General features: G+C 46.3%; 1 protein-coding gene across 1 annotated transcript; it reads right to left on the reverse strand.

The window, feature by feature from the left end:
- Positions 1 to 6,662: 6,662 nt before the first annotated feature.
- On the reverse strand, positions 6,663 to 53,817 carry LOC120991140 (zinc finger protein OZF-like). The gene is made up of 4 exons (XM_040420046.1): positions 53,762 to 53,817; positions 53,505 to 53,625; positions 47,539 to 48,480; positions 6,663 to 8,150 (listed from the first exon to the last, which is right to left on the reverse strand). The coding sequence occupies exons 2-4, from the start codon at positions 53,623 to 53,625 to the stop codon at positions 7,615 to 7,617; spliced, it is 1,599 nt and encodes a 532-aa protein (XP_040275980.1). The 5' UTR covers positions 53,762 to 53,817; the 3' UTR covers positions 6,663 to 7,614.
- Positions 53,818 to 58,834: the final 5,017 nt, after the last annotated feature.

Here is a 58,834-nt window from a genome sequence, read left to right on the forward strand (position 1 = left end):
GAAGTGGCTTTCGCCACATATCTTCCCATTCGGGGGGAGACTAACCTTCTGTCGGTCAGTGCCTGAGTTAGTCGAGTCACCCACCCACAGTAAATTACAATCAACAAGGCAGCCCCCCCACAATAATACAGGGAGTGCAGAATTATTAGGCAAGTTGTATTTTTGAGGATTAATTTTATTATTGAACAACAACCATGTTCTCAATGAACCCAAAAAACTCATTAATATCAAAGCTGAATATTTTTGGAAGTAGTTTTTAGTTTTAGCTATTTTAGGGGGATATCTGTGTGTGCAGGTGACTATTACTGTGCATTATTAATAGGCAACTTAACAAAAAACAAATATATACCCATTTCAATTATTTATTTTTACCAGTGAAACCAATATAACATCTCAACATTCACAAATATACATTTCTGACATTCAAAAACAAAACAAAAACGAATCAGTGACCAATATAGCCACCTTTCTTTGCAAGGACACTCAAAAGCCTGCCATCCATGGATTCTGTCAGTGTTTTGATCTGTTCACCATCAACATTGCGTGCAGCAGCAACCACAGCCTCCCAGACACTGTTCAGAGAGGTGTACTGTTTTCCCTCCTTGTAAATCTCACATTTGATGATGGACCACAGGTTCTCAATGGGGTTCAGATCAGGTGAACAAGGAGGCCATGTCATTAGATTTTCTTCTTTTATACCCTTTCTTGCCAGCCACGCTGTGGAGTACTTGGACGCTTGTGATGGAGCATTGTCCTGCATGAAAATCATGTTTTTCTTGAAGGATGCAGACTTCTTCCTGTACCACTGCTTGAAGAAGGTGTCTTCCAGAAACTGGCAGTAGGACTGGGAGTTGAGCTTGACTCCATCCTCAACCTGAAAAGGCCCCACAAGCTCATCTTTGATGATACCAGCCCAATCCAGTACTCCACCTCCACCTTGCTGGCGTCTGAGTCGGACTGGAGCTCTCTGCCCTTTACCAATCCAGCCACGGGCCCATCCATCTGGCCCATCAAGACTCACTCTCATTTCATCAGTCCATAAAACCTTAGAAAAATCAGTCTTGAGATATTTCTTGGCCCAGTCTTGACGTTTCAGCTTGTGTGTCTTGTTCAGTGGTGGTCGTCTTTCTGCCTTTCTTACCTTGGCCATGTCTCTGAGTATTGCACACCTTGTGCTTTTGGGCACTCCAGTGATGTTGCAGCTCTGAAATATGGCCAAACTGGTGGCAAGTGGCATCTTGGCAGCTGCACGCTTGACTTTTCTCAGTCCATGGGCAGTTATTTTGCACCTTGGTTTTTCCACACGCTTCTTGCGACCCTGTTGGCTATTTTGAATGAAACGCTTGATTGTTCGATGATCACGCTTCAGAAGCTTTGCAATTTTAAGAGTGCTGCATCCCTCTGCAAGATATCTCACTATTTTTGACTTTTCTGAGCCTGTCAAGTCCTTCTTTTGACCCATTTTGCCAAAGGAAAGGAATTTGCCTAATAATTATGCACACCTGATATAGGGTGTTGATGTCATTAAACCACACCCCTTCTCATTACAGAGATGCACATCACCTAATATGCTTAATTGGTAGTAGGCTTTCGAGCCTATACAGCTTGGAGTAAGACAACATGCATAAAGAGGATGATGTGGTCAAAATACTCATTTGCCTAATAATTCTGCACTCCCTGTATACAATCCGCAGTGCAGTCCCCCAACACTTGGTTACTGCACCCGGGGAATTTTGTAGCTTGCTTCGGTCCCATGGCTTCAACATGGCTGTGTTGGGCACTGGTCTCTTGGCTTTGTGGGTCGCTGAGTGAGCAGAGACCGACGGTACTCTGCCCTGGGGCCAGCGCTTCAGCTGGGGGGACCTGCAGATAGACAAGCCTGGGACAAGGGGACAAAGGAGGGCAGAGGCCACCTGTGCTCTGCCCAGTTGCCAGCTCTTCCGCTGGAGCAACCGGGGTATAGTCCTGCCCGGTGACAAAGGGAAAGTTAGGGCAGAGGCCAGCTGCGCTCTGCCCAGATGCCAGCTCTTCTGCTGGGAGGGGGTCAGAGGAGGCTAACGGCTCCTCTACTGACCTCAGTACCTCGGTAGGGGTTAGCTGTGGGGGGTAAGGATTGCTTACCTCCTCCTCCTGGTACTCACACTGCCGCTGGAGATCTGGGCCGACTGCCCCTGCCTGCTGGGAGTCCTCCCAGGACCAGTCTATGAGGTCCGCGACCTCCGGTACTTCTGGTTCCTGTTGGGGGAGAGGACCGACTGTCTCTTCTCCCATGAAAACACACTGGCGCTGGGGAAAAAGGACGGCACCTTCAGCTCCCTGTAACTCACACTGCCGCTGGGGAGCAAGGACGGCACCTTCAGCTCCCTGTAACTCACACTGCCGCTGGGGAGCAAGGACGGTACCTTCAGCTCCCTGGGACTCACTTGGCTGCTGGGAGAGAGACCAACTATCTCTGCTCCCTGCAGGACACACTGCTGCTGGGGAGGAAGGACAGCACCTTCAGCTCCCTGTGGATCACTTGACTGCTGTGGAGAGGGACCAACTGTCTCCTCTCCTAAGGGTACACACTGCTGCTGGAGAGAGAGACCGGTTGTCTCTGCTCCCAATACAATACTCGGCTGTTGGGGAGGAAGGACGACACCTTCATCTCCCTGCAACTCACACTGCCTCTGGGGAGTAGGACGGCACCTTCAGCTCCCGGGAACTTGCTCGGCTGCTGGGGTGTCTCCCCCCTGTCTACCGCTGCCATGGCCTGCAGGTACTCTCTGATCCTCCACTTCACGATCTGTACGAGGTTTTCTGCAGGGTTGGGTCCCAAGAGAGACAGCACCCCATTAACCTCTCTATCAAACTCCTCCTGAGTGTAGCAGGGCTCCATGCTTGCTCTGTTGATTTTGGTTCCTTTGTAGATAGGGGCGCTGTACGGGTACTAGCGTTGCCCTCAGTTTGTAATCCAGGAACTGGTGTTGCCTTGTAGCTGTCCTTCTGGGCTGTGAGAATGATCCCGTTGCTTGCCACCAATTGTAACGGACCGTTCAGCACACAGCTGCGTTCAGATGATATTCCCCCTTTCCAATGCACAGGCAGCTACTGCAAGCACCAGTCTGCCGAACTGCAAACTACACGAACACTGGAAACCGCTGAACAGGAAAAGCATACAATCGGCTTACACTCCTGGCAATCAGCATACAATCCAATTCCCCCAAGAACGAGACGACACTTCGCTTGAGGGTTAAGCAGAACTGACTGTACTGGCACCTACAGCCTCTTTTATTCACAATCCACAAACATAGTACTGCCCACAGGGTTTTGAAATACAACCAATCAATATATTACAACACATACAATGTAAGTACAGCAGCAAATCAGACACAATGGGACAATGGCACAATAGAAACACACCCAGCATATTCCTCCCCTTTGTCTAGGAGATAATTGAGTCAATTTCTGTATCTACACAACTATCTCCTAAGCTGAAAAGTTACACTTCTTATAAATTGTTACAACTTTGTGAGTTTACATTGTACATACATATAACTTAGATCAATTTAACCAGTATAACTTGGGGACAAACCTATCCAAAATTCACTTGAATAGGTTCAGGGGTTTAAAAGTTAGTAAAAAATATCTTAAAGGGCCGTAATCCTGGGGCAGAAGGCGGGCAAACACCGTGGCGAAGTGGCTTTCGCCACACAGGACCTGTCTTGGATTTTTTTAGTTCAATTAAATATCTTTTTTTGCCGGGTACCCCCCACTAATGCTGCCACCCTGCCTATGTTTTTTAAATATCTCTTGTATGCTCCGCTGTGCCCCCTGTTAATACTGAGCATCGGTACAGGAAGGAGGAGATGCCAGGGTTTCTCAATGGGCGTCTCCTTCTCCCTGGCTGTGCCACGATCACAGCCAGGGAGAAAAAAAAGCTCACCTTCGCCCTGGCTGTGACGCTCTCTGCTGTGATTGGATCGCGGCACAGCCAGGGAGAAGGAGACGCCCATTGAGAAACCCTGGCATCTCCTCCTCCCGTGTACGGATGCTCAGTATTAACATACTGGGCGGGAAAACAGCAGAGCGTATAAGTGATATTTAAAAAAAACAGGCAGGGTGGCAGCATCAGCAGGGAGTACCCAGCAAAGAAAGATATTTAATTGAACTAAAAATAAAAAATCAATGAAAGGTCCTCTTTAAGTATTTTTCCTTCAATGGCATGTTTTATTTGCAGATAATGACATCCATGGGTGTGAAAGTTTCTCTCTCATTTGCAAATATTATCATTGCTTATTGGGATTTTTTTTTAAAAGAATGAATCAAATGCCGGTGTACAATATTTGCGTAACAGTGGCAGCTGTGCGCCACTGTTCCCTTGCTTACCGCCACCGTCCCGGGCACCGTGTTCAGCGGTGATCTGCTGCCAGTGCTTGCCATTCACCGCTATAGTCCTGGGCTCTGTCTGTGAAGGTACTGTTGTTCTGGGATCCGCTCCACAGTTTCATCTCAGCCCTGGCCACAGCATGCTTGCTTCTCGTTTCCTGCAGCACTTCTTTAAAGGGGTTGTCTCAACATAGACAATGGGAGCATATTGCTAGGATATGCGTCCATTGTCTTATAGGTGCGGGTTCCACCGCTGGGACCCGCACCTATATCAAGAATGGAGCCACGCAAGGTGGTGGCTGGAGGACTTCAATCCGGCCACTACCAAGCCGGCTCCCCATAGAAGTGAATAGGAGTGTGCGGCCCCTGCTCCCATTCATTTCTATGCGGCCAACGGAAATAGCCAAGCTAGCGCTCGGCTATTTTTGCCGGCCCCATAGAAAATGAATGGAGGGCGGCTGCACATGAGCAGTGCGCCCTCCTTCACTTGTGGGGCTCTGTTCTTGATATATAAAACAATGGGGGCATATCCTAGCAATCTATGATGAGACAACCCCTTTAAGGCCTGGCGCGCATCACTTCCTGTGCGTTATGGGTTAGGTCATGTGACCTCGCTGACCAATCCTATCCCTCCTGCACATATATAAGTGGCCCCCTTCCCAGATGCCTCAGTGTCAAGGTCCTCATGTCCTGCTAAGGTTCCTGATATCTGCTTGTGTTCCTGACTTGTACTTGTATTCCTGGACTCTGCTACCTGTTTGATCCCTACCTGCTTGCCTTGACTCTCCTGTTGCCGACCCGGATTGCCTGACCTGTACCTGTGCCACCTGCCCTGACCTATTGCCTGTCTGACTTCACCTCTGCCTCATCCTTCGGTCGTGCACTGTTGCTCCTGGTTACCTTGCTCAGGAACCTCCTGGTCTGCCTAGACCAGCTGCCTCGTATGCCAATCCACTTCGCAACCTGGTGTTCCCCTCGGGAAAGTCTATCCCCACCATCAGGGGTACTGTGAAGATCGAGGGCTTCACTTAGACAACACCCTTAGAAGAGGTAGGACGTGTGGCACAGTGGGTTCACACCCGCTGGTTCGTGACAATTTGTTACGGAAGGTACATAGATAATTATTGTATGGAATTTAATAGATAGGGGTTTATATGGTTTGTTCAGTGCATTAATAAAATGACCTTGTCCTCTTGTTGCTGGATCAGGTCGCGACACAGCTGTTTGGACGATGAAGTTTTTACTGCAGGACTGATATTTTATAGGATAGACTAAAAGCTAGTGGTTATATCCATAACTTATTACTGAATGTCAGACAGAACTAAACAGTTGGAACGTGAACATTAAATCAATAATGTAAAATTAAAAAAACAACAAAGACAATCTACGATGGCTTCCAAACGCCCATCCTGCCATCTTTAATAATCTACTAGTACACTCCGGCACTGCTGGCCTCTGGGACAGCCCCGCTTCCCCGGAATTACGGCACACAGCGTTTATCATACGCCAACATGCTCCTCACACCAGCACCATACATTCAGGGCAGTTGCCCTAAATACCGCAGCGCCACTACTATATACCGTGCCTGGAGTCCTTACATCTCCACAGAACCCTGGTGCGGCCCATCCAGGTAAGCCTCTTTAGCCAGCTATTCTCCACAAGAGCCATTACATCTCAAGTCGTGCACTTAGTGTCTGCTAACCGGATTTTAACCACCTTTACTATATTTATGAGGTGTACTCTGTTCTTTTATTGGAATAGCCGTTTGGCCAGTACAGGCTCCTATATAGGACCACTCTTTGTATGCATAATCATATTGGAGAAAAACCATGATGAACCTGGGGACCTCATTTCTTCATTATTTTGTTATAATTTGCCTAATGTCACCATACTTTTTTTAGTATCGCTATGCTTTATTTAATATAATTACGTTATGTTTAATCTCCCCTGTATACATTATTGCATATTATATGCCAGAACCAGATACTTCTCCTGTGATAGGATGCCTATATGTACTATATATGTATACAGGTATAATATTATTTTTACACATCACTGTTATGATTGCCTATATTTGATTGTCCTTTTATCTGTATGTATTTCAGTACTTCTGATGAAGGCCGTGTGGCTGAAAAATTTATATAAATACCATTGTACTGGGAAACCCACTGTAATCAATTAACACGATACGTTGAGCAACAATACATGGAATACAGGAGTCTTTATTTATTGATTTTGGCTTGGGAACCATCTCTTGACATCCACAAAACCCTGCATTGAGGTACCATCTAACCTCCATTAAATGGATTGAATAAAGACACAATTTCAAATGGAAGTTGTGCTGGAAAGCATTTTTATTATAAAAATCACAATGCTGCACTGTGACACTACATCAAAACGGCTTCTCTCCTGTGTGACTTCTCCGATGATCCTTAAAGCGGTTTTCCTGGGAATAGACTTTTATGCCCCCTTAAACTTGCATGGCCAGAGCAGCAAATCTCTAATACAGTTTTATTATCTATTCTGCTCCCTTTAGCTTCTTTACAGAGCAGTCATGACATTTTGTTGTTTTCCTTGCTGACATCACCTCTACAGTCCGGTGCTCTCTCTCCCTCCTCTGTAGCACAGCCCTATAGAATTGACCTCCCCTCTCCTCATCTCCTTCTGTTTGCACAGCCTCTGGCCACGCTCCTCCACATCACTTCTTAACTCTGTGTATTGTCAGTGCCTCTCTCCCCTGCCCAGCCCAGCACTACCATTCCCCAGCTCTGTAGGTACTGGGCAGGGGAAAGAGGAGCTAGTGACAGCTCATATGTGGAAAGGGGAGAGAGGACAGTAATGAGCTGGAGCAGATATGAGGAGGGAGGGGGAGGATGCAAAGAGAACTGGAGGAGATAAGAACACTGCAGGCACTGTGTAATAGGGCTTATACTGAGCTGATTGTAAGCTCCTCTGTCTCCTGCAGCAGAGAGAGAGAAGGGAGGTTACAGAGTGATGTTGAGGGGCTGAGGTCTGTGAGAGGGCAGCTACACAGTGTATACCAGTGACCAGTGTAAACAAATGGCAGGGGGACCCAAATGGCTGTCACAGGGACCCATAGGAGCTAAAAGTTTTATAGCAATCCTCTTTTACAGTTCTTATGAGTGTTAAGGCTGATTCTGGACATTTTTATTTTTATGGGAGTCCCGGGACAACCCCTTTAAGTTTGTAATGAGTAATAAAAAGTTTCTTACATTCTAAACATGATTATGGCTTCTTTTCTGTGTGAATTCTCTTATGTCTACCAAGATGTGATTTATCTGAAAAGCACTTTCCACATTCTAAACATGAATATGGCTTCTCTCCGGTGTGAATTCTCTGATGCGTAACAAGGTTTGATTTATCTGTAAAACATTTCCCACACTCTGAACATGAATACGGCCTCTCTCCTGTGTGACTTCTCTCATGTTTAACAAGACTTGATTTAACCGTAAAACGCCTCCCACAATGCGAGCATGAATATGGCTTCTCTCCTGTGTGACGTCTCTCATGTGCAGCAAGATTTGATTTTTGTGTAAAACATTTCCCACATTCAGAACATGAGTATGGTTTCTCTCCTGTGTGACGTCTCTCATGTATAACAAGATATGATTTTTGTGTAAAACTTTTCCCACATTGCGAGCATGAATATGGCTTTTCTCCTGTGTGGATACTCTCATGTTTAACAAGATCTTGTTTACTTACAAAACAGTTCCCACATTCTGAACATGTATATGGCTTCTCTCCTGTGTGAATTCTCTCATGTATAACAAGATATGATTTATTTGTAAAGCACTGACCACATTCTGAACAGGAATATGGCTTCTCTCCTGTGTGACTTCTCTTGTGTCTAACAAGATGTGATTTATATTTAAAGCAATTCCCACATTCTGCACATGAATATGACTTCTCTCCTGTGTGAATTCTTCCATTTGCAGAAAAAACTGCACTTTTTGTGAACTCTTTATCACACTGAAACCTTTCACCCCCTTTCTGATTTGTACTTGCGGTAACAATCTGTGATTGGCCGGCAGAAGGGTCCTCAAGTTTAGGGGGATTAAATGATAGATCTGTACTGTGAAGTCCTGGATGTACATTAAGGGTAATGAGGGTTTCTTTTGAAGAACGATGCATGATATCTTCAGCTTCTTCTTTGTAATTTAGTGATAACATGAAGTTTCCCTTACAATTTTTACTGGGATTTTCTGTGAAGATAAAAGTTGTAATTAGTGTTTTTTTTTTTTTCAAATCACGGATTAGACAAACTTATAACATTCCTAAGTAGATCCAGCAGGAACAGGAAGTAAAACTTATTCATTCTTCATTCAGATTTTTACTGAGCTCTACATATTACTATTGTGTATACTCAGGTGTGTCTCTATATGTGTGTACCATTATATATCTGCTCTTATTCTGTATATATAGACATAGCACCGTAGCACTTCTCTACATCTCACTGAGTTAACTAGTGAAATATAATGACAATAATAAATAGTAGTGTCTGTGTGTGTTTGTGCACGCACAGACTCAGAAAATCTTCAGACCCTTTCACTTTTTCACATTTTGTTATGTTGCAGGCTTTTGCTAAAATAAAAATAAAAATAGATTTTCCCATCATTCTGCACTCAATACCCGATAATGAGAAAGTAAAAAGATGTTCAAAACCTTTATAAATTTATTGAAAAATTATAATCTTGCATTAGCGTTAAGTATCCAGACACTTTACTCAGACAGAGTTCTTGTGTACGGTACTGCATGATTTGTACACCTGGATTTGGGGATTTTCTGCCATTCAGATTGGATGGTGACCAACTGTGGACAGACATTTTCAGACTCTCTCTCCAGAGATGTTCAATTGGGCTCAAGTCAGGGCTTCGCCTGGACCACTTAAGGACTTTCACAGAGCTGTCCCTAAGCCACTTCTGTGTTGTCTTGGCTGTGTGCTTAGGGTCATTGTCTTGTTGCATGTTAAATTTTTGGCCTAGTCTGAGGACCAAAGCACTCTGGATCAGGTTTTTATTAAGAACATCTCTGTATTTTTTTCCATACAGCTTTCCTTCAACCCTGAGCAGTTTCCCAGTCCCAGCAGCTAAAAAACAACCCCAGAGCAAGATGATGTCACCACGCTTCACTGGTAGTATTGGGCAGGTGATGAGCAGGGCTAGGTTTCCTCCAGACATGGTACTTACAATTGAGGCCAAAAAGTTCAATCTTGGTTTTATCAGAGCGGAGAGTCTTGTTTTTTACAGTTTGAGATTCCTTTAGATGCTTTTTTGCAAACTTAGGCATCTTTCATGTGTCTTTAACTGAGCAGAGGCTTCTTTCTGGCCACTGTGCCATAAAGGGAAGATTGGTGGATGCTGCAGTAATGGTTGACTTTCTGGAAGTTTCTTCCATCTGCACTCAGGATATTTGGAGCTCAGCAAGAGTGACCATTGGGTCTTTGTAATTTTTCTTACCAAGGCCCTTCTCCCTTGATTATTTTGTTTGGTGAGGCGGCCAGCTCTAGGAGTAGTCCTGGTTGTTCCATACTTTTTCCACTTAAGAATTATGGAGCCCACTGTACTCTTGGGACATTCAGTGCAGCAGAAATGTTTTTGTGCCCTTCTCCAGATCTTTGCCTCACACAATCCTGTCTCTGAGTTCTCCGGCCACTTTGTTCCTCATGGCATGGATTTTGCTCTGATATGTATTGTCAGCTGTGAGACCTTATACAGACAGGAGTGCGTCTTTCCAAATGATGTCTAATCAACTGAATTTAGCACAAGTGGACTCCAATCAAGGTATAGAAAGATCTCAAAAATTATCAAGAGAAATGTGGGGCCTCATAGCTAAATTTCAAGGGTCATAGAAAAAGGTTGTGAATACTTGGGTCCATTCAAAATTTCAGTTTTTCCTTTTTTTAAAAGAGTGCAATTTTGGAAGTTTCTCCTTATGGGGTATTGAGTGTAGATTGATGGTGGGAAACCTGACTTTTTAATTTTAGCAGCAGGTCACAACATAACAAAATGTGAAAAAAATGAAAGGGTCTAAAAACCTATTTACCTAGGGATCTGGACTTTACTGCAAGGAGTCCACCAGGCCGCTACTTTCTGGAGTAGCCTCTGTATGGTTGACAGCTGAGCCATGAAGGGGAGTCACTGGTCAGATACACCAGTGTAAAGCGCAGAGGGATCAGGCTAAAGCATGGTGAAGGACAGGCCGAAGTCAGTGTGCATGCAAATCTAGGAAACAGTCACAAGGTCAGAATCCAGGAATTGGGTAGATCGGCGACATGGTGAGTAGAGAAGCACCTGTGACCGCCCAGAGAAGTATGACAGCATCGGGCATGGGCCACTAATCTAACAGTACCCCCCATGCCCCCTGTTCTTTGGTTCATATAGTTGCAGGAAGGTCTTCAGCAGGACCAGAACATCAATATTATCAGCAGGTTCCCACAATCTCTCCTCAGGACCAAAACCTTTCCAGTCAATCAAGAAGAAGGGTTTTCCACTAATCTTCTTCATATCAAGGATGCTTTTCATCTCATACACACCTTCAAATCTCACTGAAGAGTAAGCAGGATCAGATATATCGAATGAACAATGTTGGCTTGAGGAGAGACACATAAAAGGCGTTGTGAATAGGTAAGGAGGCATCTTATGCTATTTGACATCCACAGATTCCCCCCATAACAGTGTCAGCGACTGTGAGTGACCCCTAATACAGGGGGTGGGGGCTGGCATCTACACTAGTTTTTAAATGGCAGCGGGGGCCCAGTGCAGTCATTGTATTCTATTGCACCGGGCCCTGCTCACTGTACTAATCGTATCTACTGTAACTGCAGGCAGGCAATGTTTAACTATAGATATGTTCGATCCAGCAGCCTGTACTTACGATCATAGCAGGCTGGAGGCAGGAGGCTGGGCGGGCACTGGCAACGTAACTTCCTTCACGTGCCTGCGCCGCCTGCTTCATTCATAAAGTGGATGGAGCAGGCACATGACGTAGGAAGTTATGTTGCCAGTGCCCGCCCAGCCTCCTGCCTCCAGCCTGCTATGATCGCAAGTACAGGCTGCTGGATTGAACATATCTATAGTTAAAGATTGCTTGCCTGCAGTTACAGTAGATATGATTAGTACAGTGAGCGGGGCCCGGTGCAATAGAATACAGTGACTGCACTTAGCCCTGCTGCTATTACAAAACTAAAGGCCGGCCCCCAGCCCCTCCTCCCTCCTCGATGATACACACGCCGGCCGCGCTGTGCAGCATGCGGTCAGTGGTTTATCAGTGTAAAAACGGCAGCATTTGCCCCATAAGACGCACTGTCATTTTCCTCCCACTTTTTTTTTTTTTGGGGGGGGGAGTGCATCTTATAGGGCGAAAAATACGGTATGCTCCTTTTTTGACTAGGGGAATTACTGATGAAATTGACTCCATTTTGAATTTTCTGTAGGTTATATATTTGTTTAGCCCTTTTAGGTTTATAATAGTACAGGAAGATCCGTCGGGTTTTTGGACTAAAAATAAATTTGAATAAAAGCCCCTTCCCCTTTCTGGTTCGGGAACTTCTAATACCACGCCTGATTTTTTCAAGTCTAGGACTCCCTGCCAAATCTTTGCTAACACTTTGTGACTGTGGGATGTTATTTGAAATCTTTTTGGAGGGGTTGACTAAAATTCTATCCCGTAGCCATTTTTTACGATGTCTAAGGCCCAGGGATTCTGGGTTACGTCTTCCCACGGAGATAGAAAATTTCTCAACCTTCCTCCTACCCTGGTGTCATTGTTTTTCGGATTGTTTGTTCTGAGGATTAAGGAGGAACCCTCTGCCTTTTCCCCCTTTCTGATAGCTCCATCGTCCCGATTTTCCCTTTCCCCTGAAGGATCTTGATTACGAGCTAAAGGGACGAAAAGGTTTCTTCTTGCTCTCTTCTGGGAACCCTTTTTTTTTTGTCAGCAGCCTTCTCTAGGATTGCATCTAGTACTGGCCCAAAAACGTATTTGCCAGAAAACGCAATAGAGCACAGTTTAGCTTTGGAGGTCCTGTCACCCCCCCAAGACTTCATCCAAAGTGCCCTTCTCGCCGAATTTGATACTGCTGCATCCTTAGCAGCAAATCTGACCGATTCTGCGGAGGCATCAGCCAGAAAAGCTGTGGCAGACTTAAGAAGAGGGATGGGGTTTAGGATTTCTTCTCTGGCAGTTTTGTTTTTATGTGGTTCTCAAATTTTTTAAGCCAAACATACATGGCCCTGGCCACAGAAGTTGCCGCTATGTTGGTCTTAATTCCGAACATGGAGGCCTCCCAGCATTTCCTCAGTAGAGCATCTGCCTTCCTCTCCATTGGATCCTTTAGTTGTGACGAATCCTCACATGGCAGGGAAGTTTTTTTGACAACTTTTGCCACCTGAACATCAATCTTTGGTATCTCATTAAAGATTTTTATTTCAGCGTGATGAAACAACAACCTGTTTTAAACTCCTTAGAGACTCCCAGTCTTCTTTCTGGATCAGTCCACTCATCCAGAATTACGTCTTTAATATTTTGATTTTTTTCGCTATAAGTCCCCCAAACATCTCAACCTGAACTGATCGGGGCTTTTGAACATTTTCAATGCCCATAGTAACTCCTCAATATCCTGAGAAGAAAAGTAATATTTATTTTCGTCGTCCACAATTTCCCCCTCTGACACTACATCATCTTCCATATTTTGTCTAGAGGTGGAAGACTCCTCGTCCATGTCCTCTGCATCAGAGGAGGATGGAACCGATATTTAGGATTTTTTGGCAGGAGGCATAGGAGGGACAGACTTGAGGGAGGCCAAAGAGGATTTTATTTCACTTTGAATCATAGATTTAACCTCGAGGATCGATGGTTGCTCTTCCTTTACAAGCTCATTAATGCAAGACTGGCAGAACTTCTTTTTGTGATTTTCAGGGAGTCTTTTTGTACAAGTTGCACATCTTGTGTATTTGGATTTAACTTTGGGCTCTATCACTCCCTATAAAGAGAGGAGCAACCAGGTATCAGAGATGAAATATGCAAGGTCACAGATATTTTCCCCACAGGGGAACTCACGATAGGAGTAGCCGAGGGTGGGTCTCCAGTATCCATTTGGCTTGCAGGGGCATCAGGAGCTGACATCTCACCGGAACAGGAAACACAGTGGAGGCAGCGGCAGGTTGATTTTACCGCCTCTTTTTCACCCAGCGCGGCGTCTGACATCATCAGTGTGCATGCGCGCACTCTCCATGTGATCCTAGGCTCCGCCCCCCTCCGGGAACAGAGCGTAGACTGCGGCGCATATGAGCAGGACGGCGTGCAGCGTGCTCTTTCTATTCCGGTCTGCTTCCTCACAGAAGGGAAGGGAGACCTTGTGTTATGGAGTGAAAACAGGCCCCCGCTGTTCAGGGACGAGAGTCTACTCCCGTATATGTCCTCTGCCCAGCTTTAGTAGCAACCGCAAGAGGGCAGAGGGGAAGGAGGACAAGAAGTAACCCTCTCTACTTTAAGGTATCCGAAAAATAAAATTGCCATAAAATCTTCACCCCCCCCCCCCCTGTAATCCCCAGTGGGTGTGTGGATGTGACTGACCGTCATGTCCTGCACGAACAGCCTGGATCAGAGAAGAATCTGATCAGAGATCACCGTCAGCTAGACAAGGGGAACACTTCATGATGTGATGGGGACATCTCTAATCATCAGAATCTCCTCCTGCCCTAAAGGCACCAAGGACAGAATCTGAAGTCACCTTCTCCATTCATGATTCCATACCTGTGGTGACATCTCCTGGAATGTCCTCCTCCACCTCACTCTTACACGGGGGATCATCCATCGTCTTCTCTTCTTCATCCTCCACTTTAATATCAGTCAGATCTTCCCCCTGATTTGTCATCTGTAACAATTCAATACAATACAGCAGACAGGTGGGAAATCTAACAGATCCACATGAGAGACCCCCACAATCTATGACCCCTCTATGACTGCAGGACCCCCCTATATAGATGTGTATAGGGCTCAGCTCCATCTACCTGAGGGTTCTCCGGGACCTTCTCCTCTGGACAGTCCTGGGAATACAGAGGATGGGGACATCTCTCTGGTGGATTTCTCCTCCTGGATCCATCTGTGGAGAAACAAGCACACAGTGACTGAATACATGGCCTCCTGTAGATCTGTCTATAGATCAGACTCTTCTCTCAGCTCCTTCACTTCTAGGTTTAGTGATTGGAGGAAATATACTCTGCCTCTCACCACCTAGGCTGAGGTCCCAGCACCTAGCAGACAACAAACCAAAGTAGTCTCTGGTCTACGAGAATGAATGATGGGCAGTGGACGACAGCTCCTTCTCTACAATAGTACATGCTGAGGATGAGGATACAGTTATACATGGCAGGACCTGGGGGGAAGGGGATTCTTTATACAGTGCCCTCCATCACCCTATCAACCAAAAAAGGGTCAGGGCATCATCCTGGCACAATGACACCTCTGCTTATGAGGTAAATTTCCAGAGAGAGAACCCACAGTGAAGGCCTTCATCAGTCAGACTCAGTACATGGAGGAAGAATAACAACTACTCCCAGTCTCCTCTCCACCAGGCTCTGAGGTGTTGGAGAAAGCTCTACATCTATATTCTCCTCCAAGTCTCCTTTCTCTGTGAAGACAATTCCTTTCTCCTAAGGCCTCATGCACAGGACCGTTGTGTGTTTTGCGGACCGCAAATTGCGGATCCGGGAAACAAGGAAGGCGTCCGTGTGAAGGCCCAGAACAACGGTTGTGTGCATGAGGCCTAAGGAGCTGTTATGGTGAATGTGGGAAAAAGAAAAGAAAAAACATCTCATGACATTTCCTGGATATTTTCTGTGAGCCCATGACATCTCCATGAGAGAGACTGCTACATAATATCTGAACATACTTTATGGCAGTTGTATTTCCACCTCTGACCTATTAGGATACGGACCGCTATTCTCGGGCAGTATACAATAGGCCAGGGGTGCTGCTAGGGTCTGAAAACATCCGGGGCACAAGCCCACTGTATCACGCCCCTGTGAAGCCACGCCCCCACACAATGAAGCCACGCCCCCATCGCCGCGGGGGGGGGGGGGGCCTTCACAGTAGTTATTAAGCCCTTTCAGCAGTCCCCCCTTCAGTGAACGGAGAACTGCTGAAAGGGGTTAATAACTGCTGTGAAGGGCCTAGCCGTCTGGGCAACCCCACAGATCATCCCCCCACCCCCCTTGTACTTGTTCCGCTGGCTGTATGGGCATGAGTTCAACTTCAGTCACTTCGGAGCGCAATCCTGTCCTGCGGCGCGTGATCCAGCGAGACCAGTGACCTACAGCGGCGGGTCTCACGGGATCACGCGCTGCTAGACGGGATTGCACACCGAAGTGACTGTACTAATGCCGGCGCAGCACGCAAGTAGCAGAACAAGTACAAGGGGAGTGGGGCCAAGCGGCCCGCAGAACATTCGGGGCATTGGACAAAACATCCGGAGCTCAAGCCCCGAATGTTTTGACCTAACGACGCCCCTGCATTAGGCACTTTGTTGGACTTGTTTCCATCACACCTGAGGATAGTCGTATAGCTGAGAATTTTACAATATTTGCTTCATGTCTGGTTATACAGTGGGATGCGGAAGTTTGGGCAACCTTGTTAATCGTCATGATTTTCCTGTATAAATCGTTGGTTGTTACGATAAAAAATGTCAGTTAAATATATCATATAAGAGACACACACAGTGATATCTGAGAAGTGAAATGAAGTTTGTTGGATTTACAGAAAGTGTGCTATAATTGTTTAAACAGAATTAGGCAGGTGCATAAATTTGGGCACTGTTGTCATTTTATTGATTCCAAAACCTTTAGAACTAAATATTGGAACTCAAATTGGCTTGGTAAGCTCAGTGACCCCTGACCTACATACACAGGTGAATCCAATTAGGAGAAAGAGTATTTAAGGGGGTGAATTGTATCCCACGTAGCGGCATGACGTAGGTGCGCCGCGCTCCTCCTCCGACAGCCCTCTCCTCTCACTACCCGCCTCACCCCGTCCGCTCTGATGTGGATCCCAAGGAACGCCGCCCCCCGGCCAGGCCTGGCTAGTCGAGCCTAGATGGAACTTCGATCTATGACATCCCGCTCCTGCTGCCTGCTGTGATCCTTCGCAAGCTGTAAGCTGTCTGCTTTGACTTACTGCCGGCGGTTTGCTGTGACCAGCTGAGGGTGACTCGCTGCCTTTGAGGTGTTGGGTGCTGGAGTGGTAAGCTTCCTATTACACTGGCCCCGGACTCCTGCTTTATCCTGCCTGCTTTACCTTGCCGCCGCTGTTCGCTGCTATCGGCCACCTGAACACTGCCTGCTATGCCCCGCTACCCGACGCCCGCTCCCTGACGTGATTCATTGCACGCTGACTTGCTGCCCGTGTGGACCTGGGTGTTGGAGCTGGTAAGCCTTCAGATAAATCGGGCTCTAGCTTTTGTGGCTGAAAAAGGGGATCGGTGCCGGTTGCCTTGCAGGTGAATTGGGTGCCTCTTATGCCTCTGATGTCGAATGTGCTGACCCCCGCCACGGTTTGGAGATGGTAGCAGCGCGATGCCCCTGGCCTGCTGTGTGACCTTCGGTACCTGTGGAAGACTTCGGTTGTTTGCGGCTTCTGGGCCGTGTGATTTGCGGTGGTCACCGGAGCCCTAGGCCGTGAGCTGTGAGACCTGGGGGTGTGTGACTTGCGGTGGTCACTGGAGTTTGAGGCTGGATTCTCAGGTGACCCTTTCTTCACTGTGCAAGTACAGATGAACAGCTAGCCTTATAAAGGCCTTTTTCGTGTTATAGTTCTCTGGACCGTGCCCTCTTCTATTTTTGGTCGGACTGGCCCTTTTGATAGTTCCAGCTTTGTGTGGGGCACTCCGATACCGCATCTGTGCGGTGGAAAAGCCAAATTTTGGTGTGAGCAGACTGAACTTAAGAAGCTGCGTCCATTGGACACTCTGCTCCGGAACTTTTCTTTTGGAACATATACCTTAAAGTTGAGCCTCAGCACCTAGTTTAGAGTTTAACTGGGACTGCTGCATTTACTTCTATATGGCCGTTATATAATTGTTGGCAATATGACCTGGGGGAGGTGACCAGTTATTTTGCATTTACCCTGGGTATCTGGTATCTACACCGACTCAGTGATTACCTCTCCCTCCGTTGTTTATATCTAACCATTATCTGTATCTCTCTCCTATGTGTTAACATTGATGGGTGGTGCTCTGTGTATATACATACGAGATATCGCTGTGTGGGAATTACGTACATAGATGCGTTATATTGACTTATATATATAAAAATGCCGCCAAAATACCGTAAATCAGGTGGTTTGACCTCTCCAAAAGGTGGATCAGGGGGAAGCCCACAGGCTCGATTAGATAAATTCCTGAAGTCACCACCACCTAAAACTAGAGGAGGGGTACAGAGATCGGCCCCTCAGGCTGAGTTAGGTTCAGATAACTCGGACCGCTTAGAACAGGGTTTATCAAAGCCCAGCTCTTCCCATAGTGAAGGCTTTGAGAGCATTAACAACAAACTGCAGGATATACTGGGAGTGGTAAATGCTACTAGTGCTTCGGTTGCAGAGTTGGCCTCTTCCCTTGCAGTAGTACAAGGGGATGTTAGCATAATTAGAGATGAAATGACGAAGCTGAGACTAAAGGTGAAAGAATTGGAAACTGCAGTTAACTCTGTCACTGTAGAGAACGGTATATTAAAGAACAGACTAGAAGAAGTAAATGAAGACCGTACTTGGTTAAGAAGGAAAGTGGTAGAACTGGAGGATAGATTGCGTAGGTATAATTTGCGGTTAGTGGGGTTCCCAGAAGGGGCAGAACAGGATAACTCGCCGAAATTTATCCAGAAGTGGTTGGTAGAAAATTTGGGGCCAGACTACGATGCATCTACCTTCTGTGTGGAAAGGGCCCACAGGATCCCCTTTAAAAAACCGCCTCCAGGTGCCCCTCCTAGGGCAATTTTAGCTAAATTTGTCTGCTCAAAGGATCGGGATTGGGTTCTTAGGTGGCGGGGGGGGAGGTTTGGTGGAAGGTGAGAGGTTGATGGGTATTGTAAAATGCCTTGTCAATCATGAAGGGGGGTGTTTGGGGGTGGGTTTTAGGGAGGGATTGGCTGCCGTTCTCCGTTTCGTGGTCATGCGTGCCTCTCCGCTGAGATTGTGGATACCTTTACTCATATGATATGCCGTGTAATATCTTATGTTGGAATGTGAGAGGGTTGGGAGACAGAGTGAAGAGGACGGTGGTATTTGACCTTGTGATCCGTCATTTGCCTGCCATTGTGGCACTATTAGAGACTCATGCAACAGCAGATAGGATTTATACACTGAAAAGGAAATGGACCTCTTTGGAGTACCACGCTTGCTACTCTTCTTATGCAAGAGGTGTCAGTGTATATATTCATTGAGGGATAGAGTTCTAACCGTTAGACAGTTCCATCGATAAAGAGGGGCGATATGTATTTCTTCATGGGCTTTGGAAAGGGCAGGAGGTGATATTGGCTTTTATATATATCCCCCCTCCATTTAAATCAACGGTTTTTTCACATTTAGCTCAATATATATCTACTAAAAATCAATGTGCCTTATTGGTGGCAGGCGACTTTAATGCGGTACCGGACCCTGAGTTGGACCGGTTCTCTTCACTCTCTGGGCGCGGTCGCACGGGGTCCCCTTTGACTGCTGTGTGCCAGGAGCTGGCGCTGGTTGATATCTGGCGCCACCTCTAAAAAAAAATTCTCATGTTTTAGCCAGTCATACGGGTCCATGTCCCGTATTGATCTGGCATTTGCTAGTCGGGATCTGTGCGGTCGCGTCCTGAGAATGAGGTATGAGCCTCATGGAATCTCGGACCACTATCCAGTCTTGATTGTGTTTGTGGAGGCTCCAACTTCAGGAAGAACCTTTAAACTGAACTCGCATTGGTTTGAGGTGATAGGGGAGCAATCCCGTGTAGATCAGGATATTCAGGAATTCTGGGGCTTCAACGTAGGCTCAACACATATTCATTATGTGTGGGACGCGTTGAAGGCCCATATTAGGGGTCTGTACTTTAATAAAATCCATAGATTTAGAACGGCAATACGACGTAGGGAAAAACAACTGACAGACTCAATAAGGAGTTTGCGTGCCGCATTGATTGACTGTCATGAGGAGCAACTTATCAGTCAGTTAAAGGAGGCTAATTCTCAGCTTAAGACACTTTTATATAAAAAAGCACAACATAAGCTCCTTTTTCAAGGTCAGAATCGTTTCTGCGAATCTGGTAAAACGGGAAGGTTCTTGGCTCGTTTGGTGGCCAACCAGAGAGAGGTTACCACTATAAAAGAAATTAGGAACTCTCAAGGAATTGGGGTGAGACCCGCAGAGGAGATTAGAGAGGAATTTGTGAAATATTATTCTACCCTCTATAAATCTGAGTCTCTGTTTAGACATACCGACATTGATCAATACCTTCAACAATTGGCGCTCCCCTAGTTATCTACCCAAGAGAGAGGGATGCTGGACTCTCCCGTTCTTAAAGTATAGTTCATCTCCCGGCCCAGATGGATTGCCGTTTGAAACCTATAGGTACCATGCCAAATCTCTTCTGCCGGCTTTACTTCAAGTTTTTAATGAATCCTGCGCATTCGGCTCTCTACCACCATCATTTAGAGAGGCAGTGATTATTTTGGTCTTGAAAAAGGAGAAGGACCCATGCGATGTGGGGTCATATAGACCCATATCGCTCTTAAATACGGACTATAAGATCTTTGCAAAAATTTTGGCTAACCGCTTGAAGAGGGTTATAGCTGGTCTGGTTCACCCTGACCAGACGGGCTTTATTCCGGGCCGCCATATACAGACGAGCATATATAGGGTCTATCTGAATTTGTCTGTTGGGGGTAGTGTGGACCACTCCATCCTGTCATTAGACGCCGCAAAGGCATTTGACAGGATGGAGTGGCCTTTTCTCTGGGCTACGATGTCCTATTTTGACCTTGGGAATCCTTTTTTGGAAATGACCCAAATGTTATATGAACAGCCAGTTGCATATATCAATATCAATGGTATGAGTTCCTCTCCCGTTGCGATGTGGAGAGGGATGAGACAGGGTTGTCCCCTGTCTCCCCTCCTTTTCGCTCTTTTTATCGAACCGTTGGCTTGTCGGATCCGCTTGGAGAATCGTATAGAAGGCTTCGGGGTGGCGGGAGTGAACGATAAAATATAAAATAAATCTGTATGCAGACGATGTGATTCTGTTCCTGGATCAGGGATGGAAAACCCTTCCGTATGTTATAGAGGTAATAGAACATTATGGTAAATTATCAGGTTATATGATCAACTGGACAAAGTCATCGCTCCTCCCGCTGAACCGGAAAGCTGTAGATGTAGGGAGCCGAGTCCGTGTCTTGGCCCCTAACGATTCCTTGGACTATCTGGGGGTTAAGATCGGGGTTCCAATAAGTAGGTTTTATGACCTGAATTTGGCCCCAGTTTTGAATAAAGTTAGGACCAAAGTTGGCGCTTGGCGGAAATTAATATTGGCACAGACAGATCGAATTGCACTGATCAGGATGATTATTTTGCCTATAGTCTTGTTCCCGATGTGTGCCTCCCCTATCTGGATTGATGATATCTTCTTTCATAGATTGGAGACCCTGATTAATGACCTAATCTGGGGCAGGAAGAGGGTGCGTATAAAGCAGAGATATCTATGGTTGTCGGAGGCAGAGGGTGGGCTGTCGCTACCTTTTTTTCAAGGTTATTATTTTTGTGTACAGATCCAGCGGTGTTGTCATTGGAAAGAGAGCTTACTTTCACGGTACTTGAATAAAGTTATTGACAGGCCAATAGAGAATATATTCGCATGTTTGTAAACTGGGACTATGGGAATGAGGAGGTCCTTGCTGATCCCTTGCTCACTACAGAGGGTGTGGAACAGGCTGAAGGAGATCCTCAAAGTCTCCGGTCCGTTTGGTTTCACCCCTCTGTGGGGGAACGGGGGGCTGGAGGAATTCTTCAAAATTACAGATTTTGGTTATTGGTCACGAAATGGCATCTATACGGTGTCTCACCTTTTTTATTTGGGTCGTTTTAAATCACTTTTGGAATTTGGTTTTAATCATTGTTCACCATTAGATGTATTTATGTATGCACGTTTGAAACATGTATTTAAAGCCTCTAGGAATAGGGGTCGTATTTTCCCACGAGAGAATATTTTTTTCGATTACTGTGACGCCCAGAAGGATGAGAAGGTGAAAATATCTAGATTATATACTAAACTCCGAATGGCACTGGTGGCTGTAACGCCTTTTAAAAGCCCAAGTAAATGGGAGCAAGAGTTGAATTGCCCTCCTTTACAGTGGCCTACTATTTATAGGAACGTGAGAAAGGCGACAGTTTCTAGTGCACATAGACTAATTCAATTTAAGATCCTCCATAGGTTGTACTATACGCCCAAAACCCAAGGAAAATTCCCCCAAAATAGGGGCCGGGATTGTTGCTGCCCTAAATGTGGATATGTTAACGCGAACTATGTCCATTTGCTTTGGAGTTGCAATAAAATAAGAAAATATTGGGATGAGGTTTTCTCTGCTCTACAAAAGGAATCCTCAATGAACTATAACCCGGGGATCTTGATAGTGATCTTTGGAGATTATGGTTCAGAAACGGAAGTCCCCCCCCAGGTTAGACGGATTTGGATGAGAGGTCTGATGGTAGCGAAGGCTATATTGGTGAAGTACTGGGGCTCTGTCTCCCAGCCCTCTTCAAGGGAGTGGGATCTATACCTTCAACAAATTAAAATTTATGAGGATATTGAAAGGAAGCGGAGAGTAGCACGGAGAGCCACGTAGATATCTCTAATGTATTTATTTGTTGTTGTATTTGAATGAATTAAGGGGAACGACAGCCAATGGGGGGGGGGAGGGTTATAAGGATATTTATGATTGTTATACTATATACACTGATCTGTTCTAAATTGGCCTATGTACTAATTTTATGTCTTTTCAAAATAAAAAATTTAAAGAATTAAAAAAAAAAAAAAAAGGGGGTGAATTGTAAGTTTCCCTCCTCTTTTAACTTTCTCTGAAGAGTAGCAACATGGGGGTCTCAAAACAACTCTCAAATGACCTGAAGACAAAGATTGTTCACCATCATGGTTTAGGGGAAGGATACAGAAAGCTGTCTCGGAGATTTCAGCTGTCTGTTTCCATAGTTAGGAACATATTGAGGAAATGGAAGACCACAGGCTCAGTTCAAAGTTAAGGCTCGAAGTGGCAGACCAAGAAAAATCTCGGATAGACAGAAGCGAGTCAACCCACAGACCAGCACCAAAGACCTACAACATCATCTTGCTGCAGATGGAGTCACTGTGCATCGTTCAACCATTCGGCGCACTTTACACAAGGAGATGCTGTATGCAAGAGTGATGCAGAGGAAGCCTTTTCTCCTCCCACGGCACTTTGCCGCTTGAGGTGGGCTAAAGCACATTTGGACAAGCCAGCTTCATTTTGGAATAAGGTGCTGTGGACTGATGAAACTAAAATTGAGTTATTTGGCCATAACAAGGGGCGTTATGCATGGAGGAAAAAGAACACAGCATTCCAAGAAAAACACCTGCTACCTACAGTAAAATATGGTGGTGGTTCCATCATGCTGTGGGGCCAGTGCAGGGACTGGGAATCTTGTCAAAGTTGAGGGACACATGGATTCCACTCAGTATCAGCAGATTCTGGAGACCAATGTCCAGGAATCAGTGACAAAGCTGAAGCTGCGCCGGGGCTGGATCTTTCAACAAGACAACGACCCTAAACACTGCTCAAAATCCACTAAGGCATTTATGCAGAGGAACAAGTACAACGTTCTGGAATGGCCATCTCAGTCCCCAGACCTGAATATAATAGAAAATCTGTGGTGTGACTTAAAGAGAGCTGTCCATGCTCGGAAGCCATCAAAACTGAATGAACTAAAGATGTTTTGTAAAGAGGAATGGTCTAAAATACCTTCAACCAGAATCCAGACTCTCATTGGAACCTACAGGAAGCGCTAGAGGCTGTAATTTCTGCAAAAGGAGGATCTACTAAATATTGATTTCATTTCTTTTTTGTGGTGCCCAAATCTATGCACCTGCCTAATTATGTTTAAACAATTATAGCACACTTTCTGTAGATCCAATAAACTTCATTTCACTTCTCAAATATCACTGTGTGTGTCTCCTATATGATATATTTAACTGACATTTTTTATCCTAACAACCAACGATTTATACAGGAAAATCATGACGATTAACAAGGTTGCCCAAACTTTCGCATCCCACTGTATAAGAGGCTGGTGTCCTCCATTACATGTCACTGCACATGACGGGTCTTACCCTGTGATATAAGAGGCTGGTGTCCTCCATTACATGTCACTGCACACACGTGTATACACTGCACATGACGGGTCTTACCTTGTGATATAAGAGGCTGGTGCTCCTCCATTACATGTCACTGCACACACGTGTATACACTGCACATGACGGGTCTTACCTTGTGATATAAGAGGCTGGTGCTCCTCCATTACATGTCACTGCACACACGTGTATACACTGCACATGACGCCTCTTACCTTGTGATATAAGAGGCTGGTGCTCCTCCATTACATGTCACTGCACACACGTGTATACACTGCACATGACGACTCTTACCTTGTGATATAAGAGGCTGGTGCTCCTCCATTACCTGTCACTGCATACACGTGTATACACTGCACATGACGGGTCTTACCCTGTGATATAAGAGGCTGGTGTTCCTCCATTACATGTCACTGCACACACGTGTATACACTGCACATGACAGCTCTTACCTTGTGATATAAGAGGCTGGTGCTCCTCCATTACCTGTCACTGCACACACGTGTATACACTGCACATGACGGGTCTTACCCTGTGATATAAGAGGCTGGTGCTCCTCCATTACATGTCACTGCACACACGTGTATACACTGCACATGACGGCTCTTACCTTGTGATATAAGAGGTTGGTGCTCCTCCATTACATGTCACTGCACACACGTGTATACACTGCACATGACGGGTCTTACCTTGTGATATAAGAGGCTGGTGCTCCTCCATTACATGTCACTGCACACACGTGTATACATTGCACATGATGGCTCTTACCTTGTGATATAAGAGGCTGGTGCTCCTCCATTACATGTCACTGCACACACGTGTATACACTGCACATGACGGCTCTTACCCTGTGATATAAGAGGCTGGTGCTCCTCCATTACATGTCACTGCACACACGTGTATACACTGCACATGACGGGTCTTACCCTGTGATATAAGAGGCTGGTGCTCCTCCATTACATGTCACTGCACACACGTGTATACACTGCACATGACGGCTCTTACCTTGTGATATAAGAGGCTGGTGCTCCTCCATTACATGTCACTGCACACACGTGTATACACTGCACATGACAGCTCTTACCTTGTGATATAAGAGGCTGGTGCTCCTCCATTACATGTCACTGCACACACCTGTATACACTGCACATGACGGCTCTTACCCTGTGATATAAGTGGCTGGTGCTCCTCCATTACATGTCACTGCACACACGTGTATACACTGCACATGACGGGTCTTACCTTGTGATATAAGAGGCTGGTGCTCCTCCATTACATGTCACTGCTAGGGTTGTTGCGGGTATCGAAATTTCGATACCCAATCGATACTTTTGTCCCGGTATCGATACGATACCGGGATTTCCGTTTTTTCGATACTGGGCTGCGCTTCTGCGCAGTCTAGTATCTCTGAACATGAGCGCGCTGCTATCGGCGCGCTCATGTTCTCTCTCAGCAGCACGGGGAGAAGGAAGCTGTCCTCCCTCCCCCTGTGCTGCTGCCGCTGCCACCAATGAGAAGAGAGGGGGTGGAGGAGGGGCGGCAATGAGAAGAGAGGGGGTGGAGGAGGGGCGGCAATGAGAAGAGAGGGGGTGGAGGAGGGGCGGCAATGAGAAGAGAGGGGCGGAGGAGGGGCGGGCGCACTGCGCCACCAATGATAGGATTACTATCGGAGCGATGGGAGGAGACATCAGCTTCACTAGTGGGCGTTCCTTTTCCCTGCGCTGCGATTGGACAGCGCTACAGCCAGGGAGAAGGAACGCCCACTAGTGAAGCTGATGTCTCCTCCCATCGCTCCGATAGTAATCAGCAGCATGTGGAGCAGGAGAGGAGACAGTAATGGGGCACTGCGGGCGAACGGAGCGGCGCCCAGGACTAAATGGTGAGTGCTGAGACATCGCTGGGCGCCGCTCTGTGTGGCCTAATAGTGAAAGTCTGGACTCATATACAGTAGTCAGTCTTTAACACATACAGGAGGCGGGTGCCGGCAGCAGAATCGCATTGCCGGCACCCTGCCCCTGACAGGGAGCTGCGATCAGCGGCAGTTAACTGCCGCTGATCTGCTAGTACCCGCCTCCTGTATAAAGGGGTAAAATCATTGGTGGTGCAGTGTGCCCCCCCCCTCAATCCCCCCATCCCATTAAAATCATTGGTGGCACAGTGCGCCGGCCCCTCTCAACCCTCCAGTATTAAAATCATTGGTGGCAGTGGCCACAGGGACCTCTCCACTCCCCCTCATTGGTGGTGCAGTGGCAGCTTCTGATCGGAGCCCCAGCTGTGTAAGCCTGGGGCTCCGATCGGTTACCATGGCAGCCAGGACGCTACAGAAGCCCTGGTTGCCATGGTAACATCCCTGATGCTGTGTGCACAAAGCACAGAGCAGCAGGGACAGTGTGGAGTCCTATTCACCCTGATAGAGATCTATCAGGGTGAATAGGAAAAGGGATGAAAGATCCCAGGTTCTAGCCCCTAAGGGGGGAAATAGTTATTAAATAAAAAGTGAAAAAAAAACAAACACTAAAATATGAAGTATAAATCACCCCCCTTTTCCCAATTTCACATATAAAATATATAAATAAACATATTACATCGCCACGTCAGAAAAGTCCAAACTATTAAAATATAAAAAAAAAATCTAGGTGGTGAATGCCGGAACAGAAAAAAAAAAATAAAAACTGCGCGATTCGCCATTTTTAAAAATGAGGAATGCACGTGGCTTTTTTTGTTTATTTTTTTCGCGTGGTATCGAATGGTATCGAGTATCGCAATACTTTTTCATGGTATCGAAACCGAATCAAAAATTTGGTATCGCAACAACTCTAGTCACTGCACACACGTGTATACACTGCACATGACGGCTCTTACCTTGTGATATAAGAGGCTGGTGCTCCTCCATTACATGTCACTGCACACACATGTATACACTGCACATGACGGCTCTTACCTTGTGATATAAGAGGCTGGTGCTCCTCCATTACATGTCACTGCACACACGTGTATACACTGCACATGACGGGTCTTACCTTGTGATATAAGAGGCTGGTGCTCCTCCATTACATGTCACTGCACACACGTGTATACACTGCACATGACGGGTCTTACCCTGTGATATAAGAGGCTGGTGCTCCTCCATCATGGCCTCCTTGTACAGGTCCTTGTGTCCTTCTATATACTCCCACTCCTCCATGGAGAAATAGACAGTGACATCCTGACACCTTATAGGAACCTGACAACACAATGACACCGTCATCACCCAGACCCCTCCAGTGCTGTTACTGGAGAATTTCCCAGCATTCCCAGCAGTGTCACCTCTCCAGTCAGCAGCTCCATCATCTTGTGGGTGAGCTCTAGGATCTTCTGCTCATGTATCAGGGGGTGAGGGGGAGGCTCTGTGATGGGGGGAGGGGTCCTGCTCCGCCCTCCTGACTCCTGGAGATGGATGATGGGAGTCACACAGTCCCCCGATGTCTTCTTCACTATTGTGTACTCCTGTGGATGGAGAGAGACACTTAGGGAATAAACCCTTCAGGGGCCATGTGCTCTCCTCCGTACCCTCCTGGGTACAACGTGCCTACTTACCTTCTCATGGCTCCTACAACATGACTATTGGTCACTGGTCACATGACACATCACTCACCATACTGGGGGCTGATCTTCTGGTTCTCCATCACTTGGAAGGTCTGGAGGCCGTTCTCCAGGACCCTGGACTCTTCCCATCACTCCCTATGATGGATTCTCCTTTCCAATGTCTGACTTGTTACAGAATACAATAAAGAGGAGAGTAATCTAGAAAAGTTTACCTCTCCGCTCAGCAGGGAGATGATCTCCAAGGTGAGGTCTAATATTCTTCTGCTGATCTCCTTCCTGTCCATCCTTGGTGGTCATTCAGGAGAAGAGGAGAGAACTGGAGGAGCTGGAGGCTTCTAGTACTGCAGGCGCCTTTATGAGAAGAGGAGAGGAAATCATCCAGGGGACAAGACCAGATGTCACCTCCAGAACCGCACTTCCTGAGCCTGGAGGGGCCCCGCTTCTCAGAGCCCCCACCACATGGATTCCAGGGGCCCCAACATGGAGATTTCTGGTGGCTCCATAGGAGATACAGTCAGGTCCATAAATATTGGGACATCGACACAATTCAAAGATTTTTGGCTCTATACACCACCACAATGGATTTGAAATTAAACAAACTAGATGTGCTTTAACTGCAGACAGTCAGCTTTAATTTGAGGGTATTTACATCCAAATCAGGTGAACGGTGCAGGAATTACAACAGTTTGCATATGTGCCTCCCACTTGTTAAGGGACCAAAAGTAATGGGACATAATAATAATAAATCAAACTTTCACTTTTTAATACTTGGTTGCAAATCCTTTGCAGTCAATTACAGCCTGAAGTCTGGAGCGCATAGACGTCACCAGACGCTGGGTTTTATCCCTGGTGATGCTCTGCCAGGCCTCTACTGCAACTGTCTTCAGTTCCTGCCTGTTCTTGGGGCATTTTCCCTTCAGTTTCAGTAAAATGCATTGGATTCAGGTCATTCTTGGCCATTGTATAACATTCCACTTCTTTCCCTTAAAAAGACTCTTTGGTTGCTTTTGCAGTATGCTTTGGGTCATTGTCCTTCTGCAATGTGAAGCGCCGTCCAATGAGTTCTGAAGCATTTGGCTGAATATGAGCAGATAATATTGCCCGAAACACTTCAGAATTCATCCTGCTGCTTTTGTCAGCAGTCACATCATCAATAAATACCAGAGAACCAGTTCCATTGGCAGCCATACATGCCCACGCCATGACACTACCACCACCATGCTTCACTGATGAGGTGGTATGCTTAGGATCATGAGCAGTTCCTTTCCTTCTCCATACTCTTCTCTTCCCATCACTCTGGTACAAGTTGATCTTGGTCTCATCTGTCGATAGGATGTTGTTCCAGAACTGTGAAGGCTTTTTTAGATGTCGTTTGGCAAACTCTAATCTGGCCTTCCTGTTTTTGAGGCTCACCAATGGTTTACATCTTGTGGTGAACCCTCTGTATTCACTCTGGTGAAGTCTTCTCTTGATTGTTGACTTTGACACACATACACCTACCTCATGGAGAGTGTTCTTGATCTGGCCAACTGTTGTGAAGGGTGTTTTCTTCACCAGGAAAATAATTCTTCAGTCATCCACCACAGTTGTTTTCCGTGGTCTTCCGGGTCTTTTGGTGTTGCTGAGCTCACCGATGCGTTCCCTCTTTTTAAGAATGTTACAAACAGTTGTTTTGGCCACACCTAATGTTTTTGCTATCTCTCTGATGGGTTTATTGTGTTTTTTCAGCCTAATGATGGCTTGCTTCACTGATAGTGACAGCTCTTTGGATCTCATCTTGAGAGTTGACAGCAACAGATTCAAAATGCAAATAGCAGACTGGAAATGAACTCTGGACCTTTTATCTGCTCATTGTAATTGGGAATAACACACACCTGGCCATGGAACAGCTGAGAAGCCAATTGTCCCATTACTTTTGGTCCCTTAACAAGTGGGAGGCACATATGCAAACTGTTGTAATTCCTGCACCGTTCACCTGATTTGGATGTAAATACCCTCAAATTAAAGCTGACAGTCTGCAGTTAAAGCACATCTTGTTTGTTTCATTTCAAATCCATTGTGGTGGTGTATAGAGCCAAAAGATTTAGAATTGCGTCGATGTCCCAATATTTATGGACCTGACTGTAAATGTCTGATAGATGCAGGTCCCACCAAGGGCATAACCCTCTGCAACCGCGACCGGGCCCCGCTGCCATCACATGTAATGGGAGCGCTCTAACGGGGCCCGGCGTGAAGTACAGTGACAATGCCGGGCCCCGTCAGAGCGCTCTTCATAATATGCGCACCTCGGGCATGGGGGGAGGGTGCGCGCTTCGCTGAAGAACCTTGGTCATGTGACTATGATGTCACCAAAGGTCCTGTAGCCTCTTGCTATAAGCACTCACAGGTTTCTGCCTACAACTGTATGGGCTTTGTGACGACTGAACCATCACTGGGGCTGCTGGAGAAGCCCTCGCCTCCTTCCTACGGACTATGGACCCAGTACTATGGAGATCACCTCAGACCTCTTGAGGTTACAAGGAACTATTAACTCTGATTTATGTGCGGAGTTTATATGCCACATCTTTCCTATTGCCCACTAAAGGTGCAGGGTGTGAATCCCGCAACACAAAAAGGGCGATTGTGTTAGTGATAGGATTAAGATAGCTGACTCTAGGAGTAGCCGACTCCGGTGTAGATGGATAGATCACCCCATGATACACTCAAGAGATAATCCCATCCCATGTGTCTCCTCTCTCCCTATTCATTCATTAAGACACTGGGGGAGTTGTCTGTTTGCATGCTGTTCATGTTTGATTGAGTTATGTTCCTAGACTTCTTGAACTGTATATATACTGAGTTGGTCTTCAATAAAGTCAGTTCTTGATTTACTATTCAATTTTGGTGTTGCCTGATGATTGAGAAGTTTAGCGTTCTGTCCTCATATATTGGCTCTGTCCAATTATTAGGCAGGTTTGGGCAGAGGACACTGGATTTCAGGTTCCAGAGCTGAAGGAGGAGGAACAGAGAACTCGGCTGACACAGAGGAGAGACGTCGACGTCCCACAGGTAAGGACAGGACTGTGTGTGTACTGCAGAGCCACCCTGAGCAGGCTGTGAACCCAGCAGCTGCCCATGTGCTGTGGTGCCCCCTTCATAGCAGGGAAATGATGCACAGGTCTCACACCTCCATGGCCGGCCTTGGCTCCCTCCTTTCCATTTCCTGATGTCCCCACCCTTCCCCACTACAGACCAGTCCTTACCATTGGTAAATGTGGGCCAGTATGTCTTCCCATCAGATCATAATTTTGCAGGTTTCTTGTTCATCAAGAGGAGCCCCACTTACAGGTCAAACCAGTCCCCTGTCCTGTCACCAGTCACTGACAGAGCTAAGTCCCAGCAATACTGCCATGCCAGGGGCGCACCCATTAATTACATGGTCTCTGGGTCCAATACAGGCGGAGGCATTGCCACTTCTGCTATTTATTATATGGCAATCATTGGAATGAACTTATAAAAGCCAGTTTTCTAATGTACAGAATTTGTATAAGCCGGATTTTGTGCAAAAAGGTTTTCTGTTATTTTGCTACTCTCACCACTTTGGGGGTAAAGTGGGTGGGGCTTAGTGGTAAAGTGGGTGGGGCTTAGTGGAAGGGGCACATTTTATTATTATTATTTATTATTAAAGTGCTATTCATTCCATAGCGATGTACATATGATAAGCGGTGCACATACATAATACAGACAATGGCACTAATCATAAACAAGATGAGTTACAAACTGGTACAGAAGTATATCTGAGTATAACTACTGTGAGGGGGCACATATCTGAGTATAACTACTGTGAGGGGGCACATATCTGGCATAACTACTGTGAGGGGGCACATATCTGAGTATAACTACTGTGAGGGGGCACATATCCGAGTATAACTACTGTGAGGGGGGCACATATCTGGACATAACTACTGTGCAGGGGCACATATCTGGACATAACTACTGTGAGGGGGCACATATCTGGGCATAACTACTGTGAGGGGGCACATATCTGAGCATAACTACTGTGAGGGGGCACATATCTGGACATAACTACTGTGAGGGGGGCACATATCTGGACATAACTACTGTGAGGGGGGCACATATCTGGACATAACTACTGTGAAGGGGGCACATATCTGAGCATAACTACTTTGACAGGAACAAAGGCGAGTATAACTGCTGTGAGGGGCCACAAGGAGATCATAACTTTTGTGAAGGGGCCACAATGTGGGCTTTAGTACTGTGTGGTAGCACTTAGGGGAAATGTCCTAGATTACCCTGCTATACATTGGCATGGCTCAGTCTTCCAGGCCAGCACAGCGCCCCCTGTCGGTGATTTCACTGAGGCAGTCACCATCCCTTCTTTATGTGATTATTTTCTCTATCACCACAGAGACCTTGGATCCACTGGATCCAGCGGACATCACGCCGACATCAGCGGCACCCTGGATGAGGTAGGACTGGATTTTATTAGTTAGGACTGGGTGAGTGTAGCCATGCATTGGGCCTAGTGGGAAAAAATACTGCCACTTCTTTGTATAAATGGGGGGGGGGGGGGCAATCCAAAGTTTGCACTGGGGCCCATAACAGTCTAGTTACGCCATTGGGTCCCACCTCTGGGCTGTGCTCAGCTGTGTCGAGACCTCCTAGAGAAGAGACTGGAGAGAGCTGAGCTCAGGCCGGGCCCCCGCTCCATTCATTCTCCTCCTAGATACAGGGGCCCCTCACCAGGACAGTCAGGGGCCAGCGAATGATGACAACCCCCACTATCCCCACTACTCCTCCCCCATCATACTAAGCTGAGGAGCGGAGAAGGATTCCTTGTGTGTAATGGAGGAGAATCTCCAGAGGTGACATGTCTGAGCTCTCCACCACACTGTCTCCTCACAGCTCATCTTACCTGCAGGCTGGAGGAATGGCTGATACCAGAGAGAACAAGAGCCCTGACTACCGACCAGGACCTGCCCAGTATCTGCTGCACTGCCGGAGCTGAAGGACCTGGGTCATGTGATCAGTGCAGGGGGCGGGGCTCAGCAGTTGTGAGTATGAGGTGATGAAGGACCTGGGGTGACGTCACTGTCATGTGATCACTGCAGGGGGCGGGGTTAGCAATAAAGAGGAGAAGAGGTGGTGAAGGACCTGTGATGGTGATACATACAGTCGCTCTCCTTTTGTGTACAAAGCCGCCCCTCCTGTCACATGACCTTTACTATATGTTCATTCTACTTCTGAGCCCCGCCCCCTGCACGGATCACATGACGGTGACGTCACCCCAGGTCCTTCAGCTCTGGCAGTGCAGCAGATACTGGGCAGGTCCTGGTCGGTAGTCAGGGCTCTTGTTCTCTCTGGTATCAGCCATTCCTCCAGCCTGCAGGTAAGATGAGCTGTGAGGAGATATAAAGTTTTCTGCATTTTTTAAACTAACTTTATTCTGTTGTTTTCTGAGATTTTTCTTCTGATGACCCCTCCTCAGTAAAGGTCATCAGTAGCGTTCAGTGACTTGAGCTTCAGATCCTCAATCCGAAGTTGATTGTCTCCATTGGCTCCGCGGAGTTAACCATCGGTGAATTGATTCGATAGTTATTTCTGAATCTTTAAGAACATTTTACATTAGTAATCCGAAGTCGGGTTCAGCTCCGAGGCACCAACTAATACCAAACCCGACTTCGGATTACTAATGTAAAATGTTCTTAAAGGTTCAGAAAGAACTATCGAATCAATTCACCGATGGTTAACTCCGCGGAGCCAATACATTTTAATGCTGTATGGAGACAACATTGAAATGATTGAACAAATCAACTTCAGATCCAGGATCCAAATCTCGATTTACTCAACACTAGTGTCTGATCTGACTGTACTGTAATCACACTGCACCACCGCTACAAGCAGACGACATACCGGTCATGTGACTGTACTGTAATTACACTGCACCACCGCTACAAGCAGACGACGTACCGGTCATGTGACTGTACTGTAATCACACTGCACCACCGCTACAAGCAGACGACGTACCGGTCATGTGACTGTACTGTAATTACACTGCACCACCGCTACAAGCAGACGACGTACCGGTCATGTGACTGTACTGTAATCACACTGCACCACCGCTACAAGCAGACGACATACCGGTCATGTGACTGTACTGTAATCACACTGCACCACCGCTACAAGCAGACGACATACCGGTCATGTGACTGTACTGTAATCACACTGCACCACCGCTACAAGCAGACGACGTACCGGTCATGTGACTGTACTGTAATCACACTGCACCACCGCTACAAGCAGACGACGTACCGGTCATGTGACTGTACTGTAATCACACTGCACCACCGCTACAAGCAGACGACATACCGGTCATGTGACTGTACTGTAATCACACTGCACCACCGCTACAAGCAGACGACGTACCGGTCATGTGACTGTACTGTAATCACACTGCACCACCGCTACAAACAGACGACGTACCGGTCATGTGACTGTATTGTAATCACACTGCACCACCGCTACAAGCAGACGACGTACCGGTCATGTGACTGCACTGTAATTACACTGCACCACCGCTACAAGCAGACGACATACCGGTCATGTGACTGTACTGTAATCACACTGCACCACCGCTACAAGCAGACGACATACCGGTCATGTGACTGTATTGTAATCACACTGCACCACCGCTACAAGCAGACGACATACCGGTCATGTGACTGTACTGTAATCACACTGCACCACCGCTACAAGCAGACGACGTACCGGTCATGTGACTGTACTGTAATCACACTGCACCACCGCTACAAGCAGACGACGTACCGGTCATGTGACTGTACTGTAATCACACTGCACCACCGCTACAAGCAGACGACGTACCGGTCATGTGACTATACTGTATTTACACTGCACCACCGCTACAAACAGACGACGTACCGGTCATGTGACTGTACTGTAATCACACTGCACCACCGCTACAAGCAGACGACGTACCGGTCATGTGACTGCACTGTAATCACACTGCACCACCGCTACAAGCAGACGACGTACCGGTCATGTGACTGCACTGTAATCACACTGCACCACCGCTACAAGCAGACGACGTACCGGTCATGTGACTGCACTGTAATCACACTGCACCACCGCTACAAGCAGACGACGTACCGGTCATGTGACTGCACTGTAATCACACTGCACCACCGCTACAAGCAGACGACGTACCGGTCATGTGACTGCACTGTAATCACACTGCACCACCGCTACAAGCAGACGACGGGGGGTGATCAGGGAGTCTATATGGGGTGATCAAGGGTGAATAAGGGGTTAATAAGTGACAGGGGGGTGTAGTGTAGTGATGTTTGGTGCTACTTACAGAGCTGCCTGTGTCCTCTGGTGGTCGATCCAAGCAAAAGGGACCACCAGAGGACCAGGTAGCAGGTATATCAGACGCTGTTAACAAAACAGCATGTAATATACCTTTTTGGGGTTAAAAAAAATCGCATCTACAGCCTGCCAGCGAATGATCGCCGCTGGCAGGCTGTAGATGTACTCGTTTACCTCCCGATCCTGTGTGCGCGCGTTCACAGGAAATCTCGCGAGAGGACGCATCGGCGCGTCCAGGAGGAATAACAGGGCTGCCGCCAGGACGCAATCCTGCGTTCGGCGGTCCTGAGGTGGTTAATCTCCCCTGTATACATTATTGCATATTATATGCCAGAACCAGATACCGTACTCCTCCTGTGATATGATGCCTATATGTATACAGGTATAATATTATTTTCCCCACGCCTCCACAACGGCACTACCTGGAGCTTGGCCCGCCTTCTCAGGGACAGGAAACAATAGCGAGATCAGCCAATAAAGGGCCCCCTCCCTCTTACCTCTCCAGTTGTTTCCTGTCCCTCAGAAGGTCGGGATCGCGGATCAGCAGTTCGCGCAACCTTTTCTTCTGGTGCGTAGTCCCGGGTCTGCCGGAGGGCCGTTGCAGGCACACAGTCAGACTGTCCCTCCCTCCTCTCGGTGTAAATCTGGTGGACGCCGGTGACCCCGTGCTTTTACCTCCCGCGTCCTGTGGACTGGACCGGCAGATCTGTAGGCAGCAGGGGGCGTTCCTGGGCCTGGGAACGCTCCCCCACATGACTCCTCCGTGCGCTGTGCTGACTGAGTAAGTCACGTCGGCACGCACGGGGAAGGGGCTATGATGTCACCGGAACCAGGAAGTGAAATACAGGGCGAGCTGCCGGCGTTCCTTGCAGCTATCGAGCTCTGTCTTCTGAGCAGCATGTCCCTGCAAACTGGTTCTGAGTCCCCCAGGAAGTCCACAGATGCTCCCAGGCCTTCAAGCCCGGTAAGCCTCCTCCGTATTTGATTATTGGGATAACCTTAGGGGACACTCTGGGTGTTTGTTCCTAAATTACCTCACACCTCTTTTTTTGGTGGCTGTTTCAAAATCAAGTTAAATACTTAGTGTCATCCTAAATTGTGTCTCCTAGGGGAGAGACGTCTCAAAAAAGGAACCGTCCCTCAAAAAGAAATAGTTCTTACAAGAAAGCTCTATGTCAGAAATGCTGTGATAAAGTGGTCTCGGATGAATCCCCTACACTAATTGAAAGTCTAAGAACCATTATTAAAGAGGAAGTTGGGGCTGCTGTAGAAGCTAAAATGTCTACTATCCCGTCCAAACCCTCTACGTCAAGTGCCTATGTTATTGAACAAGACTCGGACGTAGACGAAGGGGAAATCACTTCCGACTCAGACTCTGTTTCTGAAGACGTCTGTAAAAAGCCTCTTTGCTCAATCAAAGAGACAGATTCATTAATAAAAACCATCCATGCCACAATAAATTTAGAGGAACCCAAAGAACCATTATCGGTGCAAGATCAGATGTTCGCAGGGTTGGCAGACAAAAAAAAAACGTGTTTTCCCAGTCCACAGCAGTATTAAAATCTTGATTCTCAACGAGTTGAGAGATCCTGAAAAAAGACAGGCGGCATCAAAAATATTTAAGAGAAAATATCCTTTTTCAGAAGAGGATTCAATCACATGGGACAAAAGCCCTAGGGTGGATGCACCAGTAGCAAGGATTTTGAAAAAAAACAGCACTGCCCTTTGAGGATTTGGGTCTACTGAAGAACCCAATGGATAAAAAATGCGAAAGTCTGCTTAAAAAAAGTGGGAATCCTCCACTGCAGTTCTAAGGCCAGGAATCTCAGCGACCTACACAGCCAGAACCCTATCCTTGTGGTTAAGTGAATTAGAGGAACACATCGAATCCGTCACTCCGAGAGAAGATATCCTCAATCCCTACGTTGAAACAGGCCGCAAACTTTATGGCGGACGCTTCCGCAGACATAGTGAAATTGTCAGTTGGTTGAGAACCTGGTCGGGGGATACGGCATCAAAGAACAAGCTATGTGCCTTACCTTGCGAGGGGGATAGAGTATTCGGCTCAGCACTGGATGATATTTTGGAGAAAGCTTCAGATAGAAAAAAAGGCTTTCCCACGGACTCAAAATTTTATCATCAGAGACGACCCTTTCGGCCCCAGAGACGTGGTAGACCTGATCAAAAGAAAAAAGAATCAGGAACGTCTTGGCAGTCTTCTAAAGGGAAAGGGAAAGGCTTCCTATTCAATCCCGAAAAGTCTTCCCGGGCCCACTACCCAATGACGGCAGAGTAGCAGTAGGGGGAAGTCTCATGCATTTTTACCCAGCCTGGGTAAATATTCAGGGCTTCCGGTTCCGGCGCGCACCATGTGAAGACGCAGCAGCGGTAAGCTCCGGGACCCACCGCCCGAATATCAGGGTGACCGCAAGTATCGGGACCAGTTGTCCCTCAATAGCCTGCATTAGGAGCTGGAGGATCCGCATGGAAAAGTTCCTGCTGTGGTGCGGCCCCATACCTCCAGCCCCGGCTCTCCCACAACGCGCTGATCGGCGGCTTTGTGCCAAGATGGCGGCCACTCCGGACAAGACAGGCCGACTCACGCGGTCTGCCTCGCAACCCCCACAGAGAAATAAGGACCAGGAGATACTGGAGCGGAGAGATGGTGACACCCCCCTGTCCCTTGGACTGCCACAGCATTTCTCCTACAAAGAAATGGCCATAGAAGTGGCCAAATTACTGGCGCCAGATAACACAGCCTCTTTGGAGGCGACAGTGGCCTCAACTCTGCAACAGCTGCAAACAGATGTGCATCAGCATACAGTACAAATAAATGAGCTGGAACAGCGGCTGGATATGGTAGAAGAAGAGCTGGGCAAGGCGCATTCACAGATTAAAGATATACTGCATGACAATCAATATTTAAAGGACAAGGTAGATGACCTAGAGAACCGCTCACGGCGGAACAATCTTAGGATTGTGGGACTACCAGAGTCGATCTTACCCAGCCAGTTGGCCCAGTTGTGTGCCCAAGAGGTCCCCCAGGCGCTGGGACTACATGGCGACTTTATAGCAGAACGAGCACACAGGCTGGGGCCTGCACCACAACAGGACCAAAACATGGTCCCTACTAGACCGCGTGCGGTTATAGTGAAATACTTAAATTACGCGGCAAAAGAAGCCATCTTGAGCAAGTACAGAAAATTAACTCAGCCGCTGATGGTGAGAAATACCAAAGTGCTTTTATTCAGCGATTATTCTGCAGAAGTCACACGCTGGAGGAGGGCCTTTTCCACTATTTGTACCTCCCTGGTCAGGAAAAAGACCAGATTCGCCCTTGTATACCCAGCTACACTGCGCGTCTTCCGGCCGGATGGCACAGTCGAGACTTTCCTCAACCCAAAGGAGGCCTCTGAAGCACTAGACATGGAGGAGGACATTCCATCAGCGCAAGTGTCGCCGACAAGCAGGACCCCATTCCCTGGGAGAGGACGGCGAGAGAAGACGGCGGGAGGGCATGGATCACCAAAGTCGAATTCCAACATGCCGGGATCCAAGAGCCAGCAGTCACCGGGTCACAGTCAGGACTGGGACTGATGGATCAATGACGTCATGTCGGGCCACGTGAGATATAATTGGGGGTTGCCTGGCATTATGGGGGTTAAATGAGGCATTGGACCGGGGGGGATGAGAAGGAAAACTGTTCCCTAGACGGGAGGTTTAAATTAAGAGGAGGCAAACAAAACAAAGGAGAAGGGATAAAAAAAAGTTATATATATTTGCATATATCTGCCTTCCAAGCTATATAGGTACCTTGGAGACACACCACACAGGTACCCCTTCTTCCCTGGTTTACATGCATGAAAAGGGCAGAGTGGGAACCGGAGCAGGAAACTTGTTATATGTTGGTATATTCAGTGATAGGGAGAAGGTGCCCGTCCAGGTGCCAAAAAAGCGAAGTCTAGAAGAGAGATTGTTAGTTCACGTTTAGGTTTAATTGGTTGGTTTTTGGTATCGGGGGGGAGGAGGGAAGGAGAGAGTGGGCTGCTTTCGGTAAAATACTCACAATCAGTGGTTTCTGTCAAGGTTCCAGTGATACCACATTGGGGAGCCGGGGGGGCGTTTCCTGGAGGGTGCCAATTATACAAACCTCCATGAGAATCGCAACCTGGAATGTGAAGGGTCTGCGTTCCCAATATAAACGCACAAATGTATTGAGGCACCTGCAGAAACACAAAATTTATGTGGCTCTTCTCCAGGAGACGCACCTGGAGGAGGGAGATTTTTGGAGACTGCGTAGGTTCTGAGTGGGACAGGTCTTTGGTTCTTCATCTCAGGGGAGGAAAGCAGGAGTAATTGTATTGCTGCACAAAAATCTACGTTGCAATGTACTATCTATGGTAGCGGATAGGGAAGGGAGAATGCTGAAATTAGTGTTAGACTCACCAACAGGACCCATTACTATTTACAACATCTATTCCCCCAATTCTGCACAGTTTAACTTTTACCGTAACCTAGAAAACCTTATTGTGCAAGAAGGGGAGGTCCCTTGCTGGTGGCGGGTGACTGCAATCGAGTACAGGATGATAGGGAGGATAGACGCCAGCAGAAATCCAATAAGCGTTCAAATCCCAGGGGCCCTCACACCCTCACGTCCTTCTTACGAGCAACGGGGTTAATGGATGTCTGGAGGCATCATAATCCAACAGGGAGAGAATATACACACTTCTCTCATGCCCAATCTTCGTGGACTATTTTTTTGTGTCCAACGAACTAATACCAAAAGTCCAACGGGTTGACATACTGGATCTAGTCATATCTGATCATGCCCCGGTCGTTATGGAATTACGAGAAATATGCCCAAAGGGGACGGACTATATTTGGCGAATGCCACAACACTTAATTAAAGATGAGGACTTTCTAGATCGAATGAAAGGGTGGTGGTGGGAGTTTGCCCAGGATAATGACTCCTACAGTAATAATCCTCAAATATTCTGGGACACGGCGAAAATGGTAATTAGAGGTCGTATAATAGCCTATTCGATAGGGAAAAAAAGAGAGGCGAAAAAAAAAATGAGGAAGCGATTACAACCCTGAGAGATTCGTATACAGCCTTCCTTCAAGATCCATCAACCACCAATAAGATATTATGGGTAACAGGCAAAACACAACGTTGATTATTACTTATAGGGCCAAATGGTTTGGGGATAGAAAAAGGGCGAATCTATTCAGATATGGAAATAAGATGGGCAAGCTGCTAGCCAACTTAACCAGACCATATAATGGAATACCCCATTTCCATCCCTTGAAAGATGGTGAGGGTATACTTCGCACCCAACCTAATGAAGTGGTTGAAGTCCTTGGGGATTATTTTAGATCCTTATATACACAAGACCCGTATGATGAGGAAAAGGCTAAAGAATTATTGGGCAGGGTCAAATTGTCGTCTCACGCCAGAATCTCTGTTGTTGAATAGCGAGATTGGAGAAGAGGAAGTGAGAGCTACTATCAAAAACCTTACGGATGGAAAAGCACCGGGTCCAGATGGATACCCGGCAGGGCTACAAGGGGAAATAACACCAACTCTAACCGCTTTATTTAACTCAGTGTTAACCGGTTCGGGACTGCCACCTTCAGGTAAAATGGCATACATAAAAGTGCTACCTAAACAGGGAAAAGATTTATCCCACCCAGGGTCTTACAGACCAATTTTGATGATAAATCAGGATATAAAAATACTATCCAAACTCCTGGCTAATAGGCTGGCTACAGTTTTACCCGATCTGATTGGGGCTCACCAGATGGGCTTTATGAAGGGTCGCTCAGCAGTGACCAATATAAGAAGAGTACTGGCAGCTTTAGATGGCCACAATATGGGAGGGTCGGAGGGTAACCTGGCCTTTTTGGCCATTGACGCTGAAAAGGCCTTTGATAATGTCAACTGGGCCTGGCTCCATAAAGTACTAGCAGTCATGGGGATAGGTGGAAACTTTTGTAACTAAGAGCAATCTATGATGACCCTTATGCTAAGGTTTACATCCCAGGTTTTCTACCAAATAGGATAAATCTACAAAAGGGCACAAGACAGGGGTGCCCACTGTCCCCCCTGTTATTCAACATAGCTCTAGAACCGTTGGCCCAACTATTGTTACAGTCAAAGGTTTATGACGGTATTAAAGTTGGAGGTCGCGAACTCAAATTGGCCTGTTTTGCCGATGACCTTTTAATTTTTTCCCAATCCCCAGAAACTCATCTGACCCACATTTTGGACACCCTCCTGTATTATGGAAGGGTCACGGGATATAAAATTAACGTCTCCAAAATTCAGATATAATTTTTTCGTCAAACGGGCCAAGAACGCGTACAAAAGTACAATGTTGAAATTAGACAAGATTACCTTACATATCTAGGTATCAAAATAGGATGGTCACCAACCTCTCTCTACTCACTCAACTATCCACCCTTAATTCAAAAAATTATAGGGGAATTGAACAAGTGGAGAGAGTTACCTGGAAGGGCAGGCCTGCTGAAGATGATTAGTTTTCCAAAATTATTATACCCTTTACAAACCATCCCTATACTGCTTAAACACGTGGATGTCTGTAGATTACAGGCGACATACACATCTTTCCTTTGGAAAGGAAAGAGGCCCCGGATATCCTTTGCGAAACTAACCATGCTGAAATGGGAAGGAGGTTTGCAATTGCCCAATATAAGATATTATAATCTAGCAGCCCTCATCCGACATGCAAAGGATTGGTTGTGGGGAACAGGCCATTTCTCAGCTGGTCCCCTGGAAAGGGAAATAGCTAAACCGTGGGATCTATCGGCCCTACTACACACGAGGTGGAGGGATATCCCACGTCAAATCAAGAACTCCATGCTATTTAGGGATACCATAATGGCATGGAAGGCGGTTCGAAAGATTTATAGATTGCCCATCTATATCACCCCTCACATGCCATTGTGGGGGTTACCGGCCTTCCCTCAGGGAAGGGAAAATAAATTGTATAACGAATGGAAGCAAAAAAGAATTACAACTTTGCGAGACATTATGGACGAGTCAAAACGAAGACTACTCACCTGGGAGGAATGCAGAACCAAATTTAACCTATCCACCTCCCAATTTCTCCCATATCCTCAGCTTAGATCCTACTGTAAGGCCCAATCAGAGAAGTTGGGGGAACCAGATAGATTAACATGGTTTGACGCACTAATTCGACTGACTCTATGCTCCCCCTAGCAGAGTTATATTGAAAGATACACAGTACTCAAACGATAGGCCTAGTTGAAACTGCTTTCTCGTCCTGGGAGCGGGAATTGGGGACGCGGACATTAGCCAAACACATTAGAGACGGTATTGAATTTATACGCAAAGCGATTTATAATGAACAATGGCGGGAAACGCAATTAAGAATCATACACAAAGCTACTTACGCTTTTGACTTGTCTTACAGGAATGCCCCATCTCACTATCTAAGGCAATGTCCTAAATGTGCGCTGTCTAGAGCAAATCTACTACACGGACTATGGTACTGCCCAAACTTGACTTCTCTATGGGACACAGCGAGGGAGTATATTAAAAAGGTCTGGGGAGTAGGGATAGCACAAGACCCTAGGCAATGCATCTTCCAGTTTATCCCAAGTGACCAGACAGAAGAGAAAGGGAATGGAGTAGCCGTAAAAGGGGTGCACATAACTCTCATGGCAGTCAAAAAGGCTGTTTTGCGATACTGGCTCCAAAAAGACACCCCCACATGGGATGAAGTGCTAGGCGTCGTTAAAAATATGCTGTTAATGGAAAGGTTGGAAATGGAGAGCTTCAAGGAAAAATCGATAGAACAGTTTGTTAAAAAATTGAGAAAGTTCATTGAGGAGTCCTTATCGGACACCGAAATTAGGGAATTAATGTCCCCCTTCACACAAACGAAGTGGTACTTAGAGGCCCAAATGGGAGGGAAGCTAGGCAGATTGGAGGTTTTAGGGTGCTAAATGTTTAAAGCGATCGTGAGGAGAGACGTGTTTTCAGCAGGATTCCCCCAAAGTGGGGTCTTACTGGTCTAATCGGAGAAAGCAGCCGCACGGTGGGGAAGATTTGTTTTCTATTGGGGGGGAGGGTATGGGATTTTGGTTTTATAAAAATAAAAAAAATTGGAAAATGCATTGATAATTGTTATTCATGCTTGTTTATACCAAATGTCTTTGCATGAACGAATTGTTACCTTCTGCTTGAATCTTGAACAAAAAGATGCTTTAAAAAAAAAAGAAAAAATATTCAGGCCTCCCCTTGGGTGCTGGGGGTGATAAAAGTAGGCTACGGTCTGGAATTCATCCGCCTCCCCCCAGACCGTTACATGGAAAATTCCAGACTAAGGGGAAAAAAATCAGGAAGCGATGGATCAACAAATATTGCTCCTGTTAGAGAAGAGAGCCATCATTCCGGTACCAGTAGGGGAACAGAAGAGGGGGTTCTATTCTCCTATTTTTCTCGTGAAAAAAACAAACGGTACTTTCAGGGCAAAAATAAATTAAAAAACCCTAAACGAATATGGTTGTTTACAAAAAATTCAAAATGGAAACTGTAAGATCTGTGGTCAATCTTCTACAAAAAAAATCCTATAATGATAACAGTAGACCTGGCGGATGCCTATCACATGACAATCCAGAGGAGAGACCAGAAGTTTCTGAGGATAGCGGTTTGGTTCCAGGGATCGCTATGCCACTATCAATTTCAAGTTCTATCATTCGGCCTCAGTTCAGCCCCGAGGCTATTCACAAAGGTCATGACGGAAGTATCAAAATTCCTTCATCTAGCAGGAATTTCATTTATACCTTACCTAGACGATTTCTTAGTCACAGCCCCGTCAGAAAATCTTCTTCTGTGTCATCTTCAGACAATTCTTTTGACTCTAACCGACCTGGGTTGGATAATAAACCAACAAAAGTCTTGTCTTCTCCCCTCACAAGAAAAAATATTTCTGGGCGTTCTTCTGGACTCACGCCTTATGACTTCCTTTCTGCCGAAGCAGAAACAACAGAAATTAATTTCCAGTATCAAGAAATTCCAAAAACAAAGGATAGCCTCCTTCAGGGAAATAATGGTAATCTTGGGTCTCATGACGTCAACAATTCCATGTGTGAAGTGGGCTCAGCACCACTCAAGGACGCTTCAAGCCTTCCTTTTGGAATACAGGGACAAAAATCAGTCATCTCTAAACAAGAAGATAAAAATCCCATCATATCTGAAAATGACCCTATCCTGGTGGACAAACCAGTCAAATTTATCCCGGGGGGTGGAGTGGAGACAGACAGACCAATTAATCATCACCACTGATGCCAGTCAGCAGGGCTGGGGGGCCCACATGGATGGGAAAATGATACAGGGGTGTTGGAAAACACAGCTACAACAAGCTTCATCAAATATGAGGGAACTAAGTGTGGTCTCGAAAGCCATAAAAAAGTTTTCTCCCTACATCTATCGGAAAAATGTAAAAATCTTTTTGGACAATTCTACCACAGTGGCCTACCTAAACAAACAGGGGGGAACAAGAAGCCGCTCCCTGTCTTTAGTCACGAAGAAGATCCTAGATTGGGCCAAGAAGAACCTATGCTCTCTATCAGAGGCCCACGTAAAAGGGGAAGAAAATCAAGTGGCGGACTTCCTGAGCAGGGATCGACTAAAGCCGGGAGAATGGAGCCTGAATCATCAGATCTTTGCTCAAATTTGTTCCAGATGGGGCACTCCAAAAGTCGACCTATTTGCCACAAGGAAAAACAGGCAAGTAGCCGGCTTTTTTTCCCCTATCCTCTTGAGACCGGGCTCTAAGAGTGGACGCCCTGTCATCGCCCTGGCCTCAGGAACTTCTTTATGCGTTCCCGCCTTTTCCTCTAATACCGATGGTCATTTCCAAAATCCTGGAAGAGAAAGCGCAGATTCTCCTAATCACACCCTTCTGGCCCAGGAGAACATGGTTTCTAAAACTGAAAAACCTAGCAGGGGAAGAATACTGGATGCTGCCGCCCCGACCAGATCTACTTCTCCAGGGACCAGTAAGGCATCCCAGTGTCAACCAGCTTCACTTGACGGTTTGGAAACTGAAAAACACATCTTAAGAGAAAAAGGTTTCTCAGAAGCGGTAATCTCCACTCTATTACAGAGTAGAAAACCAGTCACGTCAAAAATATACCTGAGAGCCTGGGGGTCCTTTTTACGTTTTGGGGACGGCAGGTGGGATCCCTCCAAGAAACCAGAGGTGACCCTAATCCTGGACTTCCTTCAGGCAGGACTTGATAAAGGTCTATCTGTAAGTACCATACGAGTCCAAGTAGCGGCTTTAAGCGCTTTTTTAGATATAAAGCTCTCAGATTAAAATGTAGTCAAAAGATTCCTTAAAGGGGCAAGTAGAATTCGCCCTAGGCTTAGATCTTCTGTCCCTCCTTGGGACCTAAATCTGGTCCTAGCATCCGCCTTTTGAACCCCTCGGAGAGATCTCCTTGAGAACATTAACACTCAAAACAGTATTCTTATTAGCTATCACCACGGCAAGAAGAATAGGAGAAATCCAGGCTCTCTCTATTGTACCTCCCTATCTTACGATTTTAGAAGATAGAATTATATTAAAGCATGCTCCTGAATTCCTTCCCAAGGTAGTGTCCAGGTTCCACTATCAGCAGGAAGTCACTCTACCTTCCTTTTGTTCCCAGGCAACATCGGATAAGGAAAAGTTGTTCCATAACCTAGATGTTAGAAGGTGCGTTCTACAGTACTTAGAAGCAACCAAGAATCTGAGAAAGTCAAACCAGTTGCTAATACAGTATCTGGGGCTTTATCGAGGCGAAGCAGCCAGCAAGACCTCCATCTCCAGATGGATAAAGGCCTGCATTACTTTGGCCTATGAGACTGAGGGGATTGCTCCACCTTCTTCACTGAAAGCTCATTCCACCAGAGCATTGTCAGCATCCTGGGCTGAGGGTTATTCAGCTTCATTGGAAGATATCTGTCGAGCAGCCACATGGTCCAACCCCTGTACCTTTTTTAAGCATTACAAGCTACCAATAGAGACTTGTCTTTTGGCCGCAGGGTCATATGCGGTGGTCCCACCCTAAGTCATGTCTCCTATGTTATTCCTCCAGGTAGTGCCGTTGTGGAGGCGTGGGGAAAAGACATAAATTACTCTTACCGGTAATTGGATTTTCCTTTAGCCTCCACAACGGCACGGGATTCCCACCCCAAAAAAAAAAAAAAAAAAAAAATATATATATATATATATATATATACACCTTTTTGTTACATATTATGAGCCGTTGCCTTTTTTTCACTGCACACTATTGAGTTTGAAAACCTTAGTTCAAGTGATATTACCTCTGTTTTTTATGTTCATACCTTATTAAATTGCTCCTTGTTTCATGCCTATTCTGAGTCCTAGGTTAATAACTGGAGAGGTAAGAGGGAGGGGGCCCTTTATTGGCTGATCTCGCTATTGTTTCCTGTCCCTGAGAAGTCGGGCCAAGCTCCAGGTAGTGCCGTTGTGGAGGCTAAAGGAAAATCCAATTACCGGTAAGAGTAATTTATGTCTTTTCACACATCACTGTTATAATTGCCTATATTTAATTGTCCTTTTGTCTGTATGTATTTCAGTACTTCTGAAATGAAAGCAGTGTGGCCGAAAACATTTATATAAATACCATTGTATAAAAACCCACTGTAATCAATTAACACGATACGTTGAGCAACACAGTGGAATACAGGAGTCTTTATTTATTGATTTTGGCTTGGGAACCATCTTTTGACATCCACAAAACCCTGCATTGAGGTGCCATCTAACCTCCATTAAATGGATTGAATAAAGAAGTTGTGCTGGAAAGCATTTTTATTATAAAAATCACAATGCTGCACTGTGACACTATATCAAAACGCCTTCTCTCCTGTGTGACTTCTCTGATGATCCTTAAAGCGGTTTTCCGGGATTAGACTTTTATGCCCCCTAAACTTGCATGGCCAGAGCAGCAAATCTCTAATACAGTTTTATTATCTATTCTGCTCCCTTTAGCTTCTTTACAGAGCAGTCATGACATCTTGTTGTTTTCCTTGCTGACATCACCTCTACAGTCCGGTGCTCTCTCTCCCTCCTCTGTAGCACAGCCCTATAGAATTGACCTCCCCTCTCCTCATCTCCTTCTGTTTGCACAGCCTCTGGCCACGCTCCTCCACATCACTTCTTAGCTCTGTGTATTGTCAGTGCCTCTCTCCCCTGCCCAGCCCGGCACTACCATTGCCCAGCTCTGTAGGCACTGGGCAGGGGAAAGAGGAGCTAGTGACAGCTTATATGTGGAAAGGGGAGAGAGGACAGTGATGAGCTGGAGCAGATACGAGGAGGGAGGGGGAGGATGCAAAGAGAACTGGAGGAGATAAGAACACTGCAGGCACTGTGTAATGGGGCTTATACTGAGCTGATTGTAAGCTCCTCTGTCCCTTGCAGCAGAGAGACAGAAGGGAGGTTACAGAGTGATGTTGAGGGGCTGAGGTCTGTGAGAGGGCAGCTACACAGTGTATACCAGTGACCAGTGTAAACAAATGGCAGAAAGCTGTCACAGGGACCCATAGGAGCTAAAAGTTTTATAGCAATCCTCTTTTACAGTTCTTATGAGTGTTAAGGCTGATTCTGGACATTTTTATTTTTATGGGAGTCCCGGGACAACCCCTTTAAATATGGAATGAGTAATAAAAAGTTTCTCACATTCTAAACATGATTATGGCTTCTTTTCTGTGTGAATTCTCTTATGTCTACCAAGATGTGATTGATCTGAAAAGCACTTTCCACATTCTAAACATGAATATGGCTTCTTTCCGGTGTGAATTCTCTGATGTGTAACAAGGTTTGATTTATCTGTAAAACATTTCCCACACTCTGAACATGAATACGGCCTCTCTCCTGAGTGACTTCTCTCATGTTTAACAAGACTTGATTTAACCGTAAAACACCTCCCACAATGCGAGCATGAATATGGCTTCTCTCCTGTGTGACTTCTCTCATGTGCAACAAGATTAGATTTTTGTGTAAAACATTTCCCACATTCAGAACATGAGTATGGTTTCTCTCCTGTGTGACGTCTCTCATGTATAACAAGATATGATTTTTGTGAAAAACTTTTCCCACATTGCGAGCATGAATATGGCTTTTCTCCTGTGTGGATTCTCTCATGTTTAACAAGATCTTGTTTACTTATAAAACAGTTCCCACATTCTGAACATGTATATGGCTTCTCTCCTGTATGACTTCTTTGATGTATAACAAGATATGATTTATTTCTAAAGCACTGACCACATTCTGAACAGGAATATGGCTTCTCTCCTGTGTGACTTCTCTTGTGTCTAACAAGATGTGATTTATATTTAAAGCAATTCCCACATTCTGCACATGAATATGACTTCTCTCCTGTGTGAATTCTTCCATTTGCAGAAAAAACTGCTCTTTTTGTGAACTCTTTATCACACTGAAACCTTTCACCCCCTTTCTGATTTGTACTTGCGGTAACAATCTGTGATTGGCCGGCAGAAGGGTCCTCAAGTTTAGGGGGATTAAATGATAGATCTGTATTGTAAAGTCCTGGATGTACATTAAGGGTAATGAGGGTTTCTTTTGAAGAACGATGCATATTTTCTGCTTCTTCTTTGTAATTTAGTGATAACATGAAGTTTCCCTTACAATTTTTACTGGGATTTTCTGTGAAGATAAAAGTTGTAATTAGTGGGGGTTTTTTTTTCAAATCACGGATTAGACAAACTTATTACATTCCTAAGTAGATCCAGCAGGAACAGGAAGTAAAACGTATTCATTCTGCTTTAGTTTAAAAAAAAAAAAAATGCACCAAAAACTGCATGCAAAGCCAGAGGATGAAACGCATATTGAGGGGGTTGCACCCAAACCACTCAGTTGTGCACCATGTCCAGGGTTATCGCATTGTCTTTTTGACTTGACCAATGGGACTTATCATATGACTACTAGGCTTCAATGCATTTTAGAGGTAACCTGATTATATTTTGTGGGGTTAATCGCATCGCGGTTGGCATGGTAATTATTATTATCTAATAACAGATTGTGCTCTCCCATTTCAGGCATTATTATGGTTTTTTTTTGACCATTGATACCATCTCCCTGTAGATGTTTTATGCAGAGTCAGTATTTATCTCTTTTACATGTTATATCTAAAATTATATATTTATATGTGATTGGATAGGTTATAATTGATCACATGTGCTATGATTATTTTACTGAGCTCTACATATTATTATTGTGTATAGTCAGGTGTGTCTCTATATGTGTGTACCGTTATATATCTGCTCTTATTCTGTATATATAGACATAGCACCGTAGCACTTCTCTACATCTCACTGAGGTAACTAGTGAAATATAATGACAATAACAAATAGTAGTGTCTGTGTGTATTTGCCTTTTGTGTGTGTTTGTGCATGCACAGACTCAGAAAATCTTCAGACCCTTTCACTTTTTCACATTTTGTTATGTTGCAGGCTTTTGCTAAAATACAAAAAAAAGTTTTTCCCATCATTCTGCACTCAATACCCGATAATGAGAAAGTAAAGAGATGTTCAAAACCTTTATAAATGTATTGAGAAATGAAAAATTTTAATCTTGCATTAGCGTTAAGTATTCAGACGCTTTACTCAGGACTCAGTTGAAGCCGCTTTGGCAGTGATTCCAGAGTTCTTGTGTACTGCATGATCTGTACACCTGTATTTGGGGATTTTCTGCCATTCAGGTTGGATGGTGACCAACCGTGGACAGACATTTTCAGACTCTCTCCAGAAAATTTCAATTGGGCTCAAGTTAGGGCTTCGCCTGGACTACTTGAGGACTTTCACAGAGCTGTCCCTAAGCCACTTCTGTGTTGTCTTGGCTGTGTGCTTAGGGTCATTGTCTTGTTGCATGTTAAATTTTTGGCCTAATCTGAGGATCAAAGCACTCTGGATCAGGTTTTTATTAAGAAAACCTCTGTACTTTTCTCCATCCAGCTTTCCTTCAACCCTGAGCAGTTTCCCAGTTCCAGCAGCTAAAAAACAACCCCAGAGCAAGATGATGTCACCACGCTTCACTGGTAGTATTGGGCAGGTGATGAGCAGGGCTAGGTTTCCTCCAGACATGATACAATTGAGGCCAAAAAGTTCAATCTTGGTTTTATCAGAGCGGAGAGTCTTGTTTCTTACAGTTTGAGAGTCCTTTAGATGCTTTTTTGCAAACTTAGGCATCTTTCATGTGTCTTTAACTGAGCAGAGGCTTCTTTCTGGCCACTGTGCCATAAAGGAAAGATTGGTGGATGCTGCAGTAATGGTTGACTTTCTGGAAGTTTCTTTGGAGCTCAGCAAGAGTGACCATTGGGTCTTTGTCATTTTTCTTACCTAGGCCCTTCTCCCTCGATTATTTTGTTTGGTAGGGCGGCCAGCTCTAGAAGTAGTCCTGGTTGTTCCATACTTCTTCCATTTAAGAATTATGGAGCCCACTGTACTCTTGGGACATTCAGTGCAGCAGAAATGTTTTTGTACCCTTCTCCAGATCTTTGCCTCACACAATCCTGTCTCTGAGTTCTCTAGCCACTTTGTTCCTCATGGCTTGGATTTTGCTCTGATATGTATTGTCAGCTGTGAGACCTTATACAGACAGGAGTGCGTCTTTCCAAATCATGACTAATCAACTGAATTTAGCACAGGTAGACTCCAATCAAGGTGTAGAAAGATCTCAAAAATCACATGTCTTGAGATACTTTTAGGGTTTCCCAGACCACTCGCAGTTTTCTGTAGTTTGATGATCTGCTTTTTACTTTGTCTGACCACTTGCCCTGCCAGCTTGAGGAGGCCACTTTTGCCCCCCATCCGATGCCACTTGCGTCTGTCATAATTTGAATTTCTGGAACAGTTAGCCAGGCTACACCTCTTGACAGATTTTCCCTTTCCTTCCACCAGTTCAAATCTGACTTTATGTGGTAAGGGACGTTTATCTTTTTGTCTAGTGAGGACTGTGATCTGTCCCATTTCCCGAGAATCTAGGTTTGTGTTATCCTGGTGTGAACCTGACACCATGCTACCGCTGTAATGCATGATGTCATCATTCCCAGGATGCTCATGGCCCCTCAGATAGAGCACTGTTCCTGAGACTGGAAGTTTCTCATTCTCTCCCTGAAAGATTCCAACTTTTCCTGTGGGAGAGATGAAGTCTGGGTAATTGAATCAAGCATTACCCCTAAGAACTTCATTTTTGTCGCTGGTACTAGGCAAGATTTTTTCACATTTAGCAACCAGCCCAATTCTGAGATTTTCTGTATCATGTAATTGGTCTGTCTGGACGTTTCCAGCTCTGAATTTCCTACTATGAGGAAGTCGTCTAAATAGGGAAAAATGTTTAAGCCCTGTAGTCTGAGAGGAGAAATCATTTCTATTACCAGCTTTGTGAACACCCTTGGGGCGGATGATATACCGAATGGTAGGGCAGTGAACTGAAAATGATTGACTATGCCCTCTTCGTCTTTCAATGCGAATCTGAGGTATCTGTGACTTTTAATGGATGGGAACATGGTAGAAGGCAATATTTTCGTTTACAGGAAAGTCTTTGGAAAGTCCCCCAAACATCTCATCCTGAACTGATCGGGGCTTTTAAACATTTTCAATGCCCATAGTAACTCCTCAATATCCTGAGAAGAAAAGTTATATTTATTTTCGTCGTCCACAATTTCCCCCTCTGACAATACATCATCTTCCATATTTTGTCTAGAGGTGGAAGCCTCCTCGTCCATGTCCTCTGCATCAGAGGAGGATGGTACCGATATTTAGGATTTTTTGGCAGGAGGCATAGGAGGGACAGACTTGAGAGAGGCCAAAGAGGATTTTATTTCACTTTGAATCATAGATTTAACCTCCATGAGGATAGATGGTTGCTCTTCCTTTACAAGCTCATTAATGCAAGACTGGCAGAACTTCTTTTTGTGATTTTCAGGGAGTCTTTTTGTACAAGTTGCACATCTTGTGTATTTGGATTTAACTTTGGGCTCTATCACTCCCTATAAAGAGAGGAGCAACCAGGTATCAGAGATGAAATATGCAAGGTCACAGATATTTTCCCCACAGGGGAACTCACGATAGGAGTAGCCGAGGGTGGGTCTCCAGTATCCATTTGGCTTGCAGGGGCATCAGGAGCCGACATCTCACCGGAGCGGGAAACACAGTGGAGGCAGCGGCAGGTTGAATTTACTGCCTCGTTTTCACCCAGCGCGGCGTTGGACGTCATCAGTGTGCACGCGCGTGCTCTCCATGTGATCCTAGGCTCCGCCCCCTCCGGGAACAGAGAGTAGACTGCGGCGCATATGAGCAGGACGGCGTGCAGCGTGCTCTTTCTATTCCGGTCTGCTTCCTCACAGAAGGGAAGGGAGACCTTGTGTTATGGAGTGAAAACAGGCCCCCGCTGTTCAGGGACGAGAGTCTACTCCCGTATATGTCCTCTGCCCAGCTTTAGTAGCAACCGCAGGAGGGCAGAAGGGAAGGAGGACAAGAAGTAACCCTCTCTACTTTAAGGTATCCGAAAAATAAAATTGCCATAAAATCTTCACACCCCCCCCCCCCCCCCGGAAGGTCTCTCTGTGAGGTGCTCCATAGGGATAGGAAACACCGAAGGTGAGAGTGGGTGGTGGCCTTTCAAACTCTGTGTTCCTGCCCCTATAGAGGTCAACGGGTCAATCTCATGTGTAGCCGTCATGGTGGAGGAAATGGAAAAACTGCTTAAAGGATTTAAAGGCAGACTCGGCATCAGGAGTCTATAATTTTGCATTAATCTCCTTGCAGGTAATAAATTGTCGGTTATGGTTGGTGATACCCAGGAATCACTGGATGGCATGCACCCCAGTAGGACGTGGCCAATCCAAAACAGAAGCCAGCTTTGGGGATCAATCTCTATGCCACAGTCTGATATAGTTTAACCCAGGAAAGGTAGAGAACTTGTTTCAAAGACACAGTAGAGTCTGTTCTCTCTCAAGCGCTAGAGTACGGTGCAAACTAGAGTGGCGGTGTAACTAGAACTGACTGGGCCCCACAGCAAGTTTTTATTTTTCTATTAACATACTGATATGAGGGCATGATCTTTGAGGTGCTCTCATAAAGGGAGTGTAAAGATATAATTGTCACATTCTGTCTAAGAGGGCGGGGCAACAGAGGGGAAGTCACATGGTTGGCAGACAAGACGTCTTGCCGCAGCGTTGAAAGCCAGAACCTTCCCATCACGTGACCCCAGCTTAGAAAGAAGAGTCACAGCCCAAAGTGAAAGGGGAGAGTATTTAGTAAATCACTTGTCTTACGAGGACAGTTTGAAAGTAATTTCCTTTTTTATTGTAAAACCCCTCTAACTATCACATAGGAAATGATCAAAATGAGGGGAAAATGTATTAATATCTCTTTACTATCTCAAAATGATGCTTAACCCTTTCCTGCACAGTGAGGTATATGTAGTTCATTATGATAGCACAGACCAAAAGATGCGTATTCCCCAGTGGGTGTGTGGATGTGACTGACCGTCATGTCCTGCAGGAACAGCCGGGATCGGAGAAGAATCTGATCAGAGATCACCGTCAGCTAGACAAGGGGAACACTTCATGATGTGATGGGGACATCTCCAATCATCAGAATCTCCTCCTGCCCTAAAGGCACCAAGGACAGAATCTGAAGTCACTTTCTCCATTCATGATTCCATACCTGTGGTGACATCTCCTGGAATGTCCTCCTCCTCCTCACTCTTACATGGGAGATCGCCCATCATCCTCTCTTCTTCATCCTCCACTTTAATATCAGTCAGATCTTCCCCCTGATTTGTCATCTGTAACAGTTCAGTACAATACAGCAGACAGGTGGGAAATCTAACAGATCCACATAAGAGACCCCCACAATCTATGATCCCTCTATGACTGCAGGACCCCCCTATATAGATGTGTATAGGGCTCAGCTCCATCTACCTGAGGGTTCTCTGGGACCTTCTCCTCTGGACAGTCCTGGGAATACAGAGGACGGGGACATCTCTCTGGTGGATTTTTCCTCCTGGATCCATCTGTGGTGACACAAGCACACAGTGACTGAATACATGGCCTCCTGTAGATCTGTCTATAGATAAGATACTTCTCTCAGCTCCTTCACTTCTAGGTTTAGTTATCAGGAGGAAATATACTCTGCCTCTCACCACCTAGGCTGAGGTCCCAGCACCTAGCAGACCACAAACCAAAGTAGTCTCTGGTCTACGAGAATGAATGATGGGCAGTGGACGACAGCTCCTTCTCTACAATAGTACATGCTGAGGATGAGGATACAGTTATACATGGCAGGACCTGGGGGAAGGGGATTCTTTATACAGCGCCCTCCATCACCCTACCAACCAAAAAAGGGTCAGGGCATCATCCCGGCACAATGACACCTCTGCTTATGAGGTACATTTCCAGAGAGAGAACCCACAGTGAAGACCTTCATCAGTCAGACTCAGTACATGGAGGAAGAATAACAACTACTCCCAGTCTCCTCTCCACCAGGCTCTGAGGTGTTGGAGAAAGCTCTACATCTATATTCTCCTCCAAGTCTCCTTACCCTGTGAAGACAATTCCTTTCTCCTAAGGCCTCATGCACAGGACCGTTGTGTGTTTTGCAGACCGCAAATTGGGGATCCGCGAAACAAGGAAGGCGTCCGTGTGCGGCTCGGATGCGGACCAGAACAACGGTTGTGTGCATGAGGCCTAAGGAGCTGTTATGGTGAATGTGGGAAAAAGAAAAGAAAAAACATCTCATGACATTTCCTGGATATTTTCTGTGAGCCCATGACATCTCCATGAGAGAGACTGCTACATAATATCTGAACATACTTTATGGCAGTTGTATTTCCACCTCTGACCTATTAGGATACGGACCGCTATTCTCGGGCAGTATACATTAGGCCAGGGGTGCTGCTAGGGTCTGAAAACATCCGGGGCACAAGCCCACTGTAACACGCCCCTGTGAAGCCACGCCCCCACACAATGAAGCCACGCCCCTATCGCCATGGAGGGGGGGAGAGACCCTTCACAGTAGTTATTAAGCCCTTTCAGCAGTCCCCCCTTCAGTGAATGGGGAACTGCTGAAAGGGGTTAATAACTGCTGTGAAGGGCCTAGCCGTCTGGGCAACCCCACAGATCATCCCCCCACCCCACTTGTACTTGTTCCGCTGGCTGTATGGGTATGAGTTCAACTTCAGTCACTTCGGAGCGCAATCCTGTCCTGCGGCGCGTGATCCAGCGAGACCAGTGACCTACAGCGGCGGGTCTCACGGGATCACGCGCTGCTAGACGGGATTGCACACCGAAGTGACTGAACTCATGCCGGCGCAGCACGCAAGTAGCAGAACAAGTAAAAGGGGAGTGGGGCCAAGCGGCCAGCAGAACATTCGGGGCATTGGACAAAACATCCGGAGCTCAAGCCCCGAATGTTTTGACCTAACGACGCCCCTGCATTAGGCACTTTGTTGGACTTGTTTCCATTACCCCTGAGGATAGTCGTATAGCTGAGTATTTTAGAATATTTGCTTTATGTCTGGTGATATAAGAGGCTGGTGCTCCTCCATTACATGTCACTGCACACACGTGTATACACTGCACATGACGGCTCTTACCTTGTGATATAAGAGGCTGGTGCTCCTCCATTACATGTCACTGCACACACGTGTATACACTGCACATGACGGGTCTTACCTTGTGATATAAGAGGCTGGTGCTCCTCCATTACATGTCACTGCACACACGTGTATACACTGCACATGACGGCTCTTACCTTGTGATATAAGAGGCTGGTGCTCCTCCATCATGGCCTCCTTGTACAGATCCTTGTGTCCTTCTATATACTCCCACTCCTCCATGGAGAAATAGACAGTGACGTCCTGACACCTTATAGGAACCTGACAACACAATGACACCGTCATCACCCAGACCCCTCCAGTGCTGTTACTGGAGAATTTCCCAGCAGTGTCACCTCTCCAGTCAGCAGCTCCATCATCTTGTGGGTGAGTTCTAGGATCTTCTGCTCATGTATCAGGGGGTGAGGGGGAGGCTCTGTGATGGGGGGAGGGGTCCTGCTCCGCCCTCCTAACTCTTGGAGATGGATGATGGGAGTCACACAGTCCCCCGATGTCTTCTTCACTATTGTGTACTCCTGTGGATGGAGAGAGACATTTAGGGAGTAAACCCTTCAGGGGCCATGTGCTCTCCTCCGGACCTCTCCTCCTGGTACAAAGTGCCTACTTACCTCCTCATGACTCCTACAACATGACTATTGGTCACTGGTCACATGATACATCACTCACAATATTGGGGGTTCTCCATCACTTGGAAGGTCTGGAGGCCGTTCTCCAGGACCCTGGACTCTTCCTATCACTTCCTATGATGGATTCTCCTTCCCGATGTCTGACTTGTTACAGAATACAATAAAGAGGAGAGAAATCTAGAAAAGTTTACCTCTCCGCTCAGCAGGGAGATGATCTCCAAGGTGAGGTCTAATATTCTTCTGCTGATCTCTTTCCTGTCCATCCTTGGTGGTCATTCAGGAGAAGAGGAGAGAACTGGAGGAGCTGGAGGCTTCTAGTACTGCAGGCGCCTTTATGAGAAGAGGAGAGGAAATCATCCAGGGGACAAGACCAGATGTCACCTCCAGAAATGAACTTCCTGAGCCTGAAGGGGCCCCGCTTCTCAGAGCCCCCACCACATGGATTCCAGGGGCCCCAACATGGAGATTTCTGGTGGCTCCATAGGAGATAAATGTCTGATAGATGCAGGTCCCACCAGGGGCATAACCCTCTGCAACCGCAGCATGAGTACACTGACAATGCCGGGCCCCGTCAGAGCGCTCTTCATAATATGCGCGGGGGGGAGGGTGCAGAGGCAGGGGGGGGCGCTGAAGAACCTTGGTCATGTGCCTGTGATGTCACCAAAGGTCCTGTAGCCTCTTGTTATAAGAACTCACAGGTTTCTGCCTACAACTGTATGGGCTTTGTGACGGACTGAACCATCACTGGGGCTGCTGGAAAAGCCTGAGGGCTAGCCTCCTTCCTACGGACTATGGACCCAGTACTATGGAGATCCCCTCAGACCTCTTGGGGTTACAAGGAACTATTAACCCTGATTTATGTGTGGAGTTTATATGTCACAACTTTCCTATTGCCCACTAAAGGTGCAGGGTGTGAATCTCGCAACACAAAAAGAGTGATTGTGTTAGTGATAGGATTAAGATAGCTGACTCTAGGAGTAGCCGACTCCGGTGTAGATGGATAGATCACCCCATGATACACTCAAGAGATAATCCCATCCCATGTGTCTCCTCTCTCCCTATTCATTCATTAAGACACTGGGGGGGGGGGGGAGAGTTGTCTGTTTGCATGCTGTTCATGTTTGGTTGCGTTATGTTCCTAGACTTCTTGAACTGTATATATACTGAGTTGGTCTTCAATAAAGTCAGTTCATGATTTACTATTCAATTTTGGTGTTGCCTGATGATTGAGAAGTTTAGCGTTCTGTCCTCATATATTGGCTCTGTCCAATTATTAGGCAGGTTTGGGCAGAGGACACTGGATTTCGGGTTCCAGAGCTGAAGGAGGAGGAACAGAGAACTCGGCTGACACAGAGGAGAGACGTGCCCGGCAGAGAGGGTAAGGACAGGACTGTGTGTGTACTGCAGAGCCACCCTGAGCAGGCTGTGAACCCAGCAGCTGCCCATGTGCTGTGGTGCCCCCTTCATAGCAGGGGAATGATGCACAGGTCTCACACCCCCATGGCCGGCCTTGGCTCCCATCTTCTCCATTTAATGCTCTCCCCACCCTTCCCCACTACAGACCAGTCCTTACCATTGGTAAATGTGGGCCAGTATGTCTCCCCATCAGATCATAATTTTGCAGGTTTCTTGTTCATCAAGAGGAGCCCCACTTACAGGTCAAACCAGTCCCCTGTCCTGTCACCAGTCACTGACAGAGCTAAGCCCCGGCAATACTGCCATGCCAGGGGCGCACCCATTAATTACATGGTCTCTGGGTCCAATACAGGCGGAGGCATTGCCACTTCTGCTATTTATTATATGGCAATCATTGGAATGAACTTATAAAAGCCAGTTTTCTGATGTACAGAATTTGTATAAGCCGGATTTTGTGCAAAAAGGTTTTCTGTTATTTTGCTACTCTCACCACTTTGGGGGTAAAGTGGGTGGGGCTTAGTGGTAAAGTGGGTGGGGCTTAGTGGAAGGGGCACATTTTATTATTATTATTATTTATTATTAAAGCGCCATTCATTCCATGGCGCTGTACATATGAGAAGAGGTGCACATACATAATACAGACAATGGCACTAATCATAAACAAGATGAGTTACAAACTGGTACAGAAGTATATCTGAGTATAGCTACTGTGAGGGGGCACATATCTGGGCATAATACTGTGAGGGGGCACATATCTGGGCATAAAACTGTGAGGGGCACATATCTGGGCATAATACTGTGAGGGGGCACATATCTGGGCATAATACTGTGAGGGGGCACATATCTGGGCATAAAACTGTGAGGGGGCACATATCTGGGCATAAAACTGTGAGGGGCACATATCTGGGCATAATACTGTGAGGGGGCACATATCTGGGCATAATACTGTGAGGGGGCACATATCTGGGCATAAAACTGTGAGGGGGCACATATCTGGGCATAAAACTGTGAGGGGGCACATATCTGGGCATAATACTGTGAGGGGGCACATATCTGGGCATAATACTGTGAGGGGGCACATATCTGGCCATAATACTGTGAGGGGGCACATATCTGGGCATAATACTGTGAGGGGGCACATATCTGGGTATAATACTGTGAGGGGGGCACATATCTGGGTATAATACTGTGAGGGGGGCACATATCTGGGTATAACTACTCTGATGGGGCACATATCTGGGTATAACTACTCTGAGGGGGCACATATCTGGGTATAATACTGTGAGGGGGCACATATCTGGGTATAATACTGTGAGGGGGCACATATCTTGGCATAA

The sequence above is a fragment of the Bufo bufo genome, chromosome 2 (genome assembly GCF_905171765.1).
Source record: "Bufo bufo chromosome 2, aBufBuf1.1, whole genome shotgun sequence".
In the NCBI taxonomy this organism is placed as follows: domain Eukaryota; kingdom Metazoa; phylum Chordata; class Amphibia; order Anura; family Bufonidae; genus Bufo; species Bufo bufo.

Bases quoted from the DNA above. Each gene is read 5' to 3' on its own strand.
- LOC120991140 (XM_040420046.1), bottom strand. From the start codon at position 53,625: ATGACAAATCAGGGGGAAGATCTGACTGATATTAAAGTGGAGGATGAA. The intron at 48,481-53,504 runs GTATGGAATCAT...TTATCTTCACAG, and splicing joins TCCAGGAGATGTCACCACAG to AAAATCCCAGTAAAAATTGT. The intron at 8,151-47,538 runs ATAAGAGAATTC...ATCTTGTTATAC, and splicing joins TCAATCACATCTTGGTAGAC to ATGAGAGAATTCACACAGGA.